Consider the following 65,506-nt stretch of genomic DNA (forward strand, 5'->3'; position numbering starts at 1 on the left):
CCGCAGAGAGCCGGCTGGGGATGGGGCCTGCTGAGGGCTCCAGCAGCATCTGGGGTGTCTGGGCTGCGAACATCTCTGAGCCCCCTGCGAGGGGGCCTTGGGCCCCTCTCCCTCCAGCAGCCTGGCTCTCCCCAGCCCTCACTCCGCCGCTGGCTCCCTGGGCCCCGTCCACGCTCCTCGGCACAGCCATGGTGCTGCAGGGATCCCACCAGAGCACAGACCCATCCCACAGCAATGGGGGGGGGGCCCATCATGTGGGTTAATCCCCATCTCTGAGGCGGTAGCGAGGACGACAGGAGAATCCCTCTGGCATCCTGGCTGTGTCTGCCCTGGGGGGAGTCAGTCGACCTATCTACAGCGCTCAGGCCATGAAATGTGTCACAGCCCTGGGCGAAGTAGCTGAGTCGATCTCATTGTTAAGTGTGGACCAGGCCTGTGTGTCTTTGGGTGAGTCACTTGGCCTCTCTGTGCCTCAGTTTTCCCCCGCCTGGCAGAACTGATGACCCTGCTGAGAGGGTGGGAGGCTGCATTTGGGAATGTTCCCAAAGTACACAGAGCCCCTCTGGTGGGAGGTGCTGGGGGATGGCTGCGGTTGGGACATGCTGAGTGCCTGCGGCTCCCAGGGACTGGAAAGGTGGGCTTGGGCCAAAGCCCTGGACTGGGACCCAGGGAGCCTGCCGGCCCATCGCCCTGCACCTCATCCTGTCATCCACGGCCCTGCAGACTGACCTGGCAGCGTCTCACAGCCCTTTGCTCTGGTGCAGGGCGTTGGGGAACCAGCCGGGCCAAGAGGCCCGGGTGCAGTTCCTGGCTCTCCCTGACCCTGCCTGATCACTGGGCAAGTCGGGACTTCTCTAGCCCAGCCCCAAAATGGCAAGAATGATCCTTCCTTTGTCCCACAGTCCTACTTGGGCTGTGAGCTCTCACTGCAGCACCCAGCACAATGGAGCCTCAATGTCACTAGCTGCCGAGAATCAGGTCCTTTTACTTAACTGCCCAGAACATGTCCAGAGATTGGGCTGCTGTTCCCAGGCAGGACCTCTGCCATTTTGTCCCAGGTTTGCCTGCCAAGAATTTCCAGTGGCTTATTCCCTGGAAACCCTCTGGCTGTTAGGCAGGTGGCACTGATGGATGGGATTTACCTGCAGTAAGAGAGGCCAGCGGGAACTAATTAGCAGATTAATAGCTGTGTAAGGCCGACGGGCCCATTCTGATCAGCTCATCCGACCTCCTGCATAGCCCACACCATCAACTTTCCCCCAGGATCACTGCAGCAAGCCCATCTCTTGTTTGGGCTGGACCGTGACTGCAGTCTCGAGTCAATGACTCCAGGAGCTGGAAACCCCACCATGTCCCTGGCCGATTCATTCCCCTCGCTATTAAAAATGGGCACCTCATTTCTGATCTTGCTTTAGCTCCCAGCCACGGGAAGTCTGGCGGCCTTGGTCTGCTCCATGAGAGAGTCTTTCCCTCTACAAACTCTCTTCCCTGGGTCGCTTCTTACACAGCGCACTCAGGTCACCCCTGAACCTTCTCTTGCATAAACCGAATAGCCCGAGCAAGTGGCTTTGTTACTGTTATGATCGGGCCAAGTTCTCTGCTGGCATAGCTGTTGACTTCAGTGGCTTACACAAGCAGGGAATTTCACCCGTTATTACTGGGGTTGATGCCTATGTAGCGTTGTTAACACCCACCTCCCATGAGATTGGGTGGCTCCTTTTCCCATTGGGCTGCTCGTTCAGCTCCCCGCGAGGGGAGGCAGGGTGTGGGTGTTCAGTGCCCTGCGTGAAATGAGTTTGGCAGGCCTCAGCGGGGTTCCCAGTGGGGTAGGCCTCCCTGGCCCTATTCATTCAGCAGAGGGGCCAAGAGTTGAGGCTGAACTTTTCTCCAACCCCTGGGGGCGCAGGGTCTCTCCCGGTCAAGGTTGGGGGCGAGCAATGCCTGACTTATTCCTGTCTTGGCTTTAAGCCGACTAGTCCTCCGGCTGCAGGGAGTCAAGTAACCACGTGGCTCAAGGGAGCACCACCCCTGTGCCTGGAGCGTGAGTCCTGCTCTTTGAGGGAGAGACTATTTGGGGTTTGTACAGCACCTAGCACATTGGGGTCCTGATCCATGACGGGAGCTGCTGGGCACTAGGGTAATACAATTAGAGTCATACTAAGACTCTCAGCCTGTGTTCTGTTGGGGGGACGCTGCCCCCCGTCATGTACAATAATCATCAGGAGCATTATCAGGCCAAATTCTGCTTTCTCCTTACACCAGGGAACATCCATATCAGGCTGGGGAGGGGGCCATGACTCTGGGTTTCCCTGCTGTAAATGGGCATCGCGGGGGCCCAGCCGAGCTGTGCACGGAAGTTCTGTTCTGTGGGTTAGGGAAGATGCCGTTTGGCACAGATAGTTCAGTTTGGTGCCTGGCTGCAGGCCCATGCCAGGGCGGCAAGACTGGGGGTGGGGGCAGAGCAAGAGATCAGTGGCCTCTGCAGCTCTCTCTCCCCTAGGGCAGGCACTGTCTTCGCTTGTTACATAACCCATCCATGGCTAATTAAGAAGCTCTGTCTGAGACGCTTGGGAGAAAATCCAGCGAGGCTCTTTTGACGCCTGTTGGTTTGAATGTTTTGGGTTTTTTTTTCTTTCTCCTCCCTGAGTTTCTTGCGTCACCCCCGAAGGAGGGGGCTGGAGCAGGCTGCCGCCCCCATGGCCCCGCAGGGCACTGCCGGCTTGGGGAGCCCTGCCAGAGGCCTGGAAAGGCAAAACAAAGTCACGAGGTGCCGCCGAGCGGACACTGCTGGGAGGGGCCTGTGGGGTCAGGGCAGACAGGCTCAGGGCTGCTTTTGATCTCAGTTACACTGGAGTAAATCTGGAGGGTTTTTACTTTATGTTTGGACAGAGGTACATAGACTATATGGCCATAATAGAGCAGGATCTGGCCCTTTCGCTGTAAAGCAGGGGCAGCTGCTTTGTTGTAGTCAGGTCAGTAGGTGAGTGCGGCTGGAAGGGGCTGGACAGGTGGCCCTGGAGATTAACTGTCTGTGTGTTTCCAGGGCAGGGACAGGTCTCGGTACTTAGATGGTGCTTTTAGTAGCAGAGTCGCTCTCTGCCTCTTGCCCCCGGTGGGTTAGATGACTATGTAATTTAATTGTGTAGATGTGAGGAAACTGAGGCACAGAGCAGGGCAGTGACTTCACAGTGAGTCAGACGCAGAGCTGGATACAGCACCCAGGAGCCCTGACTCCTGGCCCTTTGCTCGGGCTGGATCTCTTGCTAGCCGGAGCAATTGATTCAGAAAGGCTGTGGCTTTTTTATACATTTGCTGTAAATCTGGTATTTTTTGTGCCCTGATCACAGTTGTTTAATAGTGAAAGAGACACTTTCCCCTCTTCCCCTGGGTCCCAGGCCAGCACCAAACTACAGCCCACGTTTTAGTCCATGACAATCTGCCCTTTGGAGATTGTCCCGCTGCCCTGTCTGCAGGCCCAACAGTGGGAAATCAACACTGAGGGCCAGATTCTGTGAGGTGCTGAGTACTTGGAACTCCCATCGACTTCAGCTCCCTCCCACCAGCGGTCAGGATTCGGCCCAAGTGCTTTGGGCCGCTTTGCACTCCTCTTCTCAGCCTTTGCCTTCTCTCTTTAAAATGTGTTTTATTTTGGTTTTTTTGCAGCAGGAGGGAAACCACGGCAGGAAATGAGGCAAAAACAACACAGACACACACCCCCCTTCCCCCCCCCAGGCCAACAGGATGGTGCAATTGACTAGGCTTTCCCATGCAGCCTGGTACTTTCAGGATTAGAGCAGACAGTGGCGCAGCAGACACCTTGCAAGGCCCAAGCTCGCAGGCAGGCAAACACCCCAAGCTTGCAGATTCAGCACCGGGCGCTGATCCAGCCAGTCTGCCATGCTGGATAAGGTCCCTAGTCCAGAAGCTCAGACGGCTCCATGGCAGTTGGGGGTGGCAGTTTGAACTGGGAGCTGGGCGGCTGGAAGGAGATAGCTGGGGCTGGTGGTTTGAACTGGAAAATGACCAGTGGGAGGGAAAGGGGGGAAAGGCTGAGGAGAATGCAGTGGAAGCAGGGAGGGGAAGGCTGGGGCCAGGCAGGGGCAGGACCAGGTAGCAGGCGTGTGGGGGAAAAGCAGTAAGATAAAGAAACTGGGACGAACCAGGGGGAAAAAAAAATCAACCAAACAATGGCAGAGAGAGGAATGCGGGGGACAAATCCACACAGACCCCCACAGTGGGGCCAATGCTCCCCCATGCTGCAGGGGAGGAGGGTTTAGCTGCCATCTGGTGACAGTATAAAATGAAACCAGGAATTTTTCTCCTTTAGTGAACCCTGATCTGGCCCACTCTGCTGACACAAAGGCCCCGTTAAAGTCAATGGGACCATTGGAGGGAATGGAGACCACTCCTGGGATATGGGATTGGACCCTGGGGCAGTCATTATTTCTGGTGAGGGGTGAACACTGAGGTATCGATTGCTGGTGCTCTGGAGACTCTAGTTACCGAAGCAATACATGTAAACTCAGGGGACTGGAGTGCTTTGCATTGCCACCCTTTAGGCCAATTAGGAGTCCCTCTGATGGAGTCCTGAAGGAGGCCCCAGAAGCCATAAGGAAGCCTGTGTGAAGCCCCATAGGTATCAGTGCAGAGACCATGCAAGATCGGGGCCTTTGAGTCTCCCTGGTTTTCCGTCCTACCCCTTTATGCCCCTATGTATGCCATAGTTGGGCCCTGCCCTCACGTTACCTGATGGCAGCCCAGAGGGCACCAGGAACCTAGATGTGTGACAATTTTGCAATTATATAAAACCCCCCACAAACCTAACATACATCATGAGGTGCTTTGCAAATGTGATCTAATGAAATGGAATGACAGCCCAGCCCAGGAGGAACAGGCCCCAGCAGAAGATACGTTTGTTATCATTGTGTATTTGGGGTTTTTTGTCATTGTCTCACTGAACACATTCCAGACACACAACCCTTTACTTCAGCTTTTGAGTGTCTCATGTTTTTTATATTGTGCATTTTCTGGTAATAGAGTGGTTGGCGATGGCTACGGTTTGCTACGTGTCGTGCAGTGGGAAAGCACCTTATAAACAATTATGATTAAAATATTTTGGAGGTTCCTTATTCCTATATCACTCGGTAGAGTACATTGTACCGGCTAATGATCGTTTCATTGCATGTTATTTATTCCTACATGGGACCACTATGAATTTAGACTAAACTCTGATAAAGAAGCCATTGTGTCTTCATCCTGACCAGCAACCCTCCCTTCTACGACAGGACAGCAAGAAGGGGGGAAGCCTGATCGCACGACCAGAACGAAACGCAGCTCATGAGCTCTGCCCCCTCCAACCAGAGGCTATGCCCAGAGCACCCAGGAAATCAGACCTCACCGCCTGGCCTCTCTATCCGCCCCCAAAGAACGGGGCCTTAGCCTTGCCCAGGACAAGCTCACCCCAAGTAGGGCACTGCCCTGCCCTTTCCTCCCTCAGCCTACCCCTTAGCTCCTTTAGCCCCTGCCCTCCCCCACTTACACCCATTGCCCCTTGGCTTCCTTTCCTTGCCCCCCCGTCTCCCCCCTTTTCCTTCCTCCTCTCATTTACCCCCGCTCCTCAACTTCTACCCCTTCCCTTCTTCCCCCTTCCCCACTCTGCCATGTACCCCTCCCGCTGTACTCCCTGCCTCCTCCCTATGTACCCCTCCCCTCTCTGCCCCCTCCTCTGCCCATGTACCCCCTGCCCCTCTCCACGTACCCCTCCCCCTCTTTCCCCTCCCACGTACCCCCTGCCCCCTCCCCCATGTACCCCTCTCTCCCCATCCCAGGTACCCCTCCCCCATGTACCCCTCCCCTCTCTGCCTCCTCCTCTCCCCATATACCCCCTGCCCCTCTCCACGTACCCATTCCCTCTCTCCCCCCTCCCATGTACCCTTCTCCCCTGTTCTCCCATCCCATGTACCCCTTCCCTCTCTGCCCCCTCCCATGTACCCCCCCGCCCCAGGCGCATGCGCCGGGCGCGGAGCCGGGGGAGGCTGGTTTAAAGGCACCGAGGAGCAGCGGGGCCTGAGCGGCGGCGGCGGCACCGAGCGAGCCGGGGGCGGGAGGCGGCGAAGGCGGGGCCGGGAGCGGGGGCCCGGCGGAGGAGCGAGGCCGCGGCCGCCCCGCGCGCCCGCCCCCCCGCAACCGCGGCCCCGCGCGCCGCCGAGAGCCGGAGGGAAAATGGAGGCGCTCGGCGGCCGCTGAGAGACGGAGCCGCCGCCGGCCCGGCCGAGAGAGGGGCCGCCCCGTCCCGCCGGCAGGGGGAGCCAGCCCGGGGGGGGCGCCAGGGGGGGTCCAGGGAGCCGGCCCGGGGGGGGCGTCAGGGGGGGCCCGGGGAGCGATCCGGGGGGGGCGTCAGGGGGGGTCCAGGGAGCGATCCCGGGGGGGGCGTCGGGGGGGGTTCCAGGGAGCCGGCCCGGGGGGGGGTGTCGGGGGGGGCCCGGGGAGCCGGCCGGGGGGGCATCAGGGGGGAGCCGCCCCGGGGGGGGGGGGCGGGATCTAGCTGCGTCCTAGAAAGCGGCCCCGGGACACCCAATATCCACTCCCTAGCAGGGGACCCGGGATCCGGCCCCTCCCAGCGGGGGGGCACCGGGGGGGGGGAGAACCGGGATCCGGCCCCTCCCGGCGGGGGACCCGGGATCGGGCACCGGGGGGGGGGGGAGGACCAGGATCCGGCCCCTCCCGGCGGGGGGGGGACCCACCCGGGCCGGGCCACCCGCAGTCTCCGCCCCGGCAGCAGGGGGCGCCCCCGCCCGGCCGAGGCTCCGTCCGTCCGCCCCTCCCCGGGGGAGCCCCTGGCCGGGGCCTGCGCCCGGGGGCGGGGATGAGCCCGCCGGAGGCCGCCCGCTAGCCCGGCTGCCCCGCCGCATGGAGCGCGCCGCCCGCCCGGCCCCGCGCCCCTGCTCTCCGCCGGCCCATGGCGCCGGGCGGTAGCGGCCGGGGCCTCGTCCCGCAGCTGGCCCGGGCCCGGAGCGGCGCGGAGGCCGCGCCATGACCATGAGATCCACCGTCTTCAAGGCGGCCGCGGCCACGGCGCTGAACGCGGACAGGCTGGACTACGAGAGGCCGGGGCTGGCGCTGGAGCCGGGCCCGGAGGAGGAGCCGGGCGGGGAGGCCGCCCCGCTGCCCCGCCAGCCGCCCCGCAAGCCCAAGGAGCCGCCCCCGCTGGGGGGACACAAGGGCCGCGGCGGCGGGGGCGGAGGCGGCGGCGGTGGGGGCGGGCCGGCGGCGGCGGCCGGGGCGCCCGGGCAGCAGGAGGAGAGCTGGGGCGGCCTGGTGCCCCTGCCCTGCCCCCCGGCCAGCAGCAAGCAGGCCGGCGTGGGGGATGCCAGCAGCAGGCCCAAGTACCAGGCGGTGCTGCCCGGACACACCGCCTCCCAGGTGGCGGCGAAGGACAAGGGCTGCCCGGCCGCGGCCAGCGCCCCGGCCCCGCCGGCCTCGGCCACGGCGGAGCCGGCCCCGCCGCCTCCCGCGGCAGCCGCCGCGGCCTCGGAGAGCAAGTGGAAGAGCGGCGTGCGGAAGAGCCCCATGGGGGCCGGCGGGGGCTCCTCCAACCAGGCGGCCTGCCTCAAGCAGATCCTCCTGCTCCAGCTGGACCTGATCGAGCAGCAGCAGCAGCAGCTGCAGGCCAAGGAGAAGGAGATCGAGGAGCTCAAGGCCGAGAGGGACACGGTACGTGAGGGGTTAATGGGAAAGGGGCGCGGACCCGGCGACAAGGGGTTAATGGGGGAGGGACACGGCGCCCGAGGGGTTAATGGGAAGCGGCGCACCGTAACAAAGGGGTTAATAGGCAAAGCAGCGTGCAGGAGACAAGGGGTTAATGGGGGGGGTGGGGCTGCTGGCACACGGCACCCGAGGGGTTAATGGGCAAGAGGAGCACCGTAACGAAGGGGTTAATAGGCAAAGCAGCGTGCAGGAGACAAGGGGTTAATGAGGGGTGGGGCTGCTGGCACACGGCACCCGAGGGGTTAATGGGCAAGAGGGGCGTTGCAACCAAAGGGTTAACGGGCAGCGGGACAGGGCGAGGGCACTAAAGGGGGCTAGTAACTGTCAATGAGTGGGGGAGGGGCAGGGCAGCCCAAGGGTTACTGTGCCTCTGGGACTGTGAGAAGGGAAGGAGCGACGTGGGATTTTAAGGGTTAAAGGGCTGGGGTCCGGTTGCCATGGGGCTGAGATTAGAAAAGGCAAGGGAGAGGAACGGGTTAATTTAAAGGAGCCCATCAGGGATTATGGTCGGGTTAAGGCTGGAGCGATATAGTTTGTGAAGGGTTAAATTAAAGGGGCTCAGTATGGGGCTCCTACATATGCTTGGCATGGAGGTAGGGCTGCAGCGAGCCATCTGGGTGGCAGGGCAGGAGAGCACAGCGGGCCCTTTAACTGCCGCTGTTGTAATTACTACAAATGGATAACAAACGCCCCACTTCCCAGAGCAAATTCTTTCCCTCCTCTTTGCTCCTCTCCAGGGAGCCTCCCACTCCCCACCCCCTTGTGCTATAATGAGACCAGCCTCAGTTCCTCCTCCTCCTCCTTTAAATGTTTCACACGTACTGTGGCAATGTACAGAAACAACAACCTGGCCAGGGTCCAGACTAGGATACTGCTGACCCGCTTTGCTGATAGGAGAATGGAAGCCTGGCCCACTTGCAGAGCTGTACTAATGCAGGGTTTGTTCCTTAGTCAAATGCAGGGCTGAGGGGGAAGGCTAATTGTAAAGCAGTGGTCCCCCCTCCCTCCTAAAATAGCCTGGAGATATTCATGGGGCACAGGGGATTAGATTTGGAAAGACCCACTGGATCAGAACCAAATGAATATTTGTTAGCGTTTCCCCTGCAAGCAGGAGTTATTTAAAACTATCTGATTTGGTGCAGATTTCTCAGTGCAGACCCATAAATAGTCCTCTGCTCCCTTAAAACGTCACAAAGTCTATTGGCCTCACTATCCTGTTCATAATCTGCAAGCCTGCAGCAACCTAAAAATACATTTCTTCCCCTTCCTATAATTGTCCCCCTACAGAAAGGGTATTCTAGTTTTGTTTTTTGCAAAAATCTTCAAAGGGCTGCATATCCAATGAGTAGGGTGACCAGACGTCCCGATTTTATAGGGACAGTCCCGATTTTGGGGTCTTTTTCTTATATAGGCTCTTATTACCCCCCACCCCCGTCCTGATTTTTCACACTTGCTGTCTGGTCGCCCTACCAGTGAGTGAGGGGTTATTTTCCTTGCTTTCCAAAGGAATGGCATGAGCCAGCGGGCAGTATTTTACTGGCATATGCTGACTGCAAGGTGGGATAGGATCTGAGGTGCAAGGAAGGCACTGTCAAAACATCTCCTGGTGTTGATCTGAGTAAAGTTAACCAACATGGAGGTAGCAGCTGCTGTATTGCAGTCAAAGGGTGTGATGGGAGTTTTGACACGTGGGATTCTCTGAGAGTTTAAAAAAAATTAAGGAAATAGAACACACAAGCCATGTGCGATAAGCTTGTGAGTCAAACAGAGATACAAGCACATCTGAGTTAATTCTCTCTGGCTCTCTAGTCCCTCCTGCTGTCTGTAGATGCATAATCAATTCCAGAGGCTATGTCCCCTACCTGCAGTACCTAGGCAAAGCAGGGGGTAAATTAAGGACACTACTGAATTTCTTTTCTCTCTTGTAATGAAGCTGAGGAAAACTGGAAGGGGGGAAAGCTTAAAATTCATTTTCTTGGTGCATTGTGTCCATATGATTCAATTCTGTGGAACGGTGTGAAGGTTAAAGGTGGCGCTCCTGCATGCGCTCACGCTCTCTCTCTCTCTCACGTGCACACCCACACTCTCACATACACACACACGTGCACGCACACACACACGCAGATCATGATTTGGGACTGCAGGACCCACTGAAAGAGACACACAAGCCCCACTGAAAGTCACTGGGGCTTGTGTGTCTCTCACTTAACATGTGCTTTTCAAAAGCACCTGGAGGAAGAGGTGGACCTATGGAATGTATTGCATACACAATTACAGATCTGTCTGAATTATAAATCACTACTGCATTTTAATCAGAGGCTTTGGTAAGCCTCTTTTCTTTTCTTTTTAATCTATTTTAAATTGATATTCTTAGGACCCAATTACAAATTACCTGGCCTAGTTGAATGTGGGGGTGATGTGCAAAGTTCGAGAGCACCCAAAACTGCACCATATCTGTCAGTTGGAACAATTTGTAAACATTTGTTCCCTTCTTGGATTTTCAAATGGTGTTGGTTGGGGAACAAGGGGAAGCAATAAATCAAATTACAAGTGAATATTTTATTGAGTTTTGAATGCAAAAATGTGGTTGTTTTGGAGCTGAGATGTCCGGATTTCTTGTGGGTAAACAGAACGGGTAAAAATTTCAAAAGTGCCTAAGCCCCATTGAAAATCAATAGGATTGAGGCTCTAGATTTACTTAGGTGCTTCTGAAAATTTGACCCCTAAACACTTCCTCATTTGTAAAGGTATCTCTTATTGCAACCCTGTTTCTTTTGCCCTTTTCCCCATGTGGGCTGTCCCCTGATTTCTTCCCTCTGTAGCTTTGGGAGGGGAGTTGAATTATGTAAGCTAAATTGTGCTGTGCCTTAGCGAGTCTGAAATATTAAATCTGAGGCTGTAATTTTCACTCTAAAGTGAGAGGTGCAGCCTCAGGATTTCCAACTTTATAATGGGGATCAGAAACGTGTCTTTCTAATTCATCTGATCACTCCACAGCCATATTCACAGTTCTAGAGGTGAAGTTCATACTGGTCATCTTCCTTGAAACCTGCGTTGAGAAAACCGTGGGGGCATAACCTGAAACAAATGACAATACTGAAATAAAGTCTCTTTGGAACTTCTTCCTTTCTGTGATGTCTTGTTCTATGTAAAATTTGGAGAAAGATTTTAATTATAGCTCAGAGGTGGTGGACAGCAAGGCACAAATACCAGAACAGGTGTGGTGTGAGGCAAATAAGTTAGGGTGTCTTTGTTTTTTTTAAATCAAACTGGAATTGGTGTAATTCTTCTCTGATGAAAGCATGCCGGCTAAAGTGTAAGTGTTGGCCTTGGTTCCTCTTTCAGCTCCTAGCTCGGATTGAGCGCATGGAAAGGAGGATGCAGCTGGTGAAGAAGGATAATGAGAGAGAGAAACACAGGATTTTTCAAGGGTATGAAACCGAAGAGAAGGCTGAATCAGAAGCATCTGAGAAACTACAGATTGAATGCCAGCAGGATCTCTTGGACACATCCCAGCCCCTGCCTCCAAAACACTTCTCATATGGAAGAAATGGAAAGGGACATAAAAGGTAGAGGACCGGTTCACGACCTTATTCTTCATAAGGGCTTGCCACACAGCAGTGGGGCCTGTGTGTGTATATACGCATCTGCTGTCAGTCACATCGCTTGTATAAAAGATCATTGTAGCTGTCAGCTTTAATGCTATTTCTCCAACACTAACTCCTGTCAGCTTTTCATTTAACTGTTTGACTGGCAGATACCAAAAAGCCTGACAAATAGGACACTGGCCTGTTGGGTGACCTTGGGCAAGTTGTGTCCCTGCTCTGTGCCTCAGTTTCCCCATCTGTAAAATGGGGATAATGATCCCAACCTTCTTTCTAAAGTGCTGTAAGACCTACTGCTGAAAAGCGCTAGAGAAGAGCTAGGTGTTTGCATACATGTTCCAATACCAAGCAGCAAGTACCATCCATATTAGATGCAGAACAAAGAATATGCCTGGATTTCGTAAGTCAGGGATAACTTAGGATAGCCCACTTGTGGATTTGCTCCTTTGAGTTATCTGAGTAATGTTAGCTTGAAATAAAAGGCATTCTTCCATCCAGAGGATATGACAGGGAGTGAGTGTGCCTACTTGTCCAAGAGGTTTGTAACTGTGCGTGGCAATGGTTTTTTGGGCCACTCATTGCTCCCAAGTTCACATTTATGTCCCCAAATACCCTTTCTTTTTTTAAGAGGACACTGGTACCTTGAAAATCGGATTTTTCTCTCTCTCAAACTTACCTACCGCCAAGTAACTTTTCTTGTTCTCCCCTCCCCCAACTTGTTAACTTGTGCATTTGTCAGTTTAACTCTGTTCTTAATGGTCTGTTTCATTTGTCTCATGCACTAATATGAGTACATTCTAGTCTAGTATATGTATGTTTTTAGACTGACTCAGGTAAGGAGGGGAAACCGAGGCACAGAGGTGACGTGACTTGCCCAAGGTTGTGCAGCATTTCAGTGGCAGAGCCTGGAATAGAATCCAGGTCTCCCGGCTCTCAGTTCAGTGTCTTAGCCACCAGACCATGCTGTCTCTCATCACTCAGGCATTGATCGTGGGGAGCTCGCAAGCATGCTCTTCCCCAGGCCCTGCGAGAGGGTGTTTGCTATAACAGCAAAGCTGAAACTAATGAGGGAGCAGGCAAGTGTGTATGGGAAGGGGGAGGAGGCGGCGTGTGTTTGACATTGATCTTGAGGGGTCCACCCAAAAGGCCCTTCTGATTATCAGGGGAATAGGGAAAAGCCCGCACGTTTCTTTTTAAGACCAACTTTTTTTTTTTTTTTTTTTTTAAAGGGTGCTGTCTCAAAAAATAGATCAGCGACCTTCTCATCAGTTGGGAGTGTCCCTTTAATCCATGTCTGGCACTGTGCAGGTAGCAGTCACTTTGCAGCTCTTTCCAGTCATCCATGGCTCTGGAATCTGGATTGCTGTATTGCAACACACTCTGTCAGGGGCTACCCTTGGAAGGTTACAGCTCCTGTCGTACCAGGGTGAAAGCAGTAGCCTCAGGGAGCACAATGCACCAGTCTCCTGGAAATAAAACTCCTCAGCCTTCGGTTGCCTCTCTCGCAAACTTTGCTGCCCGATCTCTGCAAAGGGACATACATTTAGACTACACCAATGTAAATCTATGATTATGGGACAACTAGCATTAGCTTTCTGGTGTGCACAGTAAAAATACAGATGCTGGGAAAATGAGTAGCCTGCTCTTGCGATAGGCTAGCTGAATAGGCTGCTAAACTCTCTCCCTTCTTTAACAGGAAGTCGGCATTTGGAAGTGCAGAGAGGAAAACTCCAGTTAAAAAGCTGGTGGCCGAATTTTCAAAAGTCAAGAATAAAACTCTGAAACACTCTCCAGTGAAAGAGGAGCCGAGTAGCTCTTTATCCGAAACTGTTTGCAGACGTGAACTGAGGAGTCAAGAGACTCCAGAAAAAGCCAGATCGCTAGTGGACACTCCCTTAAAACCATCCACCCCATTGAAAAGTCCCAGTGCCCACCCCAGGGATAAAAGTTTCCCCAGCGAGACAGAAGATCTGCCGTACCTTTCAACCACCGAAATGTACTTGTGTCGTTGGCATCAACCTCCCCCGTCACCGTTGCCGTTACGAGAGCCCTCTCCAAAGAAGGAGGAGACTGTAGCAAGTAAGCGAACAAAAACTTGCTTGTAGCTGCGTAATGGTCAGTCTGACACGGGTGCTTGCCACCTGAAGTGTTACCCTCCTACTGGACAGATGCTCGGCAAACGTGAAAATAGGTGGAATTGCCACAAAGCAGTGCTCTGTCATTCCCTGATTGTGGGAGGTGCCTGCTAGTAACAAACTAGCAGCTGTGGAAGGAGCTTTAAAGCCACAGTTGGGTTTCTGTAAGCCCGAGAGTGGCTCTGTCTGTGTTTTGCATAGTGCTTACGTGATCCTGTGAAGGCAGAGTGTATCTCGGGATGTAGATTGTCCCTGGTTTTGTTATCACTTAAAAAAAACAAACACTTTTCAGCTCTGAGGTCTCTAATGTGACCATTATGTAAAGGGGCCTTCACTCTAGCCTTGTCTGCGCTGGGATTTCTTCCTAAAAAAGCGTCCCCCATTACTGCCACGTGTTCACTCCAGAGGTGAAAGCAACAGCAGGAATGCTGGTAGGCACAAGGCACTGGTAGCTGCTGGCATCTTAATCACCATGTTTTCTAGGCCTGCTCTGAGCAGCGCTGACCAATACAATGGCAACAAAAGCCAGCAGCTGTAAGAGCCCTGTCTACACTAGGGCTCACGGTAGGCTGCTTTTAGGAGGAATGGCTAGTGCAAGCCATGCCTCTGACTGCAAGGTGAACTCCCTTCTTTGCCCTCACGGGCACACACCAGGCCATGCTGTCACAGTCGACACACCGAATTGCTGCCTCATGATGGCTGGGCGGGCAGAAGGAATCTTTTGGTGACCCACACGATCCCTGGTACAGAAACCAGTCAGGGGTGTCAAAGTGAACCCCCTGCTCGCTGATCGCCCTTCCTTTAGTTTCCAGCCATCTTCTGCAGCTGCACAGAAGCGTTCTGCCTGCTGCTCAGCAAAGTGAACTAAGATCCCACAATCCCAGCCTGCTTTGCTCTTGGCAGGCAGTATACATCCAGCTCTCTTCAGAGCCGTTGTCTAGAGGAGGTCCAGGAGCGGTGAGGTCTGCTGCCCAGCAAGGTGTGTGGACAGGCGATGCTTGTGAGCAGGCAGCTGCTCTTATCCCATGACTTAGGGGAGAGGGGTGTTTTCTGATGTATTTTACCTTGACCCTGCCACCCCCAACTCCTCTCTGCCTTCCCATCACTTCAAAATTCAAATCCTGTCTCCTCAGTAACGTCTCGGGAACCTGTCTCTTGCCTGTTGGAGGGTAAGGTGGCCTGCGGCCAGACCAGACATTCGCACAAGCTGGATTCCAGAGCTGTTGGCACTGGCAGTAGCTGTTGGTCAAGTGTGCCAAACTTGTGTGGCATCTCCCCTCTCTGTCCTGAAACAAGAAATAACCTGACACCAGCTAGTGTGAAGTGACCTTGAGGGTCTGATTTCAGTGCACAGAAGTCAGGAAGCACGAGTTGACCATCCATGCTTTGAACTCGCCTGTGCTGAGGCAGGCCCGGGGGCTGACGTGCACTGACCTACAAGGCAGAGATGATTTGAACAAAGCCAGTTCACGGGGCTGCCTTTTAAGCCTCTTTGTTTACATGGCAACTTCCATGCCCATCTCTGTGGAATTGGGAAGCAGCTTGCTGTTCATTGCTGAGAAATTGTCTCTTGGTCTTGCGGTGGTGGTGGTGATTTTCACGGAATCGTGCCGCTTGTGAAAATCAGGACAATGGAGCAGTGAGGGGATTTGTAAGGAGAAGGGATTAATGTGAGGCCTACGTTTTTCCCATGTTCTCCTGCCTCTAAATCTTGTTGAGTGTCTAACAGCCAAAACCTGGGTTAGCTTTGTGGAAATACTTCATGATCCCAGGGTTGAGATCTGTTTGAAAGCTCTCCTGGCAAAGCGTCCAAGATTGGGGGTGTCTTGGGAGAGGGCTAGTTCCTTATTCTGCGTCAGGGAAGGAATAGGTCACAGCGTAAATACACTTCAGGCAAACGAGCTGAAAATCCACTTTCCCCATTTTCTTTCTTACCTGCCAAGTTCTGAGTCCAGGTTCCCTAGCAACAACAAGCTGCTTTGATGATAAAATAACCCTGATCTGTAGAGAGAAGGGAGTCTCCACGAACAATGGCCCTTAAAGGGTAAGCAGCAATATTTAGAGCAGCCTCTGAGTTTGCACATGCACCTGGTTCCACACTTGGATGCGGAAAAGACAAACCCTCATAAATGTGCATGCATGACACACAAGGCCGGGTTGAGGCCAGCTGAACATCTAGCCCCAATTCTTGCCTTCTTTCTAAACACAGCACCTCTCTGCTCCTTTTAAACAGCGACCGCTTTAAAACAAGCACTGTTCTATTGACGGGTTTTGTCCCCACACAGATTTATGGTGCGTGAGGTTAGCATGTAAAAGAGGAACAGATCTGGCACTAAATTATGTTTGAAACTCTCCAGTTTAAGTATGTGTGGTATACCAAACTGATCCCTTCTTTTTAATCCAATTGTTTGGTTTCTCTTAAAGGTGAACTCTGTTCCCAGTTCCTGGATCACTGGGGATGTGACATGTTGTGGTCAGAGTAGCTACATAAATCAAGCTCGCAAATGATGAGTACATATATTACAGGCTAAGATCTAATTAAACATTTCCTTGAGATCAGGAAGCAGAGTTTCCATTTTCAGCAGTTTGACTGATGGTGAGTTGCTCCTTTTGTACAGAAGCATCTGTGCAGAACAGAGGGCCATGTTTTTAGTGGCTTCAGCAGGGAACTGGAAATCAGGATTCCTGGGTTCTGTTCCCAGCTCTGGGAGAGTAATATGGTAACTGGATGAAATTCTGTGCCCTGTGTTATATATTAGGTCTCTTCTGGCCTGTGAAAACACTGACCCATGTTAACTCTGTTTCCTTCCACAGTTCCTTCTTGGAGGGACCATGCTGTGGAGCCCCTGAGAGACTCAAACCCTTCAGATCTCTTGGAGGTACATAGTCAATTAATGGTTTTGGTGAAGGAGACCAAAGAGAATAAATCGCTGTGGGCCTGCATGTGTACAACTTGTAGATGTAACAATACCCATTTTACCATTGATCCAGTGGTCTGTTTTAAAGCTTGAACTTGTGTCTGTGGGGTCGTTAGTATGGTTTGATCAATAGGGAAATGCTAGTTTTCCTGTCTGGGGCAGGAATCTCCTACCTTTGCATGAGCAGTCCTCCTTGATGAGCTGATATTAAATAATGGTAAAACCTTGGAAACTCTTGACTGTTATTAAACTGTTCGAGTAAATAATTGCTGTGGTTTTACAACTGGGTGTGGCCGCTGAGAGGTGACTCACCACAGAACCTGGATTTGGATTTGTACCTTCCTGTGGATGTTTGTGTTTGTGTTACAGTCACTCTGCAGCCCTTCCCTCCATTGCAGGGAAAGTGGATTGCAGTGGGTGAATGAACAAGCACATGCCTGTTGTGGGGGAGGAGAGGGCTAACATCTGCTCTTATCTTCCCAGAATCTAGATGACAGTGTATTTGCCAAAAGGCACGCGAAGCTGGAGCTGGATGAGAAGAGAAGAAAAAGGTAAGGGCAAAGATTCTCCCACCCTGAATATTGCAGTAACGGCTTTTGCGGTCTCTGGCGCTCCAAGGCCTCTCTAAAAATGAGTTAGGCTCAGACGTGCACCCACAAGTGAAGAGGAAGGATGCCATGTACCAGAAGGTTGTGGAGCAGGAGCTTTTTGTTCTAGTTCTTAGTGTGTTTCTCTTACTTTAAACTCCCCTCCTCTGTTCAGTCAGTGCAGGGTTCAGGGAAGAGCCCAAGAGTGATCTGGGGTCTGGCAGACATGCCGAACAATGAGAGACTTGTAGAATTTGATCTATTTAGCTCATCAAAGAGATGGTTGAGAGACGAGACTTGAACATGGTCTTCAGGTACCTCCACACCCTCTCTCATCTCAGAGGGGTCTTTAGTCTAGCAGGCAGTGTTTGGAATTGGAAGTTAAAAACAAAATTCAAACTGGGAATGAGCTGCAGGATTTTCAGAGGGGGTAATTGAACCATCAGAGCAGCTTTCCAGGTGATAGCTGTAGCTCACGAAAGCTTATGCTCAAATAAATTGGTTAGTCTCTAAGGTTCCACAAGTCCTCCTTTTCTTTTTGCGAATACAGACTAACACGGCTGCTACTCTGAAACCTTTCCAGGTGACGTTATTCTCCTACACTTGGAGTCTTTGAGAAAGACACCCCGTCTTGATTTAAAGATACTCTTGTGGAACCATGAATTATTGAGCTTAATGCAGGAACTGCTGGGTGAAATATTCTGGCCTGTCTGGCTAGATGATCAGAATGGTCCCTCCTGGCCTTTCCATCTGTGAACTCTGTGTTTGTAATGACAATCATAAGCCATGGGGGATCATAGATATTAGGGGTGGATGAGACCCAGTAGGTCATCTAGTGCATCCCCCTGGCCAGTAGATTGATTCTTCCCTGTATTGTACTCAGAAGCCAGCTTGGCCATCTCCTGTTCATGCACCAGCATCTGTGTCTGCAGGAAAGTGCATGGATCTGAGAACAGAAAAAACATCTGGGAGGAGAAGCCCTTGCACGCTACTTGGTGTGCGTGTGTTCTCTGTTATCTCAGCCCTAGAATAATGATGGTGGCTGCAGATGGAGCAGATACCTAGTCACGAGGCCTCATCAGTGGATGTTAGGGAAGTGCTCTACGGCCATCCATCCGAGGAGCTCAAAGTACCACCAAATATAGTTTACTGAATAAGGATTTTTAACTGCCGGGGCTTGTTTTACATTTTCCAGGTGGGATATTCAGAGGATCAGGGAACAAAGAATTCTACAGCGACTGCAGCTCAGAATGTATAAAAAGAAAGGAATCCAGGAATCTGAGCCTGAAGTTACCTCATTTTTCCCTGAGCCAGATGATGGTGAGTTCCTTATCAGACAGGTTTGGGGGAGGAGGGTGAGGAGCACTCGCTCTAAATCAGCGGGTCTGTAGCTGTAACCTAGCCATGCAGCTGAGTAACATTCTTCCATTGTGTTTTTCTCCTGATAGTTGAAAGCTTGCTGATTACCCCCTACTTGCCTGTTGTAGCATTCGGCCGACCATTACCAAAACTAACCCCACAGTAAGTATTTCTCGCTTGTAAATTTCTGACAGGGCTCCTCTAAAGTGAATCCAGCAAGGAAGCTGGACCATGCTTTTGGAAGTGGCGTTCAGTAGAACACACGCAGCCACCATGCTAGTCTCTAAACAGCCCTGAAACGGTCATTCAGGCTGGGCAGTAGCTCAGTGTTCCTGCCTGGATGTGTACTCCGCTTAGGTGAAGTGGGACCCAGTGGCTAAACATCTGCAGGCAGCGTGCTGCCAGTCCTTGAGTACTGTGCTGTGTGTGGCCAGCTCAGCACAGAACTCGCCCCAGAGGCTGGCCTAGTGCAGCATTGAATGTGGAGGATGCTGTCAATTCCCAGCTACCCAGACAGAGGATAGAAGTGTGCACTGGAGGAGGGGGGCCGGAAGGAAGTCTTGTAGACACAGTTGCTGATTCCCAGGCCCTTTCTTCCAAGACTTACAAGACTGCTCCCACCCCACTCTGATGCTTTGATTCTGCACTGTAGATTCTAAACACCATATGAGAGCAGGACGCCCGTCGCGGGCCTACAATGCTTCCACTTCGGTCGTCGGGGCTAGTGTGCTCAGCATTCAACATGCGGAAGGCTAGTCCTGTACAGATTTACACCCTCATCTGATGGGGAAGGCAGTGTGTTCTGGAGGGTAGAGCATTGGACAAGGACTTGGAAGACCTAGGTCTAGTCCTGGCTCTTCCAATGGCTGGGTGACCTTGGGCAAATCACTGCACTTCTCTAGGCTTCCTTTTGTAAAGTGCTTTGAAATTGACTGATGCAAAGATTATAATAAACTCTAATTATGATTAATTATCCAATATAGTTTGGGGGTTGCGGGCAGTAATTCAGCCACAGCATCTCATTCAAAACAAACCACCTGTTCTGAACTGGGTGTTTTCATCATGGATCAAGGCCTTTTTCTCTTTCTGACAGGAACTTTGAGCTGCCGTGGCTGGACGAACGAAGCCGCTGTCGGCTGGAGATGCAGAAGAAGCAGACGCCTCACCGAACGTGCAGAAAGTAGCTGCCCGGGCAGCGTTGCGATGGACTGAGCACGCCATTGGCAGCGGCCGGCAAGGAACTGTTTGTTTTTCAGTCCCGTGAATCTTTACCCTAGTGGATATTCTCATTCACTGATGTTTTTCTCCATGCCTCTGTATTTTTTCCCATCCTTCTGGTTTTCACAAAACCTCTTTACCTGGCTGATTAACTGTGGTTTATTTATTTCTTCCCCCTCCCGCTTTCCTTAGCAGCAAGTTTTCAAGCTTTATGCTGGAAGAGCAGGGCTGGAAGCTCAGAGACACCTTTTGCTCTCTGCCTAAGCTTCATCAGCTGCTGTGGCCACTACAGTTCATAAGAGTCCTTGTGAAGGTTGGGAAGCCTAAAAACAGGCCTGCCTTGTGACCTGTCCCACCTGCAAGTCCCCATTGGTGATGCCTGTGTGTTGGCTCAGCGTGTGGTGCTCGTCACCTCTCTGAAGCTGATGTTTATTTTCTTAGAAAGACATTCAGCAGCGAGAACTTGCAGATGGGACCAGCAGGCAGAGTTAGGCCAAGCTTGTCACACTGTCACTTTGAAACTCTGTGGTGAAAAGAACCCACCTAAGAGGAGTGTAGATTTGGCTGTGAATTCCTCTTGCCTGACAGATCAGGCTTCCAATACGGTGCCTGTGATATGCTAGATAGGTCTTTTTTTAATAAATGGGTGAAAACTAACTTCATGAATGCCCACTTCCCCTGAGAGAGGCTGGCAGGTGGTTCTGAATGTGCCGTGTCTCACTGAGCGCGGCTGGTTGAGCCCTGCGTCCCATTGTCGCCACAAGACGCACCCGGTTAGTTACCTGTGTCAGAAATGGGTTAGCCGCACATATTCTGTAGCGAGACTGCCCTTGCTCGAATCCCAGGGTGAAAGTTCTTCTGCAGATGAGACTGTTTGCCAGCAGCTATGTCATGTTCTAGACTGAATGGATATCTGGGGGGGAGGGTTTTTTAAACATTTTTGTTTGTGAAAACAGAATTCGAGACGCACAATTGTGGTTCATTTTTATTTAAATGTTTAAGGACAGCACTGGTTGGCAATTCATGTATCTTGTAAACCGCTTGGATTGGCTAGAGAAAATTAGAATGGTACCTATGCTTTAGCTCTAGTAATTCGCTTCCTTTACGAAATGAGCCTTCGTTGCTGTACTACACTAATGGGTGATGCCAAACGCTCTGGTATAGGTGTAACTAGTGCTGAAGTCTTGAGCTGAGTGTTTTTTGTTTTTGTTTTTTAATTTGGACGACACATTCTCAATCGCCTTTCAGGCTTTACAGCAGACTGGAGTCAAAGCAGGAATGTTTGGTCTCTAAAGAGAGAACGCCTGTTACTCTTGTGCACAATGCTTGCCTGTCTGATTGCTCCTCAGTTATTGTCCTACCGCTGACAGGTGTGTGGTTGCGGGGAGGAGCTAACTTCATTTCTGAAGATGTTAGCGGGCCAGGGAAGAAATGATCCCCTCCGGTTGTTCCTTTTGAGTTCATAGTGTTGTCTAAGGCCAGCAATCTTCTCTCCTTGCTTTGGTTCAAACGGCTATAAATAGTAATGCACAAATACAAAACGTGGTTTTTTGTTTGTTTTTTTCTTTTCCCCGAGAGCTGGGGTGTATTCTTATGCAAGTTGGAAGAGAGGCTGGTTCTTGCGACACGGCAGTGGGTTATGCTAGGGTTCCTACAGTAATGGTGTTTGGAAGAGGGTCTGAAACCCACCTAAAAGGGGGAAATCTCTTGAAGCATGGGCCCTGGTACCACATAGCCTGTATAATTAGGGCTAGGCACCGTATTTTTTTTTTTTTTTTTTTTTAAATAAGGCTGTTCTTGGGTGTCCTGCTTTCGCATGATAGCGTGTGTCCTTAATGGATTTCTGTGCAATTAGGAGCCAAAATGTTAAATGGGCAAATATTAGCTTGAGACTTGTTTTTTTTCTTGATGTTGTCTCTTTCACGTCTGCATCAAGCAGGTTTTGCATTCTGGTTATACCCTGCATTAGTGGCTTTCCAGGGGTCAGAATACTTTTGAGTCCCAGTGACAGCCAGCTCTGAGAGGTATCTGCTGGCAGCTGCTTGACCTCAGACTTAAGGTCCCACTGGCCCTAGCTCCCAGGGCAAAGCCGGTTTTTAAACACTTCTTCATGCTGCCATCCAGACAGGCAGCCAGGTTTTATAAATGATCCTCTTTAATATGCATCTATCCAGCAGTCATCAGCTACAGGTGGGGGTGGGGGAGGGGGCAGGGAGTACGCTGGAGGGGAAGTACAAAGTAAAATTTTCAGTGAGTGTTAATGTGGAAAAATAGTCTTATTTCTCCCAGTATGGGCTACAACACTGTGAAATCCAATCTGCAATGGAAGGCCCTGCAATTCCCTATTAGAACTGTTCTTTGGTTTCAAAACCTTGCTTTCTTTAACCAAGTTTAAGCTAGTGTAAAAATAAAATCTTAAAAAAAAATTAAAAGCTTGTCTGTATTCTTCAGCCTTGTTTTATGGCCATTTGACACATAGTTGTCTGTAATGCATACTTTTGATACCATTTCTAATGTGTAAAATCGGTCGTCTTGTAAATATCTTATAAAAAAAAGTTCAGTTGTAAATAAAAACTATTGTGGCTGTTAATTTTTTGAATTTCTGCTTCAGTTTGTTAGAATTAACAGTGTTAATGGGGAGTATTAAACAATTCTGCCTGTATGGTTAAAAATTTAAACAAATCAAATTTTTTTTACAATAAAATAGAAAAAAAAATGTACATTTTGTGGTCACATTTGTCTCAAACCCTTTATACGTCTTGTTTGGAAACATTCTCACACCCAATTAAAAATACAGCCTGCCTCTTTTGCATGCTTGGTGTCTCCCATGGAAATGTTACCAGTTTTAGAAATGTCGGCGGGTGCTGCTGTAGCTGGCTTAGAACTAGGCAGATTGGAAGAACCGTCTATCCTTGATGCCTTGTCTCTCTCTCTCTTTTGGTAGTGGTAGAAACTACATTAAGGATCTTTCATCTGACAGGTTGAAGTCCTAACCAGTTAGCCCTCAATTCCGTAGCCAAATATGTGGGACTCACTGTTCAAATGTATGGGAAAAAAACTTAAATGTTTCCAGAGACTGTTTGTATTCTGACTCCAATTTGCTCTGAAAGACATCCGCCAGAACCTGCTTTGGCTCTTTAAAAACTGCCCCTTGGTCTGGGTCAGTGCGTGGTGAGTGTTGAATGGTCTGTTGCCAAATGCTAGTTTAATAAATTCTGTAGGGAACAGTCATTCTGCTTGCTCCTGATTTAATTTTTTGTTCTCTTTACAAATCTTTAAGCAAGTGGGCGGATGAAAAGGCAAAGACCGTGGCTGCTGTTCATAGATAACAGCTGAGCACGGGGTGTACCTCAAGTGCTGGAATACCAAATGCTGGAAGAGATAGATGAACCTATTGTGGAATATGTGGAGAACCACCTCATGTTACATAGGGTGAACAAGTGTGTTAGGTAGATAATGACGCAGGGAATGTGTGGTCAACGTGCCTCTGTTGTCTGCTTCCAGTGAAGGCAAGTGCCACACTTTATCATGGTGGGTGCCAGTCACTTCACCTCCTTGTGTCTCCGTTTCTTTCTGTGTACAACGTGGATGACTAATTCCCTACTACCCCCCACTTAGTCCCAAAGGCCCAGCTACTCAAGGACAGTTGGGAGTCCAGCTTCCTCTCATTTCAGTCAGCACCTAAATACTTTTGAACTCCTACTGAAATCAATGGGCATTTAGGCTCCTACCTACCTCGGAGGAATGGGGCTAAAGTTACCAGCATTTCACGCTAAGGCAGGCCTCCCTCGCTTTCCTTGCTGGAAACTGATACGCAGGACCACGGAAGGAGCGTGAAATGGAGCTACGCGTGGGAAAACGTAGGTGCGTGCGTGGTTGTGCAGGAAAGTGTGTGTGTGAGAGGGGTTGTCGGTGTCCAAAGCATAATGAAACCCTCGGTTGTTCACTTCGCTTGCAGTGGTCTCCTGCAGCAGGGGCGAGCCCCGTAACAGGCCAGCCCCCCGCCCCCGCTGTATTAGTGGGCCAGATCCCAGACCCGGGATCTGATGCTTGTCCTTTCCCGCCGGGGAAGTGGGTCTGATTCTGGAGGGGGCCCCAGGCCAGTCCCGGCCTACCAGTGGGGGGGGGGAGGGGAGCGCCCAGTGGGGCTCTTTGCCCTGCACTGGGGTCTGCGGAGGGAAGGGGCTGCGATCTGCCCCAAGCAGGGCAGTGATGTCATGCCAGCATGACGCCACCGTGCAGCCACAATATGACGTCATAGCCCCGCCCTCCCAGACAGGGATGGGACCGCCCTACGCTCAGTGACTCCCTGAGGGCGGGGCAGGTACCCCAGCTCCCTTGCAAAGCATTCTGGGAGCAGTGGAGCAGGCTGCCCGGAAATAGAATGTTGACCCCCCCTCCCCCAGGGAGGGGCCGGAAGCAGGTGGCCCCGCGGTGCATCCTGGGAGCTGTAGTCCGCTCGCCGTCCCGTCGGTCCCTGCGCGCTCCCCACCCCCGACCCTCCAAGATGGCGGACAGGCGGCGGCAGCGGGCCTCCCAGGACAGCGAGGACGAGTCCGACTCGGCCGCCTCCGACAGCGTCGACTCCCCGGCCGGCGCGGCCCGCTCCGGCTCCCCCGCCTCGCCCCCGAGACCGGCCCGGAGCGCCGCCGGGACCCTGCCGGCCGGGGGCCGGGGCCGCGGGGCCGAGAGCGCGGCCGCGGCCGCCAAGAGCCCGCAGGAGTCCGAGTGTGTGAGTGAGGGGGCTGGGGGGGCAGGGCCGGGGGCGGGGCCCGGTGAGCGGCCTGGGGGCGCCGGTGAGCGTCCGGGGGGGGGCTGGGGCGGTTCCGGGGGGGGGGGCCGCCGGTGAGCGTCCGGGGGGGGGGCTGGGGCGGTTCCGGGGGGGGGGGGCCGCCGGTGAGCGTCCGGGGGGGGGGGCTGGGGCGGTTCCGGGGGGGGGGGCCGCCGGTGAGCGTCCGGGGGGGGGGGCTGGGGCGGTTTCGGGGGGGGCCGCTGGTGAGCGTCGGGGGGGGGGGCTGGGGCGGTTCCGGGGGGGGCCGCCGGTAAGCGTCGGGGGGGGGGCTGGGGCGGTTCCGGGGGGGGCCGCCGGTAAGCGTCGGGGGGGGGGCTGGGGCGGTTCCGGGGGGGGGGCGCCAGTGAGCGTCGGGGGGGGGGCTGGGGCGGTTCCGGGGGGGGGGCGCCAGTGAGCGTCGGGGGGGGCTGGGGCGGTTCCGGGGGGGGGGGCGCCAGTGAGCGTCGGGGGGGGCTGGGGCGGTTCCGGGGGGGGGGGCGCCAGTGAGCGTCGGGGGGGGCTGGGGCGGTTCCGGGGGGAGGGCGCCGGTGAGCGTCGGGGGGGGCTGGGGGGCTGGGGCGGTTCCGGGGGGAGGCCCCCAGTGAGCATCTGGGGGGGGGCTGGGGCGGTTCCGGGGGGGGTGGTGTCCCCAAGAATGTGCTCAAGGCTGGGGCAGGCCATTGGGCTCAAAATGAGCCGGGGCTGCCTGGAGGGGACTGGCCCTGTTCAGCATCTGGGGGGGGGGGTCTGAGTGGCTGGGGGGTGCTCGTCATCTCCGTGGATTGTGAGCTTGGGCCCCCAGAGAGGAAGGGGGCTGGGCGGTGTGGGCTTGTTTCCCTATTGCCAGGGTGTCGCCCATCTGGGTTGGGGACAGGTCTCTTCCCTTGGTGTGTTGAGGCTTGGGTCAGGGGGAGCCAGTGTCCTCTCCCGCTTGGTTCGGGGGGCAGGCGGGGACTTGCTTGTGGAACAAATGGAGCTGACTGAGCCCCATGGGGCAGGTCCGTAAGGGGAGGTGACTGGGGCAAGCATGTGGTGTGAGCGGGTAGCCTGCCTCCTGGCCCTTTTCTTAAAACCGAAGGCAGTTCAAGGGAAGGATGCGAAATACCACCTGGGGCATTTGCAGCCTAAACATAACACCAGCATGGCTTGACCCTGAAAGAGAAACTCATGGTGCTGAAGTGAAATGCTTTGCTGTGGAGCTCAGCAAGGAAGGGTAGATGTCTTTACATTCTGTTGTTTCTGATCATCCGAGATGGTGGTAGTGCTGTGGGGAAGACAGCTTTGTTTTTAAAGTGATACTGAACTTGACAGTATCCTTGTCAAATGGGTGTTTTTTTAATAACTTCCACTTTCAGTTTAAAGTAATCATTCGCAACAAGAAATGTGTGAATAGACAACAAGCTTATGGGCCCAGCATCCTAAAAATCTTGCTAAATTTCCCTCATTCAGAATAGTAGGGCTGAAGTATTTAGAGAGGAATTGATTAGAAACCCTGGATTCCATCTCCTAACCCTTCACCTTATCAAACTGATCTTTGCTGCACAGTAAGATTTAACTTTGTTAGTCTGTGTTCAAAGATCTTATTTCCAACACACACCCCTGCTGTCCTTCCTTCATGCACATGCTACAGAAATGATTTAAACCCTTGATCCAAACAGGCAAAGTAACAATTAAGGGGCAGAATAGTAAACAGTGACCCTCCTTTCACATCCTCATACATTAGAGTAGGGCTGGAACCACTATTGGATTGAAAAATTATGTATCAGTAATCCTTTTTCATTCCAGGACCACATCTTTCCGCATCTCTTTCCACTGTAGCAATAAAGATTGTACAGACACTGTTGCTCAGGTGATTTAGTTCAGGTGGTCTGGGACTGGACTTTTAGATTAATAACTCCATCTGTTGGTCCACAACCCTTTCTCATGAAATTTTACAGCTAGTTAGCAAAGCTTAACGTGATTATCAAGACTGACAGGTCAGCTGATAAGTGTATTGTTTGACCCCAAATAAGACTTCAGAGAAATGTAAAACAAACGGGACTCTTGAAATGGATTCAGTCAGGTAAAATGGTGTTGAGTGAAATTGTGTTAAAATTTAATCTTGTGTTTTCGTAGCTTGTCAGCCATATGGATACCACTGTGTTTACAACTCTCAGTGACTGTATACATCTCAGCTGAAAACACTCTTTCTGCCTTGGCTGTATGCCTTTGGTGGACTTAACAATTCTCTCTCTGGTTTCATGTTTCTGACATGCTCACGGAATTTCTTGTTTGCGTTTGTCATTGTCTTTGCCTCATCAGGAGGCCAGTAGAATAACTCTTGGGGGTTGTATTTGTTCTGTCTTCCTCTTTTTCAGTAGATTTTTGTGAACTCTTTTAGGATATTGCTCTGCCCACCTGTCCAATCTAATTGTTCTTCCTATGCAGTTTATAGACTGGTATTATAGTATCTTGTCATTCCATCAGACCTATTTTGCCACTTTCCTATTCTGTTTTCGGGCATGTTCATTGTTCACCTGTTTTTGCTTTTAGGCTTCTCATTAATATATAGACAGTTTATTTTTGATCATGAACCTATTTTATTAAATTCCTTGGTCTGATACTCTGCTACTTTTCTGGAATTTACCTCTGTGATCTGATCTACTCTTCCAGTTCAGTCTTAATTTCCGCCCTATTCTTTACTGGATACAGCATAACGTTTATATTTCTGACCTCTTTAGCAGATGTGTGTCTGAGCTGAGTGCTCCTCAGCCCATGTAGGCTGGGGGAAAGCCACTAATTTAAATAATCCCCCAGTAACCTTCTGAGCCAGCAGTCTGGTTCCAGTTTTATTAAGGGAGCCCATCATTTCTGTGTAGGCTGCCTCTTCCTCAAAAGATCCATAGTGATTAAAGATTTCAGATTTCAGAGTAACAGCCGTGTTAGTCTGTATTTGCAAAAAGAAAAGGAGTACTTGTGGCACCTTAGAGACTAACAAATTTATTTGAGCATATGCTTCCGTGAGCTACAGCTCACTTCATCGGATGCATGCAGTGGAAAATACAGTGGGGAGATTTATATACAAAGAGAACATGAAACAATGGGTGTTACCATACACACTGTAACCACAGTGATCACTTAAGGTGAGCTATTACCAGCAGGGGAGGGGGGGGGAGGGAACCTTTTGTAGTGATAATCAAGGTGGGCCATTTCCAGCAGTTGACAAGAACTTCGGAGGAACAGTGGGGGGTGCGGGGGGGGGGAATAAACAAGGGGAAATAGTTTTACTTTGTGTAATGACCCATCCGCTCCCAGTCTTTATTCAAGCCTAAATTAATTGTATCCAGTTTGCAAATTAATTCCAATTCAGCAGTCTCTCGTTGGAGTCTGTTTTTGAAGTTTTTTTGTTGAAGACTTGCAACTTTTAGGTCTGTAATCGAGTGACCAAAGAGATTGAAGTGTTCTCCGACTGGTTTTTGAATTCTTGACGTCTGATTTGTGTCCATTTATTCTTTTACGTAGAGACTGTCCAGTTTGGCCAATGTACATGGCAGAGGGGCATTGCTGGCACATGATGGCATCTATCACATTGGTAGATGTGCAGGTGAACGAGCCTCTGATAGTGTGGCTGATGTGATTAGGCCCTATGATGGTGTCCCCTGAATATATATGTGGACAAAGTTGGCAACGGGCTTTGTTGCAACCTATCCTGAAGGACGACCCATCACTCTCACAGATCTTGGGAGACAGGCCAGTCCTTGCTAACAGACGGCCCCCAAACCTGAAGCAAATACTCACCAGCAACCACACACTACACAACAAAACCACTAACCCAGGAACCTATCCTTGCAACAAAGCCCGTTGCCAACTGTGTCCACATATCTATTCAGGGGACACCATCATAGGGCCTAATCACATCAGCCACACTATCAGAGGCTCGTTCACCTGCACATCTACCAATGTGATAGATGCCATCATGTGCCAGCAATGCCCCTCTGCCATGTACATTGGCCAAACTGGACAGTCTCTACGTAAAAGAATAAATGGACACAAATCAGACGTCAAGAATTCAAAAACCAGTCGGAGAACACTTCAATCTCTTTGGTCACTCGATTACAGACCTAAAAGTTGCAATTCTTCAACAAAAAAACTTCAAAAACAGACTCCAATGAGAGACTGCTGAATTGGAATTAATTTGCAAACTGGATACAATTAATTTAGGCTTGAATAAAGACTGGGAGCGGATGGGTCATTACACAAAGTAAAACTATTTCCCCTTGTTTATTCCCCCCGCATCCCCACTGTTCCTCAGGCATTCTTGTCAACTGCTAGAAATGGCCCACCTTGACTATCACTACAGAAGGTCTCTTCGCCCCCCGCCCCCCCACTCTCCTGCTGGTAATAGCTCACCTTAAGTGATCACTCTCCTTACAGTGTGTATAACAGCCATTTTTTCATGTTGTGTGTATATAAATCTCCTCACTGTATTTTCCACTGAATGCATCCAATGAAGTGAGCTGTAGCTCACGAAAGCTTATACTCAGATAAATTTGTTAGTCTCTAAGGTGCCACAAGTACTCCTTTTCTTTTTAGTAATATGTCTGTGTGTGTCTGTCTCTCTCTCAATAGGAAAGTGAAGATGGCATCGAAGGAGATGGTGAGTAATAAGTATCTTTGGTCTGTCCTGCTGGGAGGGAGAAGTGAGATGCCTATTCTGAGGCCACTTTGAAAGGCCAGTTGTCTGTCTGCTTCCCCTGGTACAGTCTGAGTGCCTGTTCTGTTTCCTCTGAAGCATGTAGCGCTGCACTAGATGGAGCATTGGTCCAGCATTGGTTATGCTGTTCAGCTGGGAGATTGAGGGCCAGTTTAATATTAATGCTTAGCATGTCTGTGGCTTGAATGCTTTGTGTGTCTGTACACTGGACTGTTGATGAGTTATGCGCTAAGTGTTACAATTCAAAACTAATTCATGTTTGGAGAAAACACCGTTACTGCGGCATTTATGCCACACTTCTCTTTTCTCTCCTCTAGCTGTTCTTTCGGATTATGAAAGTGCAGAAGACTCCGAGGTGAGTGTATTCTTTATATTGACACCTAGAATAGTCTTCAGAGCTTCTTTTTCATGCATCATCTTAGCACAGAAACCAGCTCATATGCCTTGCTGGGTCCTACTGACCCTGGCTGGAGAGTTTCCCTTTGTCTCAAGAAATGGGATGACAGGCAAGGCTTTGCATCCAGCCTGTGTGGTACTTGAGGCTGGCTGCGTTGCATAAATTGTCAAAGTTAGAAATGGAAAATCCCACTGAGTGATATCAAGTCTGTCCCTCTGGCCAGTGCAGTACTGTAATATATTATCTTAGTAGAGGATACCGAGGGCAGTGGTGGTCAGCACTGGCCATTTTTAAATCCAGGTGGGGTGTTTTTCTAAATGCTCTGCTCTAGGAATTATTTGGGGGTGGGTCTCTGACCTTTGCTGATCAAGTGTTCAGGTCTCAATGGTCCCTTCTGGCCCTGGAATCTGTGAATCTAGCGTTTTGTCTAGCCTGCCTTAAACTGACTGGGTCTCTGGTCCAAGAGCTGCCCTGCCAACAAACAGTACTAGTAGACTTAAAACTAAGGCCTGGCTCCTCTGTGAAAGCAAATGGTACAGATCAGGGGACAGACTTTAAAACGGCAGCAGGAGGTAAAGGAAAGGGGGATTAGAGCTCTTGCTATATCTTGATTAGCTGTAACTCAGACATAAATATTGAACTTGAAAAGCTTATTCTTTGGCTGAAAGAGTAATACAGAGGCTGAGCTGTGTCCAGTAATGTGGCCTGACCATTCACTTCTCACAAAAGAGAACACTTCTTGTCAGTAATTCCCTCTGTTTGTGTCACTGAGGACAGCCGTTTTGTTCAGTAAGGCAGCCATGACAGCAAACTGGCCTAGTGCCCCATGGACGCTTTGTGTATGACAGTAGGACTAGGAGGTTGAAGGATGTTTTGGGAAGTTTGCTAGTGGCCATGACCACCTGCCAGCTGTTCTAGGGTCAAAACACTTCTCCCCTGAGGTGTATGGGGTGCTGCATAGCTCAGTGAAACTTTCTGGGGGAAAAAGAGCTCTCAAAACGATCAGTGGGGGGGCAGAGAAAGGGGCGGGGAGGAAGCTTGCTTAAAAGTATACAGCTGGGCATGCCATTGCTTCAGTGTATCATTCCCTGCAGTGAATGCTCGGGGGCTGCTGCAGGCTCCAAAGCCAGATAAGAATGTGTGGGGGGAAGTGGGCTCTGAAATCATGAGTTCTTCCCCTCTCTCCGTAGTGTGCCCTTTCCGACTCGCTCAGGATAATATTTTCTCTGCAGAGGCCTGTGTTCAAACTGCAGCTAGATCTCTGGAAAATACAGATATTGGGGCTCTAGGGACCCAATAACCATAGCTCCAGAGCAACTGAACTAACCCCCCCTACACCCCATGACTGTAATGTACTGGCCCTGCTATGTGAGTTAAGTACAGCTCTCTTCTCCTGCTGTACCTAAATATAATGCAAAATCTGTGTTTCCGAACGTAAATAAAAGGAGCAGCAATTCACATGTGAAAACGCAGCATTTAAAGGGAAACTAGAGCAGTCGTCGTGTTAATTGTGCAAATGCTATTTTTAGTGTGGATTCCAGTCAGAGCAAGGCTTGCAGTCTCCCGGAGGGTGAAACGAGGTCAGACTTGCTAGCAGAGTGCTTGGAGTCAGCCAACCATGCAGTTCCAGGGAGTTCAGAAACCCAGCAGTGGCTGGGTCCAGTACTTCAGTGGGGGAAAGGAGAGCTGGTCCATGTGAGCAGCAGAGCCTGATGGCATGAGCTGCCCCCCCTTCGTAGTGTCTCTCATGGTGCTGTACAAATGGCTCTGGGGTGTAGAGATCAGAGGCTCTGGTTGCGCTGTGATTTTTCTTCAACATTTACTCTGAATTCTTCTAGACTGTTGGTGGCCTAGGATTGCTCTGTGGTATTTGTGGAGAAAGGAATCAGTCTGGTCTTCCCTTCCTCTGTGTTAAACGGTTGGCCCTCTTTAGCACCGGAAGGAGGTATTGGATAGGGGGCTGGCTGGAGCTGTGGAGATCTAGGCACATAGTCTATAACTCACTGGGGAATCTGCTGCTAACATCATATCATCTTGTCTCAGCAACTGGATGTTTGTTTTCAGGCTGAGGAAGGGGAGTACAGTGAGGAGGAAAGCTCAAAGGTGGAGCTGAAGCAGGAGAGTAACAATGCCAGTGAATCCACAGGAAAAGCAGAGAAAGGGGAAGAGAAACCTGACCCGAAAGGTGCTGTGACTGGCGAGAGACAAAGCGGGGATGGGCAGGTAGATATCTAATGTGTGCTGTGGGATCCCTGGGGTTGAGGCTGGCTGTTCGTAGAAGGGCTGCTGCAGTGTAATGAGTTCTCTGATTTTGATAGGAGAGCACTGAACCAGCTGAGAATAAAGTTGGGAAAAAGGTCCCCAAGCACTTGGATGATGATGAGGATCGGAAGAACCCTGCTTACATACCCCGCAAAGGGCTCTTCTTTGAACATGATCTCCGAGGACAGGCCCAGGAGGAGGAAGTCAGGTAGGTAAAACTCATGAAACTTCCCTGGCTAAAGAGAAGTTGAGTCCTGAGCCAGCACCTAAAACATCACTGCTCTTGGCTTCCGTGTTAAATACTTTGCAGACTGGGAGATTTTCGAAGACTTGTGAGAAGTGGCCATGTGGTGGCCCAGTTGTCCAGTGGTGGTGTTCTGCCAGGCCTGGCTTTGGTTCCACATGCTCCTAAGGCAGCAGGGACTGGTAATGCTACCAAAGCCCGCACTAAGCCTCCTGCTGCTGAACTGTGACCCTTTTGCTGATGTAAAGGAGTGCTAGTGGTGGGTTCCCAAGGAAATCCTGTCTACCTCCCCAAGCTGGCAGGGCAGTGACTCTCTGAGTCCTGAAAGTCTGCGAATGGAGTTGGAGAAGGGGAGGTGTTCCACAGTCTCCCATGCACACCCCTTCCGAGAAATAAGCATCCGTTGTTTGCATTCTGTACTGTCTGGAACGTCCATGCCCATTCCACCCACATATCCTTGGCTTTGCAAAGACCTGTTGGGTCTCTCCATATCCCTGCTCCAGGCCGAAGGGTCGCCAGCGAAAGCTATGGAAAGACGAGGGCCGCTGGGAACATGACAAATTCCGGGAAGATGAGCAAGCCCCCAAAAGCAGGCAGGAGCTGATTGCGCTCTACGGCTATGACATCAGGTCGGCTCACAATCCCGATGACATCAAGCCGAGGAGGATGCGCAAACCACGGTGAGTTGCCAAGGCCTTAGGGAGTCCAATCAGAAGGCCCCTCATGTACTGGGGAGAAAGATCAGCCTTCTTGCAGCCACCAAGATGTTAAGCATCAAACTGGGAAGGACTTGAAGGCGGGGATTGGGCAAAGAAGTAATGGGTGCATGATGTTCTGCTGTATCCGCGTCAGATTGAGACTCAGGTTCCTGGCCTATCTGGGCGTCTGGGTGCTGCTCCTCAGGGAGAGGAATGCCTTGGAATTGTGGGGATTCTGGTATTACTAAGGAGCGGAAGCTTCAGGCTCTGGGGGAAGCCAGCTAGAGGATGGGCAGGTAGAATAGGTTGCCTTGGTGTATTGTCTTTGGGAAAGGATCTTAAGGGGTAATTGCAGCCCTGGTGCTCATAAATACCTCCCAGTGGTGCAACTCAGGGGTTTGTTTCTGATCCTTTGCGTTTCCTCCCCCACCCCTTAAGGTTTGGGAGCCCTCCGCAGCGAGAGCCAAACTGGGCCAACGAGAGGCAAAACAAGCCGCCAAGACACCAGGACTCTGATAGTACTCCGCTGCCGACACGAACCTTCATCAGCCGGCACTCCGCAGGCATGGGTAGGATGCCCCTAGCCAGAAACATTCCAAGGGTGGGTGGCTACAAAGAGAACCGTTCAAGCTACCGAGCTGTGGAAGCAAACAGCCAGCACCTCTCTCGGACAGGTGAGCAGGCTAAACATGAGAGCAGTTACCGGGCGAGGCGTGTTGAACAAGCCCCGGAGAGAGACCCCTCTCCTGAAGCAGAGAGTGCGCATGTTCACAGCAGTCCTGCCAAGAAGGAAGAGATCATTTTGGAAAGCCAGACCCCAAGTACAGACTCTGTACAGCCGCCACCAGATAGACCCATCGAAAAGAAATCCTACTCCCGGGCCAGGAGGACCAGGAATAAAGCTGGCGATGCAGGAAAGCTGGCAGATGAAGTTCCGCCTCCAGAAGGATTGACACCTGTGCCTCCGAAACCAGTGCAGGTCGTGACGCCCCCTCCGCCTGCGAAGGCCGGTAGTTGGGAGACACCAGCAGAATCCAGCATGGATGGACTCGAGCAAGACATGACTCAGTTGAATCTAACCGAGCAGTCCTGGACCCAAGGACAGCCTCCGTTCATACCGCCTCGGGAACTTCGGGGTAAGTGCCATGGGCCATTGGGTTTTCATTGGCTTTCCCCACTGAATGCAACACAACTGCTGTGGCTATAATGGTCTGACAGTTAATCGGAGCTTGAGGAATAGCTTAATTGTCTACGCATAAGTGCCAGAGCACCTAGCTTGCTGGAATTGCAGGCTTTGATCTCAGGGGTAGGTACGTTGAGTTCCATGTGATTTACTCTTGGTTGGAGTAGAACGCTTTAAATCGGATCCTCTCTGCTTTCCATGGTTATGGGTCCCAAGGCCCTTTGCAGAGGAATAAGAATTTACATTGTTGTATTTGACAAGCATTCCCCAACACTCCTTGCTGTTAGGCGGGTTGCTGGCTCTCCTCAATCTCAAAAGCTGCATGTCACTGGTGCCTGTCTGCAGACATCAGTTGGTTTGCTGCTGGTACTAAGTTGCTCAGTTTAATAACAGAAGGATTGTGAAACTGCACATAGACTGAAGGACAGACTGGACAGCATGATGCGGGGAGGATTAATGCACGTAAACACATGTAAACTTCCTGTGGGAGCTGAAGGGCTCTAAATGTGGAGCATCTTTTGAGAGGAACTAGGGAAAGACGTATGGGTCCTTTAGGATATCTGCCCAGTAAAAGCAGCTGTTGTCAATGGGATGGTTGAGTGGATTAAGCAAACAGCGTGTGGAATGTTGAACAATGATGACCCTCTCCCTGGGAGTACTATGTTCCAGTATTAGCTGCCTCCCCGCAGACAGGAGTAGAGATTGATATGGTCCCAAAAAGTGTTTAGAGAGAGCTGGCGAAGGCTCATGTAATGGCAAGAGATTCCCAACCCAACCCTCCAAAAAGAGGGGTTATTTAGCCTGGAGTTCATAGGAAATAAGTGGAGTAATTTGGGGCTGGGGAGAGTATGATAAGAACTGATCATTCCCTCTCTTGCCATGTCTCATGTTGTGAGAACAAGGGGATACTGGATGAAACCGAAGGGCGGTGCGTCTGGGACAAGCAGAAGGAATTTTCCTCCTTTTGTGTACAACGTTCCGTAATTAGCTACGTGTAGCCTGGTACCGCAGACTAAATGGACCAGTGGTCTGATTGGGAATGGGAAATCCTCCGTTCTTGTGCACTGAGCTGGGGTGCTAGACAGTTTCTCCTGCTGCCTGGAGTGGAATCTGGCAGGATTGAAGCAAGGGCACTCATGGCTTGGCTACCCAGGAAAGTTAGACCAATGTAAGCTAAGGTGGGACTTTAAATTGGATACAGTCAAACCTGCATAAGTCATTCTGTGGACACTCTTATGCTGATGAAGGGTGGCCTTTTTTGGGGGAAGGGCTTTAAGCTAAACCAAAAAAATCCATTTGCACTGGAATAAGTGTCCAGTGTCCATATGAGGTTTTATCGCAGAATAATTGTACCAGTACAACTGGTATTACTCCTACCACATGATCAATGAGACTTGTATGTATCTGGATAATTCCTTTCTTTTTAAGGCCACTTTAGTTCTGAATAAAGAGCGTCCACACCAGGGTTTAATGTGGTTTAACTACTCCACTTTCATTCACACCTTGAATTCGGATTAACTTTCCTGAGCATCCCCTTGTAGCAAGCCTTTCCTGCCGCCTCCCATCTCCTGGAGGCGATGGCAGGAGTTACTTTTTAGGAGGAATTTGGGTTGGTGAACAGGTTTTGGGAGGCATTCCACGCACAAACATATATTAACAATGTAACCGGTACCTGTGCATGCCTGATGATTGCCTTGCTCATGCGCACTGTGTTGGAAGTAGCTCTGATCAGTTTCTGACTGTCACAGGGTGACCGGCCCCAGAAAATGAAGCAGATCCAGCTGCCCTATGCCAGACTAGTTGCTCCCAGTTTGGCCAGTTAAGATTTCAGGACAGCATAAGGGGCTATGAAGGATCTGGGAGAATCTGAGAGGGAGCCCCCAAGTAATTCGGGGCACACTGGTTCAGTCAAGAAAAGCAGCCGGTGAGAGTGGGCAGAGCCTGGGGGACTGGAGGTAATAGTAGGGGCCAGAGCCAGGCAGGGCTGAAGGCAGGAAGAGCAGCAGAGAGAGTTGCCTATGAATGTCTAAGCCAGAGAGCTGAAGCTGCGGGCTGACAGCAGAGGGGCCAGGGGCGTGAGGGATGCTCCCTTGGCGAGGCTGATCTCCAGCAGAGAGGCAGTGGGGGTTCCTGCTGGGAGGAGCAGGTTTGTACTCCAGCTGGGGTGGCTGTCCTGGCAGAGGGACAGAGGAGGACTGACATGGAGTCCGGGGGTGGTGGAGGATACTGGAATGTGTTGTGGAATGGCCAAGAGGATGTGATTTTTAAGGACTGCCTGCAGTGGGGGTGATAAATGGATTATTGGAACTTGGGATTTGGACAATTTACACTCTGGTTTTCATAATAAAACGGCTCCAAGGAAGGGCATTATTGAAGCAAGAGAGGCTGAAGTTGGAGTCCTTGGGTTACTTGACAGGGGAAACTGAGGCAGACGCACTTGTGGTGTGGCCTGCCACATGAGGGCACTTGGGTTGGGGGTGGAGGGGGTTAAACCTATGACACGGAGATTGAGATTTTACATGTAGTCAGAGTTCAAGGCCAGAAGGGACCTCCCAGTCTTCTAGTCTGACCTCCTGTCACAGGCCACCCATACCACCGCAGCCGCAGGCTAACCCCAGCCAGCGAGAATGAGATCAAAGTATCCCAGCCCTCAGGAGACTAGATTATTATGTGCCATAGACAGAGAATAGGGGGACTGAGGCCCCTGCAGTGGCTGGGAAATGAGACACCCCCAGATAATCCTGGCAAGTGACCTGCACGCTGCAGAGGAAGGTGAAAATCCCCCTGTCACTGCCCATCTGACCTGGGGGAAATTCCTTCCCAACGCCACACATGGCGATCAGTTAGAGCATGGGAGCAAGAACCAGCCAACCAAGTGCCTGAGAGAGAATGTTCGGTGCCACCTCTGAGCCCTGGCCCACCCCGGCCAGTGCCCATCTCCAGAACAAACTCCAAATACATTCCCTTCCTTGACCCCTGTGTGTGGCCGGCTGGACCCCTGAAGCATGAGCTTTTGGGAACATGAGATGTAAAGAGGAAGTGAGCCCCATGGCTGCTGAGCCCTGACCCCCACCATCACAAGCAACCCTGTCATCCCATCACACTCCTAAATTTGTCCAGCTGTCCCCACAACTCCTGTTGTGGCGTGTGACCTGCTGCTGCTTGAATTTGAAAACGGATGATTAGAAACCCATGATAAGGGCTGTCTTGCTTAGTGAGTTTCAACTGGAGCTATAGGGCTCCACAAAGATGCTTGTTTATGATCTAGGCACAATCCTGGCCCCAGACTCTCCCAGTAGGGTGAGAGCTTTGATCTGAGAGTAGGAATTGAAGCCAAGATGTGTTTAGGAAGAAGCTAGCAGACTTGGTCTGTGTTTCTTGTATAATTTATCCAGGATATTCCATTTCAGGATTCTCCTCTTCATATATACTTTGTAAAGCCACAGAGCCAATCGCGCAATGGTAAAATAATTGTAGAGTCCCTTTGTACTCAGTACTGAAATGTATAAAACCTTAACTTCTCTAATACCTGCTGTAGTTTTAAGGACTTTATCATCATCAAAGCTCCTTATGATATATACATTTTCACTGAAGTTTGCAAGGCATATGTTGTTGTTCTTACTGCAGTAACTCCTCAAACAGTGACATTTTCTGTACTGCATTTCATATAAGTGGGCAGATGACTTCTAGCAACGCCTCTGATGCATAAGATCACTTACTATTGAAGACGAGTGTAAGACTTAGTAACCAGTGTGTCTCTTTTCCTAGGTATTCCTAATCATATGCACATGGGAGCTGGACCACCACCTCCGTTTAACAGGATGGAGGAAATGGTAAAGCTGGGAATCTTGTATGGAGTGTAACTTTTCTTTTTAGTAATTTTAAGTCAAAGTGTTGATTTGGTTCTGTGCTTTAATGGTTTGAACCTGGCTGTGGCACACCAGCATTTCTCCTTTCCTTGTGTAGACACGTTTACCATTTTGTTTTTTTAAGCTGAATGTAGATTTCCAGGTAGGTTGGGTGGGTAATGCTGGATAGAGCAGTGACAAATTCCTCTTTGTAACTCTCTGTGGCTCACAGAAGCCTTTGAACTCTTTCAGGGAGTACAGGGGGGCCGTGCAAAACGTTACTCATCCCAGCGTCAGCGGCCACCAGTTCCAGAGCCTGCTCCCCCCATGCACATCAGCATCATGGAAGGGCACTATTATGATCCACGTGAGTGACCTCTGCAGCTCCAGTTCCTCTTCACTCAGTTCTTTAGCACACTCAGAAATGAGCTTTCAGTGGGGGGGATGGGTGGGGTTCCCGGCTACTTAAGAAGCTGCTCCATCAGTGGGAAGGGATATGTGGTGTTTTCGTACAGACATAAAACCAAGTTAATTATTGGGAGCTTTTCATGAGTACTTGAAGAGATCCTTCCTCTTGAATGGGACATGGTCAACTAGTTATAGATCCAATATAGAGATGGTTACAATTTCAAAGCTTAATATGAAATGATTTCCTGAAATCTTTCTTAAAGTCCATGACAAGAGTTTTCTGGATTTAATCTCTGCCCTAGTTTGTAAAGCACCTACCGACATTACCTTCATCATTGTGTGGTCGTCTGCAGCCTTGGAAACTCAGCCATTGTTCTAGATCATGAGAAGTGGAAATTGAAACATGGTAGAAATCATTTCATTGGCATTTTATGAGGGAGAGATTGGGGAGTAAATGAGATGTTGAAAATCAGTCTAGAAGTTCAAAACATTAAAGGAGGAAGCTACGTAAGTGGTGTGTGTTCCATTACAGATAGGAGATAGCTGGGAGCTCTCCCTCTGTTGGGATCCTATTGGGCATGTGATCCCATTGCTGGATGGCATATGCAGTTGGCAGTGTTTCTAATACAACAGCTCTCAAATGCTGTGGCTCTCTTTGGCTTCTGTAATCAACATGACTCTCATTACAGCAGAATAAGCTAAATAACTTTTGTTTCCTCGCAAACCGTTTTCTCTTGCAGTACAATTCCAGGGACCAATCTACACACACAGCGAGAATCCTGCCCCGTTGCCACCCCAGGGTATGATTGTACAGCCAGAAATGCACCTCCCACATCCAGGTGAGCCACCGTCTCTCACCTCCCTGCCCTCACCAGCAAACTTGCTAACCTTGCATTTGAGGAAGGTCCTGTCTGAGCACTGGCCTGGGAATCAAGAACTCCTGAGTTGTAATCCAGCTCTGATGTAGACTCCCTCTGGCCTGGGCCCAGGCATTTAACTTCTGTTTCCCCATCTGTAAAATGAGGCATATTCACCTACCAGCTCATGGCTAAACCAGTGGGCATCTGCATTGCATTTTGAAAATGGAAAGCGCAATGTGAACGTTGCTGATCTGTTTAAGTCTAAAATCGAAGGCCCTTCAATTTCATAGCCATTTACGGTAGCATCTCTGAATATTAAGATGAAGGTTGACAAAGGTGTGTATCCATTTCTTAAGCATTAGATCATAGAGTATCAGGGTTGGAAGGGACCTTGAAGTCATCTAGTCCGACCCCCTGCTCAAAGCAGGACCAATCCCTAATTTTTGCCCCAATCCCTAAATGGCCCCCTCATGGATTGAACTCACAACCATGGGTTTAGCAGGCCAATGCTCAAACCACTGAGCTATCCCTCCCCCATGCTCTCTCCCATGGTGCTGCCATGAATAAGTGATGTGATCTTTGTTAAATGTCATATATGTCCATGTAAATATGTTTTGTTAACTGCTGCATCTCCTTTGCTTATGGGCAGTGCAGGTCCAAGACCTCTTGAGGGTGTCTTGGAAACTTCTGGGTAGAACACTGCTGGTTTTGTGCAGAATAGTTGGCTAAGTCTCATCCCCGTTTTAACGGAAAGCTTGAAGCAGCCCATCCCCCTCCTCCTCCTGGATGGGAAATGCTTCGCTGCTTCTCTGACCCAGCAGCAATTAGATGTGAAGGATCCCAGAAATCAGGGAGACAGCAGGTCTCTTCGACGTGCCCAAAGGCTAATGCGGGATTGTTTCCCCCATAGTAAGTAACTTACTGGTACACTGTCCAGTCCGTTTTAATATGATCCATATGTTAGGAGACTCACCACTTTCTTGGGAAACTGGAGGCCGCTGTCAGCGTTCTGCTATTTGTGTGTGAACTTTCCTGTCTTTGAACAGTGCAGGAGTTAGTCTGTCATGGTCGCGAGCCAAGCAGTCTTTCACAAAGTGCTCTCGCTCCATAAGCGCCCTCCTTATTAAGATAGCGAAGGTCAGAGCAAGGCTAACCCAGAGATGCTAAGTCACTTTGGCAACCAAACAATCCCAGCCTTCTCCGAGGATGCGTTGGTTTCAGAGGTGACATTCCATATGGATTTATTTTGTTTCACTTCCTAGGTTTACATCCACACCAGACACCAGCACCTTTGGCTAACCCTGGCTTATATCCTCCACCAGTCTCCATGCCTCCTGGGCAACCGCCCCCACAGCAGCTGCTCGCACCCACCTATTTCTCCCCTCCCGGAGTCATGAATTTTGGGAATCCCAGTTACCCCTATCCTCCAGGAGCACTCCCACCTCCACCACCTCCCCATCTGTATCCCAGCACACAGGTGAGCTGGCTACAGCACGCTTCGGTTGTCTTGAGCAGCAGTTTTTTAAGCATGGAGCTATGGAATCCTATCCTGGTTGGGTCCATATGTTGTAAGGCCTTTGAGACAGCCTGGGGTAGCAGCTGGTCTCCCTGCCATGTGGGGTTGCTCCCTAGAGGAGGCAACACACTAGGTTATTAAAGCAGACTTTTAAGACTAAATCTTAGTAAAGAGCATGAATGAGGAAAACATCTTGCTTCCTACTCAATTTGGGGAAGAGAAGGAGCCTGATCTGACCTGCCTGGTTCACCCACACTGGGACCGCAATTTGAGTTTTAGTCGTAAACTCCCTGATGGCATGTGGTGGTTGTATCATTTGGGCCAAGAATTTAAATTCTCTACCAGGGCAAGAGAACCAGGAAATTGAAGCTGCCTAGAAGTACATTAACTTGATGGGTCTGTTCATGGTCCAAGCTAAGCCAGGCACAGAGAATTACAGGATTCTCTGTTAGAGCCTACTTCCTTTTGCTTGTTAAACGAAGACAGCAGGCTGGACACGGTCTGGTGTTTGTGATCTCAGCAATGTGGTAGCCCAAAGGCCACTTTTGGGCCAGGAAAAACCTCTGTGACATCACAGTTCCAAAGGTTTGGGAAAGGTTCTTGTGTGAATTGCTGGAAGCCGGATGGGGGCTTTCTCTTAACTGCCAGGCCTGTACGTCCACTGGCTCAAGTCCTGTAGCCATATAGTGTTTGTCTCGAGGTCTTGACTTTCTGGGGGCGTGTGAGCTTTTCCAGGGCATCCTGCTAATGATGGGAGTTGTGGCAGGTCAGAACCTCCTATCGCTGAGGCTGCCTTGCACATGGCACACGGGTGACACTCAGTGGCAAGACAAAAGAGGTGCAGTTTCTTAACCTGCGTAAAGAGTGTTGACCTTTCCCTTCTCTGCTGGCCTAGCTGAAGAGAGAAAGTTTGATCTGGAGTAAGCACAGGACCCCAGGGCTCCTGGACATGGTCTGGGTATGATGGGGAATTATCAGCTACCTTGAGCACAGACCAGTTGTTGTTTTAAAGTGGAAACATTATATGACCTATGGAAAAACCATGCAGGGCATAATGACCCCATCTGACCTTACCATCTAGGAATCCAACCAGCTTAGCTGTAGACTGACCCAGTCAGACAACTAACCCTGGCAGCAAGGCCTCTGCCAGTGATCCCGGACTGCCTGGGCAAGCTGTCTGGAGTGGAGTGTGCTCCTCTAGCTCACTCCTTTTTCAGGTGTTTGCAGACAAAGCTTGACAACTGCATTCCGCAGCGCACCGTGAACCCTAACCGGCTGCGCTCCCAGGGCAGCTCTGCTCCCTTCTGGCTTTAGAGAGTGCGGTTTTTAAAGCTGTTTTACCCTCTAAAGAAAGCCAGGCCGAAGCCTGCGGACGCCTGGGCAGCTGCACCCCGCGTCCTGTCCCGTGTCAGGAAGAACTGACCCTTTCCGTTCTTTGGGGGATGCAGGCCCAGGCCCAGGTGTATGGAGGGGTCACTTACTACAACACTGTCCAGCAGCAAGTACAGCCGAAACCTTCTCCTCCACGAAGAACATCCCAGCCCGTGACTATCAAGCCGCCGCCTCCCGAGGTACTGACCCCTGTGCCGTGTGCTGCTGTGGGAGACCCTGTGGGAGCCGTTTTCCCAGTGGCCTGCAATGTCTCTCTCTCCCCCCCTCCCTCTCCTCCCTCAAGAAATGTGTTGTTTTCAAGAAAATCTTCAACTGTCTAACCTTTTGACGTGTCCCAAACTCCAGCTTCTCGTTGCAGGTTGTAAGCAGGGCTCCAGTTAATTTGAGTTTCTAAATACTTTAAATCTAAACCCACGTACAAAGTAAGTCCCAAGTTGACTCTTGGTTTCCTTTTTGTTTAGCGAAAAAGATACTTAAAATCCAGTTCTCACTTAGGAAATTTTGATTTCTTGAGAAAAATAAATGCTGACCCCTTGACCGTGTAGAGGCTTAAGGGTCAGGTTTAAAGTCTGTACAGAGACGATGAGAATCAGTTCTCTGCTGAGTACCATTTACCCTCTCCAGCGCTACGCACTTGTGTGTGTTTTGGTGTCCTTATAAATGTCATCCAGTGCACCGTAAGAGTTTAGTGAGCCTCAGTCACAGCATGTGCAGAACCACAGGGTCTCTTTCCCTGCGTCAGGAGAAGAGGCAGAGGCCTGGGATCGATTCCTGGCTCTGCCACAACTCACTATGTGACCTTGGGCCTTAGTTTCTCCCATCCATAAAATGGGAAGAATGTGCACCTTTGTTCAGTGCTTTGAGATCCTCTGATAACAGGTGCTTCCGAGATGCCTGGCTTTAACCAGTAACAGTAAGGAAATCTCGGGTCCCAACTCCTCACTGGCCTATTTAACTTAGCCACTGTGCAGACAGAGTTTGCCTTGAAGCGAGATCCTGGAGGTTGAATCTGATGGCGCAGCCGAGACAAAGGGCGGTGGGAGGATGATGGCTGCTTTCTAGTGCCCTGGTGTGGGGAACATTTGGCCCACCTAGGTGATAGAAGTGACCCTGTGCTGAGAGCTTGTGAATGGTGTGGAGAGCGTGCTAACCTTGTGGCTTGCATCCTCCCCTCTAGGACAGCACAAGTGAAAAATCGAAGGAAAGGAGCAATACGTAGGGACACCCACCTCAGAAGTTCCAGCCCCGGAATCGGCACCGCCAGCAAGCAGGAAGCTCTGACTCAAGAGACGTCCCCTTCGCCGTGCTTAGGTGAGGCCAGCGGGCCCCCACCTGCAGCGCCCTGCCGCATCAGTATTGTGCCCAGGGCCGGGCACTCTTCCCTCTTAGGTGTTTAGTGGGGCTCTCCTGCAAACCGCCTCTCTCCCCGCTGCCCCCATTCACTGGGTCATGGAGGGCGTTGAAATACTGAACACAAGGGTCGCTCCTTAGTTACAAGTTCTTGTGATTCCCCTTCCCCCGTTATTAAATGTTTGACCTTTTCCCATCGTAGCATATTGAATGAAGCTGGCTTGGTTCTGTCCTGGTTTTTTGTTTTAAAAATGAACTGGCCCTTTCTGTTAAGCTGGCTATAGGAATCTCTGTTGGTCAGATAGCCAGGAATGTAACCACCTCCCCAAGGAAATATCTGATGTTACTTTGTTTCTTCAACTCTGAAATTAGCAAGTTTATTTCTGACATTGTTTAAGCTTAGATGTCTGGGAAAGGGCCGCTGAGTGTTAGCAGTCTGACAGGAACACGCTGGCCGTTGTCACCACTTAATTTAGAAGCTCCTCCTCTTTCTTTCTGGAGTGAGCCCTGCTGGTAACTGTGTTGTGGGAAGTTTTTGTTGTCCAAGTGTGTGCAAACTCTCAACCTGAAACAGACTGGAAGCAGCATGCGCCGAGGGGGGGCAAAGTCCAGTCTCGGCTGCCCCACCAGTGCATGCTGCATCCAGCAAAGGCAGAGTTCCTGCTGCCTTGGGACTCTCCACTAAATGGGACCCAAAGAGGAGCATGCAGCTTTCCAGGCATGCCCTTGGCTTTCTGAAGAGCTGTCCTCTTGCTTGCAGGCTGCTTTTCCTTCAGCCTTGTTCTTGGGCAAACCGGCTCGGCAGGATAAGCCTGTGTACAGTTTGTACCCAGCACTTGGGTGTTGCTTCTGTGTAAATGGAAGGTGATGCAACCAGCCTTAACAGATCCACTTCCAAGGACAGGGGCTGCTCGGTCTGATCCCCAAGGAGGAACACTTGCTGTGCACATACCATAAATAGGTTCCTCTCCCATTAGCTCTGAAATAGCCTTGATCCCTGTTTTAGGAGTCCGAAGCCTGGCCCTGCAGCACTGTGGTTGATGGAGCAGCCTGGCTTGCCCATGCTGCAGCGATCTGCGGTCGCATCTCTGCAGCATAGATCCTGCAGGGACCGCTGCACCGCTCCCAGCTACACTCAAACTTGGCTTTGGCCTCTCAGCTGTTTGCAAATTGCGTTAGGGGAACTTGGCACAAAGGTTGCTAATTCAGCCCTGGACACGTTGGGGCAGCGCGCATCTGAGTCCTTCAGCGAGTTACTATAAAGCAAGCGGTGTCTTGGCCTGTGAATTCCCAGCCACGGGGAGAGGGAGGAAGAGCCCCCACCTGCCTGTTTCGGGTTGAGAGCGTTTCACGCAGATGTGGCTTTCGAATGGAAGTACTTTTTTGTTGGTGTTTGTAATTTAACAACCTTTTGTACTTAGTTGAAATTAACTCAAATGGCATTTTAAAACAAATCCTTTACATGTTAAATGTAAACTGTTTCTCTGCCTTACGGCTGAAATGTATCATTTAACATATCGGTCGCGGGACTGATGTTCTAGTCCTAACAACACTGTGATGGCTTTTTTGTTTTGTTTTTGTTCCTGTTCTTTTGGAGTGCGCACTTGTAACCAACATTGTAATGACTTGGTGGAGATGACAATACATCTTAGAAAGTAACTGATGCTCTGGGTCTCTCTTTCGTGCTGCAAGGTGGTCTCAGCAATAGCTTGCCACGAGACCTGGTATTGAGCTATCCTCTGGAAGGGCGGATGTCCCCTCTGCCATACAACTTCAGAAATGCTTGGAAAACAAGGGTATTAGAACCACCCTGATTTCCGCCTCCCCAAGCTTCTAGCACTGTTGGAAAATCAAATCCCTTTCTTACCACTTGGTGAAGCTCCCCACATGCTCCTCTCCGTGCTGACTAAGTGCCATTTTTAATCATGCAGTCACTGCCCTCTCCCTCCCGAAGTTGAGCCCTCGTCCCCTCAGCTCCCTGCTTGAACGATCAGCAGAACAAAGTGTAGCTTCCCGCTGTGGTTTGTGTGTTACATCCAGGGGGCTACAAAACAAGACTCTTCAGAGTGTGCCGGAACTGCGGCTGCCTGGGTGGCGCTGAGCACGCAGCTTGCACAGCGCTCAGCAGGAGTGTAACGACCCTGCATCCAGCGCCGTGCTTCCGCAGAGCACTGCAGGGCTGTCTGTGTCTGGCACGCCGGTGGGGCCGGGCTTCCGCTGGTGCCTGGGATAGGTTATGAAAGAATCCGTACCACGGAGGCAGCTTGCCCTGGGCTGTTCGGTTGGGCCCACGTGAGAGGCACTGAGGTTCCCTTTGGGCTCAGCGTAGGAGGAGTGGGTGAGATGCTGGAGGTGGGCAGAGCTGAGAGAGGCAGATGGGGTGGGCAGCTTTTAAACCTCTTTGTGGAATATATTATTGGGTCTGGTGCAGAGGTTCCCAAACGCTGTTCTGTGGGGAGCAACTGGGTCACATGGCGTGGGCTCTCCTTTTCCACGGCGGCGATTGCTGGAGCTCTGGTGGAACAATCTGCAGGCCGGGGCGGGCTGGGGCAGGGCAGGTGTCCCTAACTCGCCCCTTGAGCAAGACACTCAACCTCCGTCGAGCCTCGAGGGCAATGGCCTGTGTTAAGCATGAGTTGAGAACCCTTCTTTGTGTGCTAGCAGCTGGCCAACAGAGGGCAGCAGGGGCAAGCAGAGAATTTTGTAGCCCTTTCAAAGAGAACTTAACGGCCACGCTGGGTCAGACCAAGAGTCTCTCTACCCCAGCATCCTGTCTTCAGATGTCGTCTTTAATCTCTCCTCCTATGGATGCTGTTCCAGACCCCTGATCATTTTTGTTGCCCTTCTCTGCACCTTTTCCGATTCTAATATCTCTTTTTTGAGATGGGACAACCAGAACTGCCTGCAGTGTTCAGGATGTGGGCGTACCATGGATATATATAGTGGCATTCTGAAGTTTTCGGTCTTATCGATCCCTTTTCTAATGGTTCCTAACATTCAGTTCACTTTTTTGACTGCCACTGCACGCTGAGCAGATGTTTTCGGGGAACGGTCCATGGCAACTCCCAAGATCTCTCTTGAGCGGTAACTACTAATTTAGACCCCATTGTTTTGTATATGTAGTTGGGGTTACTTTTTCCAACATCCGTGGTTAAGAACGAGGGAATTCAAACTGCAAGGAAGGGCTACTCAAATGATCAGGGGAATGGAGAACCTACCATACGAATCTGCCCGTTTTCTCCCCCAGTTTAGTGAGATCCTTTGGTAGCTCTTCGCAGCCAGCTTTGGACTTAGCAACCATGAGTCATTTTGTATCATCTGCAGATTTTGCCACCTCACTGTTCACCTGCTTTCCCAAATCGTTAAGGAATATGTTGACCAGCACAGGCCCCACTACAGCTCCGTGGAGGACCCCGATGATTACTGCATTTTCTGCCTTTGTCGCCTCTCTAATCTCCCTGAGCATTTCACAGTCCCTGGCACCATCCTGATCTGGTGGTCGGTAGGATATTCCTTCTGCTCCACTCTTTTGATTCAAGCCTGGAATCTCTAGCCATCGAGCTCCTATGGTGCAGTTAGATTCATTAAAGGTTTTTCCCTTATTTGACTGGATGTTTTCTCTAGTGTATGGTGCCGCTCCCCCACGACCATGGCCTACTCTGTCATTCCTGCTTATTTTATACCCTGGTATTACCACGTCCCATTGATTATCCTCATTCCACCAGGTTACCACTATGTCTGTTACAGCCATACCCTCATTTAATGCCCCGCGCTCTAGTTCACCCCTCGTAGTCTCTGGATTTCTAACACTTGTACATGTTGCCAATATTCTGTTGCTTGCCCTCCTGTGTGATGTTTAACTGGAACGCTACAATGGTCTGTTCCTCACTGACTCCTGCCTGCTCTTACCAGCTGCTTTCCAGGTCTCTGTTCCGATTTGCAGCTGACGAGAAACGGTTCCCTAGCCGGTCAGTGCCCCTGTGTGGCTATTCAGCTGCCTCCTGGACACGGTCACTGAAGCGCCGCCAGGAGCTATTTTAGTTCTTACCTACAACTTGCTTTCATGAAAGGGTTGTTTCCTTGGCGGATAAAATCCATGGGCCCTGCTGCATGGGAGGAACTTGGGGGTGTGCCCGACAGACCAGAGCGGCTGCTGTGGCCAATGCAGATGCCACCGTCGATGGTAGCCAAACCACTTACACTGCCCGGCTTGTTGGAAGGCTGCTGCTGGTAGCCAGCTGTTGAGGCAGTTGGAGGTCCTTGCAAAGCAAGTGAGGAGCTGGGTGCTGGCAATGAGTGCTGATCTCTGCACCCTGGCACTGCCTCACGGGTGCAGGGTGCAGCCAGCCTGGGGTGTGGGGTTCCCTGTCCTTCGCCCCGCCTTCGGAAAGGCCCCTGTTGAAATGCTGCCCAAGGCAGCGATGAGCAGACCCGGAGCCGTGCTGCTGCAGAGCGCCAGTAAACGTGCCGGGTGGCCCTGTCGCTGGAACGGGGGCTTGGCACGCACCCTGGGAGCCGGGAGGGTGCAGAGCAGGCAGGCCGCCCCTCCCAGGAGCATTCTGGGCAGGCCTTGCCCTTTCAGAGGAGCTGAGGGGGTCTTCGCTGCAGGTGTAGAATGAACCCAGGACTCCTTACACTCTAACCACTAGCCTCCGTGCCCCTCCCACAGCAAGAGCTACAAACTCTCCGTTCATTTCCTGCCCCCTCCCCTAAGCCAGGCCTAGCTAGCACAGCCCTTTGCTATGGCCCGTCTCACCTGCACCCCAGCTGCAAGGAAGGGATGGTGACCCAAGACAGACCAGTCGGGCTGGGCCAAGGCTTGCTGGGGAGAGCAGGGACACCAGCACGTGTTCTCGGATCACATTGAAACCTTCGCATTTTGTTTCTCTAGCACCTGTGGTCCAAAGCTTTCCTGGCACTGACGCTTGCGAGCCAGCTGTGGCGAGGGGAAGTGACTTGCCCAGGAGTCCTGGCCACTCGACCCTGCTGCTCATGGGGCTGGGATCTTGCTTTGGCTTGTGGGGCCGACAGCCGGTAAACCGGGTGAAACTGCCCCTTCCCTGCAGGCAGCTGGGCGTGAGTGGGCCGAGCTGCTTACTGGCTGTGACCTCCCGGCTGGGGCCAGTCCCATGCGGCAGAGCCCTGCTGCGTGCACAAGTGGCTCCGAGCTCGATACTGCAGAGGGCGATGTGGGAAACCTGCTGGAGCGCGGCTCTTTGATGATTCAGCCAACAGCTTCCCCTGGGGACCGCTGCGCCTCCCCGAGTGAAACTGGTCTTGCAGGGCACCTCTGTGAGGGGCGTCAGGGTAGCAGCCAGGGGCCTTGGGTGAGGCTGCACAGGCAGCCCCTTCCCCAGAGAGCTTACAGCCTAAATACATGAGGGGCAAGAGGGGAAACTGAGGCAGAGAGGGGTGAAGGTCAGTGGCAAAACTGGAATTAGACTCGGTGGGGAGTGGGGTCTGGTGGTCAGAGCAGGACTCAACTCTCCTGGGTTCTGTCTTCCCAGCTTCGGGAGAGGGGTATGAGGAGGGGGTTAGAAGTGAAGCCTCCTGGTTTGTGATCCGTTTCTGCCATGGACTTGCTGTGTGACTGTGCGGTGCCCCCTGCCTCAGTTTCCCCATCTGTTCAGCAAATTAATGATAGATTGTCAGTGCTCTGCAGCAGGGCCATCTTTCTGTCCTGTGTTTCTACAGCGCCTGGCGCAGGGCCCGTGACTGGGGCTCCTAGGTGCTATCGTAACACACCTAATAATGTACAGCGCCTGCCATTGGCGAGGGGGAGCGGGGGGTCCTGGGCCGTGACTGGGGATCCTAGCTCTGGCTTGAAGCCCGTGGAGGAGCTGTATTTTTTTCTACGCAGGCTGATCTTGTTCTCTGAAATTGGAGGGTAAAAATTCCCTTTTCACTCCCAGCACCGCGGCGTGAAAACCAGTTAAAATTCTCGCTCAAACAGAAAATTTCCCTGTCTTGAATGCTTGTAATTTTCCCTCCCCCGCACAGTCTGTTGTGAACGGTGCCACGGAGGCTTCACACTGCGCTCCCCGCTGCCGGCTGCTTTTCATTGCTTGAGAGAATTGAACGTTTCATGCCCGGTTTGGGGGGCAGATCCTGTTCCTGGCTCGGTAGGAGAGTTAGCAGCAGCCAATAAATCCATTTGCAAAAGCCCCGATCCCAGCAATGCTTTGTCAGGGCAGGTGGGTTTCCTGTGAGAGAGGGGTATGGGGGGCGGGGCTCCTGGCTTTGGGTCCCAGCTCTGTGCCCATATCCCCTCCCTCTGTCTTGGCTGCTCAGGTAGACAAGGACTCTGTCCCCTCGCGAGACGCCCGCACAGTGGGGCTGGAATATCGGGTGCGCTCGTTCCCTGGGATAGTTGTGGGAGCTGAACAGGGTGGGTCTCTGCCCTGCTCCTAGTGGGCAGCTGCCTCCATCAAAGTCCTGGGTCTAGAGCTCCTGGGTCCTCCCCAGCAGCTGCTGGCACCGGCCCGTGCCCTCTGTGCCCACTCCCTGTCCCTGCGGGTGCTTGGGGCCCAGCCTGCACCCTCCCCTCTGGACACGAAGCCGGGCGCTGTCTCAGCTGCACCCGGCTGGCAGTTCTTCTCCAACTCCCCGGCACCATCTGCGTGGCAGGCAGCTCTCGGCTCCCATCTGCGGCTCAGCTGGTATGTGCTGTTGCCCTGCTCCTTCTTGCAGCGGTGTGCAGACCCGGGGGGTATGGGGGGGCTCTGCTGGTCCCCGGGGGCGGGGGGAAGGGTTAGGGTTAAATGCAGCTGAGTCCCTGGGGGAGGGGCTGGCACAGGCTGCCAGGCCTCAGCAGTGCCCCTTGCAGAGGAGTGGGGCTGAGATCAGCTCCCCTGGGTCATGCTGGGCTGAGACCTACCCCACAGCTGGTAGGAGGGAGGGGACTTGCTAGCCTCAGCCTGCCTGTCGGCCCCAGCCCTGGCTCAGGCCTGCTGGCAGCTGGGTCATGCCGAGGCCCCAGAGACCTGGGCAAAGGCCCAGCCAGTCACCCCAGCTAGCAGGGAAGTGGGGAGCCCCCACCCTGGGCTCAGGAAGCTCCGCCTGAAGAGTGAGGTCACAGTCCCCCACCCCCTGCAGGGGGGTACAGAGAGAAGGGAAGAGTTGGTGAGCCACGGTGTGGAAGGTTTTGGGGGCAGAGGGTTATGGGGGGGGGGGTGGTGTTGGGGGTAGGGGATTTTGGGGTCATGGGGTTAGAGGGGGGTTGGGGGCAGAAGTGGGGTGGCATGGGGGGGGTCTCTCTGGGGTGGTGCAGCTAGAAGCTGGACCCAGGAGCAGAAGATCATGCGCACCCCTGGCTCCAGCTGGGGCCAGGAGCCAGGTCCCTCCTGCAGGCATTGCGGGGAAGGGGCAGGGGGGCGTCAGGCCCGGCACTGGGGGGCTCCGTCTGGCATTGACGGGGAAGCAGCTTTGCTCTGGCTCCTTTTCCCTAGAGGATGTTACCAAGCAACCGGCTTAACATGGCAACACACAGCGCCTGCCGGGAGGAGCTGATGAGATTCCCCCGGGCTCCCTTCCCCTCCCAAACCCCCCCCCGGCAGTCCCAGTCCGGCTGGTTTTTGGAGCCGGGCAGCGGGGCCCAGTCGCTGGAGCACGGGCGAGGGATGTTCCCTGTGGTCCCTGCGTCCTCCCCGCTGCCCATGAGTCTTGCTCCTCGGCGCAGCACGTGACGGGCTTGTGGAACTCCCTGCCACGGGCTGGAGTCAGATGCTGTGCTAGCTTCAGAGGGCGGCATGGCGGGGGGGGGGGCAGATGTTTGGGCCCTTTTGTTACCTCAGACCTGCTGGCACCAACATCCCCCTGGCCCCTCACCAGGCTGGGTCCCCCTTTCTGGGCCCCCCCTGACTGGGGGTGAGGGGGCAGTTTGGGGGTGCTGCAAGGGAGGGGGCACCCTGGCTGGCTGTATCATGTCTCCCCCAGCAGGTGATTGACACAGCGAGTAACTGCTCCCCCCGGCTGCGGCCTTCACTGCCAGTTGCCCAGGGGTGAACCCTCTGCCAGCCCCGAAGGGCTCGCTAGGCCCCAGGCGGCTCCAGCTTTGGTTGATTTCCCAAAATACACCTGAGCCCCATCTCCTTTGTCGGCCGCGCTGCTCCGGCCTGGCTGGGCGGCACTGCTTCTGGGGTGTCCGTTTGGCCGGCGCCTGGAGCTGGGGAGCGGCGCAGCGTGGCCAACTCTTATGGTTTTGTCGTGAGTCTCAGGATAATCATTGCTTTCCTTAAAGCCCCAGCTCCTGGAGTCAAGGGGGTCTGTGCCGATCTCAGCCTTCCTTCTGACAGAGCCAGTAAGTCCCCAGCCCTGCTGGCTGTGGAAAAAGCTGCACGGGGGGACCCCAGAGCACCCTAAAAGCTCAACAAGCAGAAGGCAAATAAAGAGCCCCCCAAACCTGTTACTTTTACATCGTTTCCTGAGTTCAAAGCCCCTTGCATGATTTGCAGGGAGCCTGACTCGTGATGTGTGGCACTGCAGGGCTGGCAGGGCTGTGCCTGGCGGCTGGGTTAGGCTCTCCCCCAAACGGCTGGTCCCAACCCCCACCCCATTATCCCATAGGGGCTGAGATCTGGCACCGGCTGCTGTCTGTGCTCCCATTTTGCAAGGGGGATTTTGGCGCAGGAGGGCCACGGGCAGGGGTAGCAGGCCGGGCTGGGAGCGCGGCCCAGGTAAGGGGAGCCCGGCCCCGGTAGGGCCCATCATGTCCTGGGCGGTGTCTGCCCCAGCCAGAGCTGCGGCTGCTTAGAGGCCTCTGGGAATCCGCCCCGAGCGCCCGGGGTCAGTGGAGGGCCCCACCCCAGGCCAGGCCGGGATTCAGCGGCTGAGCCAGGAGTCAGAGCCGGGAGTCCAGCTCCCCAGGCCTGAAGCCTGGGCCAGACGTCCATGAGCCCCAGAGCCGGCGCGCCCCTTCTCAGGCACGGGTTGTGCCGGGTAATTGCATGCTGGGTCCATGCCCCCTCCCCCAGGCGGGGCAGCTTCCTGCCCATCTGGGCTCGGGGGGGAGGCCCGTGAGGCGCTGCCAGCAAAGTGCCAGTGTCCGTGGGGCACAAAGGTCTTGCCACAGGAACGGCGGCGTCTCCAGGCCAGTGTCGTGGTTCTGAGCGCGGCTCCAGCCCTGCGGCCGGGGCTCCTGGGACCCTGGCCCTCGCGTGGCCCCGAGAGCCCTGTGGGCTCCCACATGAGCGTCTGCAATAATCGTAATTAACGCGCCTCAGTCCAGCCCTGCAGGGGGTGGGGGAGGCGACCTGCGGGCCTGGAGCAGGGGCTGGGCCGGGGCTCCCTGGGGCAGGGGCACAAGCTGACCCCTTTGCCAAGCGGCTGCAGCGCTGACGCCAGCTGGGTGCCCTGTGGCAGGACCCCGCTTGGCCAGATCCCGGAGCTGAGCCGAGCAGAGGGCGGCTCCTGGAGCTGCCTCGTCTCCTCGGGGAGCTGGGCAGCACTAATGGGATTAGTCGGTGTGGCCGAGCGGGCGCGGCTGGAAGGCTCAGCAGGAATGAGAAGGCTGGCGGGGCGGGGCCGGGGCACAGGGGGGTCAGGAGCTGCTGGGGCCTGTGTCTATCCACAGGGCAGGGGCAGGTGGAGGAGCAGGACAGGGCGGGCACACACAATCTCACATACGATCCATCTAGCTGCTGCTTCCCTGCCCTGGTGGGCTCGGGGGTGGGGTGGGGTCTCTCTCTGGCCCACTTGGGCCATGAAGGCTGCTGAAGAGGGGACACTGCGGCGTGGAGGCCTGCTCACCTGGCCCAGCCCCTCACCCTGGCCTCGGGGCTGTCACGGCCTAAGGTGGGGCCCTTTTGCAGTCAAGGGCCTGGCTGCACGTCCCTGGCCCTGCGCGGTGACTCCTCTGGGGCAGGAATTGGCCCCCCAGTGGTGTGAGCCCCACAGGCCGAAGGACCCCACGCAGGAGCCAACGCCTGGGTTTTAATTTTATTTTGCGGGCGAGGGGCTTTGGGCTGCCCGAGCTGTGGGGGGGATAGCTCCGGACCAGGTGACCCCCGGGGCTGGGGGAAGCAGGGGGGTGCATTGGTTCCCGGGGGGCTGATTGGTGCAAGCTGGACCCTGGTTGTAAATGTTACCCCCAGCCCAGCCCAGCCCCTCTGCCTCCGCCCGAGAGACCCAGAGAGCCTGGATCCCGGGGGGCGGGGAGCTTTGGTGTCAGAGCCTGTCACTGGGCCCTGGCTGAGCACCGCTGGCGAGGGACTGAAACAGCCGGTCGGCTGGTGTCCCCAAGGGCCCCCTGCCAGGGCTGGGGGCAACTGCCACCTGGGCAATGTGTGAGCCAACAGCCGCTATTTAACCCTCCCCGCCCTCCCCAGTCTCTGGGAAGTGGGTTCAGAGGGTCGAGTGGGCTCCTGGGCCCCACCCCTCCAGGGGTGTCTGGGTCCTAGATCGGGGCACAAATCCCAGCTGGTGGGGCTGGTCCACTAACAGCTGTGCTGGCGAAATCCCCCACAGGGGTCAGAACGACTGACAGCCGTGGGTCAGCTGAGCATCGGGCTGGGCTAGTAGGGGCTGCGGGTCGGGAGTGAGGGGCACCGGCAGAGCTGGGGGTGGGGGGGGGAGCCCAGGGGCTGCAGGTCAGGAGTGAGGGGCACCGGCAGATCTGGGGGAGGGTCGGGGGAGCCCAGGGGCTGCAGGTCAGGAGTGAGGGGCACTGGCAGATCTGGGGGTGGTGGGGGGAGCCCAGGGGCTGCGGGTCGGGAGTGAGGGGCACCGGCAGAGCTGGGGGGGGTGGGGGGAGCCCAGGGGCTGCGGGTCGGGAGTGAGGGGCACTGGCAGAGCTGGGGCGGGGAGGGGCTTGCACACTCTTGTTCCCAAGAATTGCTATTGGCCCCCCCCTTCCATGACTGTTACAAACTCAGGCGTTTCCATGACAATGGCTGTAAGCAGGGCCCCTCCCCCTTTTCATGCCACTTCCAATCTCAATCCCGTCTGGGCCCAGGGGCCTGGGCGGCTCCTTGCCCGTCTCACGGGGGCTGCTGACAGCTGGGGGTGCGCGGCTCGGGGCTGGGGGAGGATGAGTGGGGAGGACCCCAGCAGGGAGATGGCTGGGCTGGGGGAGACAGACCTCTGCTTCCGCTCCTTCACGCTGCCCCCCCAGCCGGGCAGAGCCCGATCCCCATGGGGAGCATCAGGACACGTGTCCCTGCTGGCAGCCGGCATCATCCGGAGCCCCATGTCTAGCCCCAGCGAGGCCCTGGAGAGAGGGTGACGGGGGGAAGGCCCCATCGCTCATCGGCAAGGTCCCTTGTTTTCGATCCACAATTACCGGCCTCCCACACAAAACGGCGCTCGGCTTCCTGCTCCGAGCGGCGGGCCCAGCCCTGCTGCCTGTCCCGGCTCGCCTGGCCTGACATTCCTGTTCCCCTTCGCCTCGCCCGGCTTCCTCCCGCTGGCAGGGAACCGTCCGTCGGCCGGGGCTCCCCAGTGCCCGGCAAGGCAGCCAGGCAGAGGAGGCAGAATGCTGCCCGGGCCTGCTCGGAGACGTTCTGGGCCGTTCTCCAGCCGCCGCAGGAGGAGGAGAAGCTCAGTCATGGCAGCTGAACTCCAGTCCCATGTGGCAGGGAAGGGTGTTCGGGGCGGGGGTGGGAATCGCACTGATCCTACTCCCCAGGCCATCGGCGGGGGCTGGGCCACACGCGACGTAGCGCTTGACACTCATCAGCTGTGGGGCTGGATTCAGCTCCCAGCCAGGCCAGCACCCATCTGCAGAAACCAAGATCAGGCTCCAGCCCCATGGCCCCAACCCCGAGGGTCTCCTGGTTCACTCAGACAAATACAGCCTCTCTGAGCTGCTCTCCAGCCTGGCTGCTCCCTGGGCACTTGGTCCTTGACCCAGTGGGGGGTGACCCTAGAACGGGATCCAGGGGGGAGCGGCCCCTGCCAAGCCGTGTAGGAACGGAACGCAGGGTTTGTATGACAAGGGGACGTGCCTGTGGCTCTGGCTGTTACAAACCAACGGGGCTAGTCATGTTGTCTGTGTCCGTCGAGCTCTTTCAATGAAGAGGGTGTTGGGGTGGATTTGAACAATTCTCTGCAATGCTGGGCCCTCAGGCATGCCAGCAGCCTGCTCAGGTAGCTAGCCAGCGAGCTGAGATATTTCTAGGCCATCGGCATTTATGGGCAACTCAGAAAATAAACAGACCCATGGCGCACAGCAAGCAAACTGTGCAAGACACCGGAAAGTGAAACGGATCCCTCTGTGGTGTCTGTGATTTTCGCTGGGGCTCTGTCTGTGGGTCTGACCCTGCAAACCCTTCTCCTTGTCAGCCTGTGTCATTCTTGCCCCAGCAGCTCCCCAGCGCTCCCCTCGCTAGGACTCGGTTCACTTCCAAGGAGATGCCCAAGCAGCCAGGAGGAGCTGTTCCACGTGGAATTTCTGACTGCAGCCAGGGTGCGGCAGTCGGGCAGTGGAGATTCCTGCGTTTTTGTGTCACGCAATACACACAGGGTGCTGCTTGGGTGCGGATTAGAGCCCAGTTGAGCACACGCTTAAATCCTCCATTCCTCGAGGATGCCGAAGCACGTTGCCGACCTGGGCCTGAGCTGCGACAACAGCGAGAGCATCCAGCAGTGCGAAGGGTTCTGTGCAGGCCGAGTGTTAAGGCGCCGGTCCCTAGCGGCTGTGAATAGCGATGGGGCTGGTATTAGACCCAGCTTTAAGAATCCATTAAAAACACGCTATCAAATGCACTGGCAATAAACTCTTCGTCCCTGGGGATGTTGTGACCCAGGGTCAGCAAGGCTCTGAGAACGGCCGCGCGCCAGAAAACGCTCCAGCCCCCGGCGTGATTTCACACGTCGCTTTCAAGTTCTCGTCAAGCAGCCGGGAAAGAGGCACGTCAAACACCAGCAGGCCTTTAGGAAGGGCGACAGACCGTGTTAGCAACGTGCCTGGAAGTCGATCCCAGAAAGTTTGTGCTGGAGAGGGATGGTCAAAAGACCGTGGATCAATTGCTTTCCAATGAGGCTATCAAAGCACAAAAGTAAGTAGCTTCCCCCGCATGGTATCATGGGGGAAACTGAGGCACAGGGTGGGGCGGTGACTGGTCCAAAGGCTCAGAGCTGGGAATAGAACCCAGAAATCCTGAGAGATCAAAGTACAGCTCTCACAAGTCCCACTCCCAGATTATTGTATGATATTAATCACCCATATAGTGGTAGCATCCAGAGGCCTCTATCGAGTTGTTTTTGCTTCCTGAAGGATATATATGGTCTGTACAAGACGTAAACGATATTCGTGATCCGCTTTCCTCCTATAGGACCCAGCGTAGCCTTGATCCATATGACTGAAAAGCGCTACCCTAGCTCCCTCCAGCACAAAACCCTCCTTTTAGGTCTCAATCGTCACAACTGATACAGAGCAGTCAATTAGTTTCGGGGGCTGCGAGTCAGGACTCCTGGGTTCTCTCCCCAGCTGGGCAGGTCACGACACAGCTCTGTTCCTCAGTTTCCCCATCCGCACAACTGAAGACAAGGCCAACCGCAGCGATTGGGAACTGAGTGAAAACACAAGATGCAATGGTGCCTCCGACGCCAAGATCAGGAGCCTGGCTCCAAAATCATGAGATTTTAAAAAGAAATTAAATATGGGGGCTCTGCGTGGTGGCCCCTGGGCTTGGAACCTTCCGGGGCTTCCTTTGCCAGGTTTTCTCCCCGCTGCAGGACTAGCGACCGGACCGAAGGCTGAGATCCCCCCGGCAATCCCAGGGGCCGGGCCAGAGCCAGGGCAGCCACAAGCAACCGGGAAGGGCGACGCCTCGGCCTTCCTGCTCTGAGCTGCAAGTCCGATGGGAGCCCGCCGAGGCTCTGGCTGGCTGGGGACTCTCGGGGGCGCTGGGACAGGTGCTGGAAGCCTCTGAACAAACCCGGAAACGTCTGGGGGATGGAACCAGGCCTTCGGTTGCTATGGTTACTTCAAGGTGGGGGGCGCGGCCACACCCCCAGCACCAGCCCCCTGGGCCTGGGGCACCGGCCCCAGCTGGGGCTCTCTGGCTCTCTGCAGGGGCACATTGGGCTCCGTCTAGGGGTGTCGGGCCCAGGCGAGGCAAGGTCTGGCCTCAGACTCTCCCTACATTCTCGAGCCTTGAAGATGTGAGGCTCCTAACTCCCCTGGACTACACTGGAAGTTAGGAGCTGAAATACCTGGGAGGGTCTGGGCCTACGGAACTTGGGGGGGTGGGAACTCTGCCGACCCCGGCTCCCGCTCCCTGGGATGTGATCTCCCCACAGCCAAGCGGCTGCAGGTGTCACCCCAAATCTCCACCTCCCGCCCCACAGCCAGGCTTTTCCCTGTTCTCTCACCCCCAAAGGGGCCTGGTCTCCCCAAGTCTGAGCCCCCCCCCCAGCATGGGTGGGATTCTCCTCTCAAACCGCCCCCCATGCGCCCAGGGCTGTACCCCGCGCAGACACACCCCGATGCCCTGTAGGTGCGCCCCGCCCCTGGCCCGGGTTTATTCTGAGCCGCCTCCTGCCAGATCAAGGTGTTTCCCTTGGCAGGAGCAACGTGCGGAGGCGAGGGGGCGGGGCGAAGCGGGCGAGGGGGCGGAGCCTGGAGCTCGTTACCTTCCCGGGGAGGAGGCAGGCGCCGGGCTGGTGCGGTTCTGGCATCCCCGCATCCCGGGGCGCCGGGGCAGCGCCGCCCGCCCGCCCGCCGCAGAGCCCCCCGCCGCGGGGCAGTGCCCGGGCCCGGAGCCTGCGCCAGGGAGCGAGCCCGGGGCTGCCCGTCCCTCCCGCCGCCGGGGCCCATGGCCCCCTGAGCCCCCCGGCCCGGAGCGCAGCGCGGAGCCGGGCGCCCCCCGTGCGCCCCCGCGGCGCGCCCCGGCCGGCCGGGCATGAAGCCGCTGGAGAAATTCCTGAAGAAGCAGGGCTCGCACCTGGCGGGCCGGGCCGGGGCCGGGCCCGGGGCCGGGCCGGGGGGGCTGCAGCGCCGCCCCAGCGTCTCCCGCTTGCTGCTGCCCGGCTTCCTCCGGGAGCCCGCCGAGGAGCCCGAGCGGGGCATGGAGCCGGCCCGGCCCGGCGGCGACGGGCGCTGGCTGGAGCTGCGGCCCCCGGACGCCGCCCTCCGGTCCCCCTCGTCCTTCTCCTCCGAGGAGCTGTCCCCCGGCGGCGGGGAGCCGCCGCTCAGCCCCGAGCCCGCCGCCACCTGCTGCTGGCCCCCGGGCCCGCCCGACAGCCCCGAGCGCCTGCTGGGGGCGCTGCTGGACCGGCTCGGCGGGGGCCCGACCTCGCACGGCCAGGGCTGCGGCGCAGGTAAGGGGAGGGGGGGCTGCAGGTGCCCATGGTGCCAGGGGAGGGGGGGTCAGCCCATGGTGGTAGGGGGAGGGGGTCTGGTGCCAGGGGAGGCGGGTCAGCAGGTGCCCTTAGCGCGAGGGGGGCTGCAGGGGGTCAGCAGGTGCCCATGGTGGCAGAGAGGGTCTGACTCCTTGGAGGAGGTGCATGTTGAAAGTGGGGGTTGGTTGCTGTCACAGTGGGGGAGGGAGTCTGAGGGGGAGGGTCAGGCCATTGGGGGAAGCTCAGGGGGCCCTGCTGGGCTCTCGGTAGATCTGGCAGGGCCTGGGGTAACCACATGCGGGCTGCGGGATCCGGCACTATGGTAGCCGGCTGGGGGCCTGGAGGGACCTCTCCCGAGGAGCTGGCCACTGGGGTGGTCTGCGGTGCCATTGCAGATCGGAGCCGCCAGGAGGCACCGTGTCAGGGGAGAGGCTGGGGACCCCTCCAGAGAGAGGGATGCTTGTCGGGGGGGACAAGGGGGCTCCATGGGAAAGGCCCCCCTTGGCCAGCTGGGCAGTGTCTGGCTTTTCCAGCCCTTGGCGAGCATGGCCCCGGGGCCTCCCTAAGATCCCAGGAGACGCTCGGTTGCGGGGGGCTCGCAAATGACTGGCGGTGCCGCCGGGGCCCAGATGGTGTCGGCTGCCCCTCGAGCCGCCCATTAATCTTTAACGCTGCTCCGGGGCCAACATTTGTCTGGGTGGCTGGGGAAGGCAGCTCGCTGGAGCGGGAGCCTCGGCCATCCTTGGCATGGGCTGCCCCTCTCGCCTCAGGCTCCCCACCTGAAAGCCCAGTGGCAGATGGCCCTGGCCCCTCGGGCCTCGCCCTGCCCCTGTGCCCAGTCGAGGCTGGGCTGTCTGGGCTGGTGTTTAGGGCTGGGGAGCGGGAACTTCCCCTGTAAAGGGTGTCTGTGTGTGTGCGTGGGGGGGAACAAACCACCATCTGGCCTGGACGCTCCTGTCCCGAGTCAGGGGGTGCAGTGGGCACGCGGGGAAAGGGCTGTCGCTCCTTTGCTTGGGACCTTAGCAGCAGCATGGGTGGGTCTGATTAGGACCATCTCTGCATTGGCTGGGGGGTGCAGCAAGCCCTGCTGTCTCCCGTCCATCTCTGAGCTCTGGCTTCGGGGGGATCCCGGGCGGGATGAGAAGCTGGCTTCTGTTCTAGGACTCTGGGACCTTAGCATCCAGCGAGGCTCTTCTGGGAGGTGGCAGAGCCCTCTGATTGGATGCTTGTCTTTGCTCCGGCTGCCTCCCACACCCTACTGTCCAGTGCATGGGCAATGCCAGCAGTGCTGGTGGCCATGCGGCTGTTAAACAGCTGCTGTGTTCCACCCCAGAGGTGGCTGCATTTCAGTGTCACATGAAGTGATCCCTTTACCCATGTCACAAAGGGCCTGTGGGGCTAACTTGTGATTGAAGCACTATGAGAGCCTCACAGGAGCGGTGTCTTGTATTGTATATAGATGGGGAAACTGAGGCACAAAGAGAGGTGGAGCCTTGCACAGCACATCAACAGCAGAACAAGGAGTAGCGCTGGCTCCCGGTCCCCTGTAGTAACCACGGGACACGTGCCTCCGTGTACGTCTCCTCCCAATGCAGTGTGGGGTATAATTATCCGGATTTTCACAATAAAGCAGGGGATGAAATGTCAGGACAGGTCCAGCCTGGGGAAGAGAAGGATTTCGGTGCTCCCGCCCCGCAGCCCTTATTGCAGGACCACCCTGGCAGCAGAGCCCTGGCTCCATTGTGTGAAGGATTTGCTTAATCTCCAGCTCACTGGTGCAGAGTTACCTCGTGTGAAGAATGGCAGTGCTTTGATCCCGAGCTTGGCATTGGCCCTGAGCCAGAACAATGTGCCTGCCCACCGATTCCCATCCCAGGGTCTCCAGGCACTAACGATGGACACTCGCCACCCCGCTGTCGGCAGCCCCACTGGCAGAGGGCAAGTGACTCCTCTGTCGCCCCCCTGCTCTAACCACTAGACCCCACTCCCTTCCCAGAGCTGGGAATAGAACCCAGGAGTCCTGGTTCCTAGCCCCATTCGCTCTAACCACTAGGCCCCACTCCCTCCCTTAGCCAGGGATAGAACCCAGGCATCCTGACTCCTGGGCGTGTCTTTAAACCACACCCTGCGCCCTCCCTGCATTAGGTGCTGTGTCCCCACCTCAGAGTGTGGCTGGGCCCGTGGGGGCCAGCAGCTCGCAGAGGGGGCTGGGCGTGGGGGGTACCAGCGGGTCATGCTGGCTGTGTTTCGGGGGGGGGGGGCTGGCAGAGGTGCCCCCTTCTCCTGTGGGGCTCAGGGGAGGAGCAGTGGTGCTGAGAGCACCCAGACCAGCTCCCCTTGCTGCAGTAAGGGGCTGCTCTGAACTCCCTGGGTGCTCAGAACTGCTGCCTGGTGGGAGCCCCGGGGCAGGGAGCAGCCCCCCCCCCACCTGCCCGCTCCCCGGGAGCCTGCAGCTGTTCTGGAGCATGGGCTTGCCTCGCAGACAGGTTCCTGCCTTGGGAATTTCCCTGGGCCTCTAGCTCTGCCCGCCTGGCTTTGGCGGGGTCTCGATGCATGGCGAGGGCCACTGCCCAGGCGGTGCTGAGCGTCCCCTAGGAGGCGCTGTGCTCCCAGAGGCTCCCAGCCCGGCAGCCAGCTAGCAGGCTGGTAACCCCATGGGCAGCCTTGATCTCGCTAGAACAACCCCTCTGCTGGGGCGGGGGGAGCCGGCTGAGCCTCTCTCCACTTTGAGGAATGTTTTTGGGTGGGTGGGGCTGGGGGGTCTGAGTGTCTGGAGGAGGGAAGGAAGGACCCTGCCTCTGGGAGTCCTCCAGGGTACGGTCCCCATGGCAAGGGAAAGCCAAAGGGGCCATCCCGGGTCTGCCTTGGTCCTAGGGCAGATACCAGGCCATATGGAAGCCTCCAGCTGTCCTGTGCCACTCGGAGTCTCTTCCGGCTCCATCGCATCTTCCGCGGCAGGGAAGCACCTGACACCCCCCTGCATGTTCAGTGGATACGCGCCGGGGAGCCCACGGGCGGACGAAGCCGCTCAGATATAACAGACAAACCGACCATGCGGCTAGCAGGAAATCCCCTTTTCTTATACATGGAGATACCCCCTAGCCTGCGGGACTCACCGCTCCAAGGTGTAGCAGCATGGTCAAGGGCTCAGTACGATTCAGGAAAGCGTTAAATACATACCCCAGCATTTTCCAAGGGCCTTAAGGGACCCTGATCCCAAATGCCCCTAGATCCCCAATCTCAGCCCCTGGGGACAATAGAAGGAACATCTGGTCTGTCCTTCAGCAATCCTAGCTAAGGGCTGAGGGATATACACCCTCATGCATCAGGGCACAAGTCAACCCGAACCCCCCCAGGGTCAGGAAGGAACGTCCCCTAGAGGCAGGTTAGGGCATGAACTGCATGGTTGTATAGTCCATCCAGGCACCTTCCTCTGTAGCACCTTGTCCTGGCTGCTGTCTGAGACGGGCTGCTGGGCTAATGGCTGCTCTGAGCCCGTGGAGCAGGAGAGACATCCGAGGAGGGACAATGTAACTCAGGGGGCAGGGCTGGCTTCCTGGCTTCTATTCCTGGCTCTGCTGCTGACCTGCTGGGCAAGTCATTTCCTCTCTGCGTGCCTCAGTTTCCTTTCCCGCCCTGGGTCTGCTTAGGCTGAGATCTCTATGGGGCAGGGACTGTCTGTCTGTGAGCACCTGGCACCATGGGGCCCAGTCTGGGCTGCGTGCTCTAGATAATACGCCTCCTGACCATCACTATTCTGAGGCCGCGTGGCAGGCGTCGCATACCAGGCCGGAGGGAGCCCTGGTCTCCTGCACTAGGCTAACCCTGGTGGTCCCCCTGGGCCAGGGGAGGTAGGAGTTTGCTATGGCTGATCCGAGGCCAATCTGCCTCCCAGAGATTGCACTGCAGCCCTTCCTGACTGACATCGGGCCGCAGGGTCCCCTGCCGCCCTGGCTGGGCAGCGGCGGGTGCCCTCTCCCAGCGCGCGCCCAGGGCAGGCGGCTGGCTGAGCATGGGGAGGGCGACGTCAGGCGAGCAGGCCCCGGTTGGGGCAGGGTACGAGATGGTCCCTCCCTCGGGCCTCTGGGCACCGCGAAGGAGCGGGCGGGAAGCGGGCTGGTTGGCTGGCGCCACAAGGAAGGATGCTCATTGATTGCTTTAGACCCCACCTGGCTTCCCTGACCGCCCCAGTAGGCGTGTCAGCGTTTATCTGTGGGCTGGCCCTGCCACCCTGCCAGGACACGCTCGGCCCCCGCTGCCAGGCAGTGCTTGCCCAGCCTGGGTACCTGGCACGAGGCAGGGGAAGGGGCAGACTTCCCAAGGCAGAGAGATTGCAGCGCAGAGCCAAGGGGACTGGGCGGGAGGGAGCCGGACGCCCTGGTGTCAGAAGCCACCTGGGGTCTGATCTTCCAAGCGGTGGAGAAGGGGAGAGGCCAGGTCACCCTGCCGGCGCCGGGCCAAACCGGGGTCCCCGGCAGTTAAAATCCCCTCCCCCCACTCAGGGAAACGCCCCCCAGCCCCTGGGCAATTCCACTTCTCTCCCTGCACTGGGGAGTGGGCACCAGGGAGCAAGCACCCGGGAGCTGGGCTGGGCGGGGCTGGCGAGGTCCCAGGACTCTCTATACTCTGCCGCAAAAGCCCTTTGTGAAACACTCCCCCTGGCTCTGGGTGCCCGCGGCCCAGAACCCGCCCCACACTGGGCGCTAACCGACCCCTTGTTGGAGCGACCGTAGGCCTGGAGCTGCTCCTTGGGCAGGGTTTGGCATGCAGGCAGGGCCTGGTGTGGGTGGGAGCCACCTGCCCTGCTCAGGTTGTGCCTGCTCTGTAAATAAACAGCCGTCAGGGCGGGGGGCCCCGTTCCCCAGCGTCCGTGTGCCCCCTGTTCAAAGACAGCTGGCAGCCGGGGGAGGGGGACTGGGAGCCAGGACTCCTGGGTTCTATTCCCAGGTCTGGGGCCGGGCGGTGGGTGATTAGAGCAGCGGTCAGGATCCCTGGGTGCTGCCGCTGGCCAAGGGGGAGGCAATGTGCACTAGTGGTTACACCAAGCCACTGGGACTTGAGACACCTGGGATTTGTCTGGGCTCTGCTCCTTCCTGGGTGGCACAAGAGGACCCCTCAGAGTCTCAGCGCCCCCCTCAGCCCCCGCCCATCTCCTGGGTGTGGAGCCCTGGGACGGTTAAACGCTCTGGCCCAGCCCTGTTGTTGTGAATTCGCTGTGCTGGGGCAGCGCCAGGAGCCTGAGTCTTGCGTCAGGGCTCGGCGGGCCGGGCGCTGCACAGACTGGGATCAAAGGGACGGGCCCCCCCGAGGGCCCACGATGGAAGTGACCCAGCGAATGGGGTTCATGCTGATACCCCGCCCCCGTCCCCTCCTCTCAACCCGCCCGCCCCCAGACTTAGCCCCTGAGTCAGTGCAGGTGGGGCCCAGCCCCGGCTCTGTCCCTTCGCTCTATGCCACGGGGTCTCTGCTGCTCATGGCCTCGCCGGCCTGGCATCTCGCTGGGGCCTAGCGAGGCGGCCTCTTGTCTCATGTCCAATTAATGGGAGCCGGATTCGCTAAGGGGCTGGGAGCCAGCTTGGCTGGGGTTGAGCAGCTGGCGGGGTTGCTCTGTTCCTGGGGTTTGCATTCATTGTTTCCCTCGGCTGTGGCTGCCGGGCGCCTGGTACCTTGCGCCCCTGCAGAGAGAAATGTGGAATTCCTTCAGCGCCGATTAGCCAGCCAGTGGCAGTGCCCACGGCAGCGTGTGCCGGACCGGGATCCCAACGGCTGCGTCAGGTGCTGGCTGCTTGAGCTTGTCCCAGACCTGACAAGAGGCAGCGTGGCCCAGTGGTCAAACGCCCTGAGACTCACTGGCGAGGGCTTGATGGCTTGTGGCAGCCCGGCCTGGTGGCAGGGACACTGGGCGGGGAGGCAGGACTCACGGTTCTATTCCCAGCTCTGCCGTGTCACCGTGGGCAAGTCATGGCTCTGCACTGTGCCTCAGTTTCTCCTCCCACCCCTTGTCTTGTTTGCTTAGATTGTCACCTGCGCGGGGCAGGGCCTGTCTGTCTCTGTGCAGCACCCGGCACAATAAGGTGCTGGTCTCGGTTGGGCCTCTAAGCAACACCCGGTGCTACAAATACTAATATTGGGGGGGGGGTGTTAGCCTGGCTTTCCTGCCTACACCCACCCCACCCTGCAGCCTCCGGCAGACAGAGTATTTTCCTTCCCTGCCTGTCCCGTGTGCTGTTAAACAAATCAGGGCTCCGCCCTAGAGGTGGCTGCTTCTCCGGGCGTGGGGGAGACGATCTGCGCCAGCTGCTGGGGATCTTTTGTTCTTTCGCCTCCTGCCCTAAGCTGCGCTGTTCCAGTCGGCTGCGGGGCCGCACACTAGGGGTGGCAGGGTCTCTGGGCTGGGCGGGGTGCGTGGGCTCCGAGCGCATTTACGAGTTGGGGTGCTCTGCTCTGACTGCAGGCTCCTCGCGTGGGGAACCGTCTCGCTCCCACAATGGCGTTACGGAGGCAGTGAATGAATTTCCTTCCTTGCCACCCACCTCCTTGCTGTGAAGTAGTTGCCCTGCTGGGGGCGGGCGCTCGGCCTCCCGCTGGCTTTTGATGTCGGGGCGATGCCGGGAGCTCGAGCGGGGCTCAGCGCCACAGGCCCTGAAGCGAAACCGAAGAGATTTGCTTTGAGAAAAACCTTTGGCTAATCTTGACTGACGCCAAAGGCTCGTTCCCCCGTTTTCTGGCCTGGCGCATGGTGTCGCTGGACAGGCTGGGCTTCCGCGGGCAAAGTGCCCGCTGGGGAGGCTTGTCTGAGTAAGGAATGGCAGGACTCGACCCCTTCAGCGGGTGCCGTGTTCCACCCCAGAGGTGGGTGCATGTCAGTGATGTCAGGGGGTGACTTTCAGCCCCTTTTCCCTCCTCCAGCTCCCTGGTCTCTTTTCCGTTAAGCCCGTTCCCACCTTCCTGCTGCATGTCAGGGGGTGATGTCGTGTTTTGGGGGGAGGTATATGAAGTGGGTGGGTGAGTGG

The 65,506-nt window shown here is 54.5% G+C and overlaps 2 protein-coding genes across 4 annotated transcripts; both read left to right on the forward strand.

Moving 5' to 3' along the window:
• Positions 1–7,032: 7,032 nt before the first annotated feature.
• Positions 7,033–21,796, forward strand: MSL1 (MSL complex subunit 1). Its single transcript, XM_074940383.1, has 8 exons — positions 7,033–7,713; positions 11,113–11,336; positions 13,069–13,451; positions 16,322–16,386; positions 16,909–16,976; positions 18,208–18,332; positions 18,461–18,533; positions 19,465–21,796. The coding sequence occupies exons 1-8, from the start codon at positions 7,033–7,035 to the stop codon at positions 19,553–19,555; spliced, it is 1,710 nt and encodes a 569-aa protein (XP_074796484.1). The 3' UTR covers positions 19,556–21,796.
• Positions 21,797–24,096: 2,300 nt separating this feature from the next.
• On the forward strand, positions 24,097–44,509 carry CASC3 (CASC3 exon junction complex subunit). Of its 3 annotated transcripts, none has more exons than XM_074941009.1 (14): positions 24,097–24,321; positions 28,969–28,996; positions 29,371–29,408; positions 31,515–31,673; positions 31,769–31,920; positions 32,460–32,636; positions 33,093–33,790; positions 37,606–37,670; positions 37,938–38,052; positions 38,834–38,932; positions 40,216–40,430; positions 41,918–42,040; positions 42,207–42,283; positions 43,039–44,509. In XM_074941009.1, exons 1-13 carry the CDS (start codon positions 24,097–24,099, stop codon positions 42,240–42,242), a joined length of 2,130 nt encoding a protein of 709 aa, XP_074797110.1. In that variant the 3' UTR covers positions 42,243–42,283; positions 43,039–44,509. The 3 variants fall into 3 exon arrangements, with proteins under 3 accessions (XP_074797110.1, XP_074797111.1, XP_074797109.1); XM_074941010.1 differs by having other exon boundaries at positions 42,220–42,283; XM_074941008.1 differs by lacking the exon at positions 42,207–42,283.
• Positions 44,510–65,506: the final 20,997 nt, after the last annotated feature.

The sequence above is a fragment of the Natator depressus genome, chromosome 27, assembly GCF_965152275.1.
Source record: "Natator depressus isolate rNatDep1 chromosome 27, rNatDep2.hap1, whole genome shotgun sequence".
In the NCBI taxonomy this organism is placed as follows: domain Eukaryota; kingdom Metazoa; phylum Chordata; order Testudines; family Cheloniidae; genus Natator; species Natator depressus.

Excerpts from the sequence above, each read along its gene's own strand:
- CASC3 (XM_074941008.1), top strand. The coding sequence starts at position 24,097 with ATGGCGGACAGGCGGCGGCAGCGGGCCTCCCAGGACAGCGAGGACGAG. Across the intron at positions 24,322-28,968 it reads GCCCGCAGGAGTCCGAGTGT|GAAAGTGAAGATGGCATCGA; the intron begins GTGAGTGAGGGG and ends CTCTCTCAATAG. Across the intron at positions 28,997-29,370 it reads AGATGGCATCGAAGGAGATG|CTGTTCTTTCGGATTATGAA; the intron begins GTGAGTAATAAG and ends TCTCTCCTCTAG.
- MSL1 (XM_074940383.1), top strand. The coding sequence starts at position 7,033 with ATGACCATGAGATCCACCGTCTTCAAGGCGGCCGCGGCCACGGCGCTG. Across the intron at positions 11,337-13,068 it reads AATGGAAAGGGACATAAAAG|GAAGTCGGCATTTGGAAGTG; the intron begins GTAGAGGACCGG and ends CTTCTTTAACAG. Across the intron at positions 16,977-18,207 it reads GATGAGAAGAGAAGAAAAAG|GTGGGATATTCAGAGGATCA; the intron begins GTAAGGGCAAAG and ends TACATTTTCCAG.